This window comes from Petaurus breviceps, unplaced genomic scaffold (genome assembly GCF_028583685.1).
Source record: "Petaurus breviceps papuanus isolate PSGF00001 unplaced genomic scaffold, PetGlider_PUasm1.0 91133, whole genome shotgun sequence".
Lineage (NCBI taxonomy): Eukaryota > Metazoa > Chordata > Mammalia > Diprotodontia > Petauridae > Petaurus > Petaurus breviceps.
Window position 1 is genome coordinate 36,345,977 of NW_027187419.1, and position 72,089 is coordinate 36,418,065.

The 72,089-nt window shown below is 37.8% G+C and overlaps 4 protein-coding genes across 4 annotated transcripts in view; 3 read left to right on the plus strand and 1 right to left on the minus strand.

Moving 5' to 3' along the window:
• LOC138154862 (olfactory receptor 8G1-like) overlaps window positions 1-110 on the plus strand; it is a 1,306-nt gene extending 1,196 nt beyond the window's left edge. Inside the window, exon 2 of the mRNA XM_069079876.1 lies at window positions 1-110. This exon is cut by the window's left edge and continues 827 nt beyond it. Coding sequence (XP_068935977.1) covers window positions 1-110 — 110 coding nt within the window.
• Window positions 111-26,785: 26,675 nt separating this feature from the next.
• Window positions 26,786-27,721, plus strand: LOC138155396 (olfactory receptor 8G1-like). The gene has a single exon (XM_069080627.1). The coding sequence runs from the start codon at window positions 26,786-26,788 to the stop codon at window positions 27,719-27,721; it is 936 nt and encodes a 311-aa protein (XP_068936728.1).
• Window positions 27,722-38,495: 10,774 nt separating this feature from the next.
• LOC138154777 (putative olfactory receptor 8G2) lies at window positions 38,496-39,663 on the plus strand. Its single transcript, XM_069079773.1, has one exon. The coding sequence runs from the start codon at window positions 38,734-38,736 to the stop codon at window positions 39,661-39,663; it is 930 nt and encodes a 309-aa protein (XP_068935874.1). The 5' UTR covers window positions 38,496-38,733.
• A 19,951-nt stretch (window positions 39,664-59,614) lies between these two features.
• Window positions 59,615-60,544, minus strand: LOC138155201 (putative olfactory receptor 8G3). Its single transcript, XM_069080278.1, has one exon. The coding sequence runs from the start codon at window positions 60,542-60,544 to the stop codon at window positions 59,615-59,617; it is 930 nt and encodes a 309-aa protein (XP_068936379.1).
• Window positions 60,545-72,089: the final 11,545 nt, after the last annotated feature.

Consider the following 72,089-nt stretch of genomic DNA (forward strand, 5'->3'; position numbering starts at 1 on the left):
TGTTTTACACCATAGTGATACCCATGCTGAACCCTTTGATCTATAGTCTGAGGAACAAGGATGTCAAAGTTGCCCTGAGGAAAATCCTAAAGAGAAGTAAATTCTGGTGAAGAAGACATATGTTAATGTCATCCTAGTAGAAGATTTTTTAGTGCTACTTTATGAGAAATAAAACATTGTTTCATCCTAGATGGTGGTATCAATGAACTCCATTCCTCCCATAATGATTTTCTTGTTATCTCCCTCCAAGAATTAGCTCCTCTTTCATCTATATTTTCAATACCACTAGGAGAAGGAATCACTTAAAATTATTTCTAATAATACAGAATAGCAACATATCTAATCTTAGCTGACATAACCTACTGACAATTTAAGAAACAAATGACAGTGTAGCTACAAAGGTACTCTACACATTAAAATAGTATTGTTTTGTGATCCTATACAGACCCTTTTACATGAAGGTACAGTTTATTTTTATCATTGTAGGAAGCTACTTTTCTACATTTACAAGTTCTGCCTTGTCTATAATGTTATCATTCATATGCTTAGTAATCCTGCTTATCTGGAATTAATTTTTGTAATTCCTTGAGCCTAACTTCAAGATTCATGGACTATTAATTGTTGTTCCCATTTCCTTCTTGCCCACTCTACTGTCTTGGTGGTTTAGTTTACTTGTGCACCCAAAAAAGGAGGAATCTCTGTTTCATATATTTATGGACTATGGACTTCTCCAATTCTGCCAACCTGTAATTGTGCCCCAGAGTTCAATACTAAGTCCATCATCACCAAATCAGGCTACTAATGTCTTCTTGCCTACACAAAAACCTTCAGTGCTCTCATTAACCCTGTGTATACTGGAGTTCATCTTGGGATCAAGAAACAAATCTACAAATTTGCTGTAATGTTATGGAATATATCTAACTGTAAGTATCTAGAGCTAAATATACAATCAGTTTGCTTGTACTAAGGGGATTAGAACAGTAAGTTCTAATCTAATGGTAAGTGAACCACCCTGATTCCATCCATTTTGGAAGTAGCTGAGTTTCCTTTATATTCAATTATGTGTCTAGTCTACATTCTGTCTTCTGAGAAAAACATGATTCAATCATGGAAATTGTAGAACTTAGCTCTGCATGCCTAGAAAGTTGGACTACCACTACTTACATCACAGAGACCCTTAATTAAGGACCTAGATTATGCTCAACAGAAACCCAGTCAGATCAGAAAATTAATACAAGGAGTTTTCTGACAATTATATATCTCAAGACACTCACATATCTTTTCTGAAAATTGGGCCCATATTGGCCAATCAGTTATTTATTTATTTATTTGTTTCTTTGAATATAGACACGTGGGGAGTGGCATCGCTTTTACTGATTTCAGGGAATTGCACCTGTTTGCTTTCCTCCTCCCAAATTAGAAAGTCCCTAATCTTTCTTCCAATTAGAAATCTGATTACACAATTTTGTGTCCTGGTTAATTTTCTAAAATTAATTTTTCTTATTTGATTAACTGTTTTAATGCATAAAAGCTGTTTCTCCCTGTATTTGGAGTTCAGCCTTAAGGTGAGAAGGTCCAGTACCAATTAGTTAGGCAATTACCATGCATTGATAAATAAATTGACACACTCTGGATCTCAAGCCTTTCTTTCCTCAGTTATTTCATCTTTCACCCACCACAGCATAGACGTCAGATATGCTACTCACATCTACAATATATACACAGAAGACTTCCACCTAAGGTGAATTTATGAAGTATGTGCACATACCATATGACAGTTTACGTACTTGGTTTCCCATTTTGGGAGATGGTTGTGAGAAATTTGTTCTCAAGGACAGATAATGCACTTGTAATTTATTTGGATCCTGAAACACCTAGATCTGACTTTCTTCATGTAGAAAATTAGTACAGAAAGTAAATTTTCCTTCTTATCACACAGAAAGGATGTAACTGTTGAGATAAATAGCTACTTCTCTGAGATAGCCAGGGAACAGCTGACCATTAAGTCCATTATTGGGAAAAACTTGTAGGTAGGTAAAATGTTTCTCATCTTTCCACACACAGGACTATGGAGGTAGACTTTTTGACTTAAAAGGGAAAGTCTAACCCTAGCTTTACATCACTGTTTTCTCTGACCATTGATCCTCAAGATTATTTGCTTTCTGAGACCTTATCTTATAAAACAAACAACTCCATTATCCTCTTGTCCTAACCTTTGCTTATTGTCATATAGTATATATGATTTAATTAAAAATAAATTTCTGTTAATTTTAGAGAACATAACAAGAGCATTTGTTACTGATTTTTAATAGCATTTCCCTACTGATGGAATGCAGTAAAACCAAGAATGGGATTACTATAAAAAAGTTATGCATGTTGTTATCATTCCAGCTTCCTAATCATTGCTACTTTGCTAACCCATCTTTGCTCATATCTCTATTACCAGCAACACATGAATCCTCCCATTGATAGAATGTTCAACATACCTTAGGTTAAGCCACCACTGATCTATGGGGTTGGGCTAACAAAGCCAGAGCCAAACATATTTAGATAACATAATGTTGAGTCAAGGAATTTAAGAAATTAGAAATTCTATCCCCATAACACCCAGATGATAATATAAGGAATGCATGTTCCATATGTACAGAATTGATATTTTGATGGTGTAGGGATTCTTCAAGGTAAAAGTTGAAGTGAAAATGGAGGTAGGTCTCAGGGAGTTGGAAAAGATTTAGAGCTTCATAGGTACATCTTTTTTTAAATTAATTTGTTTGTTTCCTTTTAGTTTACAGGAGTCAATTCCACAATTCCTTGAATTTCACATTTTGTCCCCCTCCCTGGCCTCCCCCCCCCCCCATGGAGGCTTATAGTCAAGTATAAGACCTGTAAATACTTTCACATTATACATTAGTCAGGTTATAAGGATGGATTGTACCAGCTGGAATGAAAAATGGTAAAGAGGACATAAAACCAAATAAGAGAACAAAAAAGATCAGGTATTTTGCTTCCACCTGGATATACATTTAGTTCTTTCTAGTTCTTTCTCTGGATGCACGTTTTTCTCTCCATCATGCGTCTTTTGGGATTGACTTATATCCCTGCATTGTTGAGAAGAGTCCAGTCTATCAAAGTTGGTCATCACACATATGTTGTGTCTGTAATTGTGTACAAATTTCTCCTGGTTCTACTCTTCTCACTCAGCATCAGTTCTTTTAAGCTTCTCCAGGTAAATATGAAGACCACCTGCTCCTTGTTTCTTATAGCACAATAGTATTCCATAACATGCATATACCACAACTTGTTCAGCCATTCTCTAATTGATGGGCACCCCCTTAATTTCCAATTCTTTGCAACCACAAAAAGAGCTGCTATAAACATTTTTGTACATATGGGTCTTTCTCCCATTTCTATGATCTCTTTGGGATATAACCCTAGGAGTGGTATTGCTGGATCAAAGAGTATGAAAGTATTTATAGCCCTTTGGGCATAATTCCAGATTGCTCTCCAGAAAGGCTGGATCAGTTCACAATTCCACCAACAATGCTTCAGTGTTCCAATTTGCCCACATCCTCTCCAGCATTTGTCATTTTCCTGTTTTGTCATCTTAGCCAATCTGACTGGTGAGATGTGGTACCTCAGAGTTGTTTTGATTTGCATTTCTCTAATCAATAGTGAATTAGAGCATTTCTTCATGTGCTTATAGATAGCTTTAATTTCTTTCTCCGAAAACTGCCTGTTTATATCCTTTGACCATTTATCAATTGGGGAATGACTTTCTTAGGTACATCTTGGGAAAGTTATCCATTCCTCAGTGACTTAGAACAATATAGATTCCTTGGGTATATAACAGAGGCAAGGAAGGGCAGAAATACTCTTATAAGAACAACAAATAGCCATCGTACCTACAGAATATAAGCTTCTTGTGTTCAGAGACCATATTTTTTTTTTATCCTTGTGACTTAGCAGTGTCTTGAAAATAGTAGATGCATAATATCATATGGCCATATCCCTAGAAAGCCTAACAAAAAATGTTTATAGCAGCTCTTTTTTGTGGTGGCAAAGAACTGGAAATTAAGGGGGTGCCCATCAATTGGAGAATGGCTGAACAAGTTGTGGTATATGCATGTTATGGAATACAATTGTGCTATAAGAAACAAGAAGCAGGCAGTCTTCATATTTACCTGGAGAGGCTTAAAAGAACTGATGTGGAGTGAGAAGAGTGGAACCAGGAGAAATGTGTACACAATTACAGACACAACATATGTGTGATGACCAACTTTGATAGACTGGATTCTTCTCAGCAATGCAGTGATATAAGTCAATCCCAAAAGACTCATGATGGAGAGAAATATGTGCATCCAGAGAAAGAACTAGAAAGAACTAAGTTTATATCCAGGTGGAAGCAAAATACCTGATCTTTTTCGTTCTCTTATTTGGTTTTATGTCCTCTTTACCATTTTTCATTCCAGCTGGTACAATCCATCCTTATAACCTGACTAATGTATAATGTGAAAGTATTTACAGATCCTATACTTGACTATAAGCCTCCATGGGGGGGTGGGCAGGGGGGAGGGCTAGGGAGGGACAAAATGTGAAATTCAAGGAATTGTGGAATTGAATCCTGTAAACTAAAAGGAAACAAACTAATTAATTAAAAAAAATGAAGAAGTTAAAGAAAAAGAAAAAAAGTAGAATCAGTAGATTTACTAGGAGTAGAAGACATGTATCTAGTGTTGTCTCTCTACCAAGACGGTAAACAAAGGAGAGATCCAATCAGCATAGGTATTGTGGGAGAAAGAGAGAGAGAGAGAGAGAGAGAGAGAGAGAGAGAGAGAGAGAGAGAATATCCGAATATAAATAACTACTCAATATGTGGTTGCTCAAAACTAGGTATTTATTCTTGAATTGAATTAATTGTTTCTTTACGGGGAATAGGTAAATTCTTTTAATTGCAGGCCAATGAGGATTATATTGATTCCTGGCAGAAATCTAGAACCTACCATTAAAAGAATAAAAAAAGAGCACTTAGAAGGAAAAACAATGATCCCAGGATAGGTTATTTAAGGAGTAGTCACTCAATATAAACATAATTTTAGATGAGTTTACTAGACTAGGAAAATTAAATCCCATGGACTATATTTTGCTCATTTTTAGCTTAATTCTATGACTTATTTGAAGTAGAGAAGTCCTGGTGAGTAAACTCACTCCAAAAATTCAGACTGGTAACTGTTTTTAGTCACTTAAGGCCTTAAATATCTGGGGTAGTGAAAACCACACATGTGATATACATAAATTTTTAAAATTTGGTAAAAGTTCTCATGTTTCTGTTTTGTATAGAAGATAGAATGTTGGACTTGAAATCAGGAATACCTGAATTTAAATCCTGCTCTCTGATATTCCCTAGGTGATTTTGAACAGTTTAAATACTCTATGAACCTCAATTCCCTCATCTATAAAATCAGAATAAGAACATCTCCGGTACTTAATTCACAAGTTTGTTGTGGGGTATAAATAAACCATCATATTGTGGAAGGAGAAATACCCTAATACCTTATACCCATACAAATTAGGCTGAACTTTTATTGATTTTTTTATTTTATTGATTTATTTTATTTTATTTTATTTAACCTCCTTGTTTCTTGTTTACTTCAGGGGAGTAAAGGTTCAGAGTATTGGCTGTTGTTGTTAGTCATGTCAGACTGTGTGAACCCACCAGGGTTTTCTTGGCAAAGATATTGAAGTGGTTTACATTTTCCTTTTCCAGTTTGCTTTACAGAGGAGTGAAAAGGAATACCATTTAAATCAGATAGCATTGATTATTTTGATTGATTTTTAGTTTAATTGTATGAGCAGGTGGGTACTATCAAATACCAAAGATGCAGGGCTGGTATTATATATAATATACAATATTATATATAATATATTAATATATATATTACATATAAACTATCAGCATACTTTACCATATCAATAACAAAACCAACAGAAATCATATAATTACCTTGATAGATGTAGAAAAAGCCTTTGAAAAATATAGCAACTATTTCTATGAAAAACTCTAGAGAGCATAGAAATAAATGGATTATTACCTCTATTATTTAATATGCTACTAGAAATGTTAGCTATAGCAGTACAAGAAGAAAAAGAAATTGAAGCAATGAGATTAGGCAATGAGGAAACAAAAGTATCACTCTCTGCAGATGATACGATGGTATACTTGGAAAATCCTGGAGAACCAACTAAAAAGTATTTGAAATTATTAACAACTTTAGCAAAGTTGTAGGATACAAAATTAATGCACAGAAATCATCAGCATTTCTATATATCACCAACAAAGTCCAGCAGCAAGAGTTAGAAAGAGAAATTCCATTTACAAAACTATAGACAATATGAAATACTTGGGATGGCAAAGAATTGAAAATCAAGGGAATGCCCAACAATTGGGGAATGGTTAAACAAGTTGTGGTATATAAATGCAATGGAATACTATTGTGCTGTAAGAAATGAGGAGCAAGGGGCGGCTAGGTGGCACAGTGAGTAAAGTGCCGGCCCCGGAGTCAGGAGGACCTGAGTTCGGTTATGGCCTCAGACACTTAACACACACACACACACACACACACACACACACACACACACACAAACTAGCTATGTAACTTTGGGCAAGTTACTTAACCCCAATTGCCCTCCAAAAAAAAAAGGCAAAATAAAAAAAGAAATGAGGAGCAGACGGACTTCATAATAACCTGGAAAGACATAAACTGATGCTGAGTGAGAGGAGCAGAACCAGGAGAACATTGTACATAATTACAAACACATCATTTCTGTGATCACTGACTTTGATAGACTGAGCTCATGCAAGGTTATGAGACAACTCCAAAGAAATCATGATGGAAAAGGTTATCCACCTCCAGAAAAAGATTTATGGACTATGAATATGGATTGAAGCAAACTACTTGCTCTCTCTCCTTCTTGTTTTGTTTTGTTCCTTCTTTCTCATCATTCATCCCTTTGGTTATAATCCTTCTTTACAACTTGACTAATATTTAATATGAAGGTATTTGTAGAACCTATATCAGGTTGTATGCTGCCTTAGAGGGGCAGGCGGGAGATGAGGGAATGAGAGAAAATTTGGAACTCAAAAGCTTGTGGAACTGAATGTGGTAAACTAAAAGTAAATACATAATTTTTAAAAAAAAAAGCAATTGGGGTTAAGTAACTTGCTCAAGGTTACACGGCCAGTTAATTCTGGGTTTTGTGCTGAGTATCTGAGCCCAGATTTGATCCCCAGGTCATCCCAACACTGGAGCCAGTGCTCTTACTCACTGAGCCACCTGGCTGCCCCTAATAATTTTTTTTAATATGAAATACTTGGGAGTCTACCTGCCCAGACAAATCCAGGAATAATATGAACACAACTATAAAATACTTTTCACACAACTGAGGTCATAACTAAACAATTGGAAAAATATTAATTGCTCATGTGTAGGCTTAGCCAATATAATAAAAATAACAATTCTACCTCAATTAACCTATTTATTAAGTGTCATGGAAATCAAACTTTCAAAAATCTATTTTATAGAGCTAGAAAAAAATAATAAAATTCATCTGGAATGCAAAATGTCACGAATATCAAGGAAATTAATGAAAAAAATGTGAAAGAAGTTGTTCTAGCTGTGCCAAATCTGGAACTGTATTATAAAGAGGTAATTATCAAAGCAATCTGGTATTGGCTAAGAAATAGTGTGGTGGATCAGTGGAAAAGTTTAGGTACAAATTACATTATAATAAATGGCCATAGTAATCTAGTATATGGTAAACCCAAAGATCCAAGCTTTTGGAACAAAAGCTCATTATTTGAGAAAAGCTGCTGGGAAAACTGGAAAACATACTGGCAGAAACTAGGTATGGGCCAACATCTCACAGTGTATACCAAGATAAGGTCAAAATATGCACATGATTTACATACGAAGGATGATACCAAATTAAGAGAGCATGAAAGTTTATCTGTCAGATTTATGAATAATGGAAGAATTTAGGACCAAAGAAGATATAGAGAGATTTATAAAATGTAAAATATATCATTTTATTACAAACAAGACCAATGCAACCAAAATTATAAGGAATGCAGAAAACTGGAGGGTGGGAAATTTTTACAAGTATCTCTGATAAGGGTCTCATTTCTCAGATATATAGAAAAGTGAGTCAAATTTCTAAAAATACAAGTCATTCCTCAACTGTTTAGTGGTCAAAGTATATAACTAAGCAGTTTTCAGACAAAGAAATCAAAAATATCTCTAGTCATATGGAAAAATGCTCTAGGTCACCATTTATTAGAGAAATGTACATTAAAACAACTCTGAGCTACCACATTATGCCTATCAGATTGACTAACATGACAGAAAATGAAAATGTTAAATGTTGGAAGGTATGTGGGGAAAATTAGGACACTAACACACTATTGGTGGATTTGTAAACTGATTCAACCATTCTGGAGAGCAATTTGGAACTATACCCAAAGGCCTACAAATCTGTGCATACCCTTTGATTTAGCAATACCACTACTAGATCTATATCCCAAAGATATCCAAAAAAGAAAATAAAGGAACTATTTGTACAAAAATATTTACAGTAACTCTTTTTGTAGTGGCTGAGAATTTGAAATCAAAAGAATGCGCATCAATTAGGGAATGGATAAATAAGCTGTGGTGTATGATCCATCCTAGGCCTATCCGAAGGTAGGCATCTGTGCCCCTGATCACTTACCTTGGGGGAAAGTTCATTTTCACCTCTTGCCAGATGTAGTCTATTTAAGGCAGCCCCCATCCTATCAGGAACCCACTCTCTGATGCCTGTTCCCTTCTGACAAGATGAACCAGAGTCATGAAATCATTTCAAATGCATAGAAGTTGCAGGAAACGGCATTCCTAACAGGGATAAAAAAAATCAGTCCCATAGATTAACAACTTCCGTAATCTTGGACTACAGATTGTTCAAGATAGGGGAGAGAACAGTGTAGGAATCTAGTCTCTTTTTCACCCCCTCATCTTTGGAACTCTCCCTTATGGACTGGAGAACAACTATGAGATTAACCAAAGGGCATTCAGTTGTAGCAAAGCTGAAATTCCCCATCATTTCCAGATTATGTACTTTAACAGTTACATTACTATTCAAGACAGTGATGATGCTACTGCCCACAGGGCAGGGTAACACAGCTAGTATGTATAGCAGGAGAGGGCATCTGAGTGATAAGAGATGAAGACTGGTAAGGAGGGAACTCAAAGGCAATTACCTCAACTTTTTAAAAATAAAATATGAGGTAAAGTTCTCTGCTAAGAGTGTGAGGGAAGGGGAATCATGGAAGGAGTAATGAAGGTGAAAAAGGTTTGAAAGAACAGATGAGAAGAGTGGAATAGTGAGTTAAAAATAATAGAAGGATTACCAGCAGCAATGAGAATTTAGTAAAGATTGTGTGGCATAAATCTGAAGTAGACCGAGGAAGAATAGGTGCACAATTTTCTACACCTTTGTTCAGCAGCACTTCTCTAGGAGCAAAAGATGGAAGTGATTTAAGACTGAAACTTGGCAGGAGAAGATAGGTGAGATAATAAGGGGGAAAGTAACTCAAAAGATAAAAGTGTAGAGTTGATAAAAGATAAAAGAGTTGAATTGGCTCTCCAAGAGGTAAATATGAGGAGATAAAGAGAGGGTTGCTAATGCAGGGTAAATGGTCTAGGAGAGGAAGACAGAGTCAAGGGATTGGAAGTCATAGTATGAATGGAGAGTAGGATTTTGTAAGGGAAGGAAGAGGGACAGATTTAAAAAATCCCTAATGGTCAAAGTAGGGGATTTCAGAATTTTTAAATATTTAGGTCTTACATTTGTGGGTGATGCAAAATCAAGGATATAGCCATCTTTGTGTATGTCTGATGTGGGAGGCGTAGGTCATGGGAATTGAGTATACTGAGGAAATACATGTTTAGGGCATTTCAGCAAGAGTCAATATGTATGCTGAAGTCCCCTGGAAGGAGGATAGGAGTTGGGGATGAGATTAAGATTATGAAGCTTGTACTAATCCCATTGAGGAAGGAAGGGGGAATGACTTGGGGGTCTGAAGACAATAGCTACTAGTATTTTAATTGAGTGGTAGGTTTAAATAGCATGAAACCCAAAGGAGGAGAAGTTATTGAGTGATGGAGGTAGAAGAAACTGGAAACAGCAATGGATAGCAAGGAGTATTCCAACTCCCCCACCTCAACCAGAGAGCTGAAGGAAACGTATGAATTTTAGTTTTCCCTAGAGCAAAAAGGGATAAATTGATATCCCTTTCTATTACAGTTCAACTGCCCATTTTTCCTTGAAATTTATTAAACTTTTCCTTTATATGTTTAGATGCTATGTCACTTGATACCTATATGCTGATTGTTGATATTAAGTCATTGTCAATGGTACATTTAAGCAAAATGCAGAAACTGACTTGAACCCAGATGTTTCTAACTCTCAGGCTAGCACTCTATAACACAACACTGCTTTTTATTATGGACACATTTCTTAATTTTTGAAACTATATCAATTAACAAGCATTTATTTTCCTCCTTTCATAATCTTCCCCCCTCACATATGCACCAAAAACATGAGTTCACAATATATTTTCATATTCACATATGAAGACACAGAAAAATCTCTCTGGTTAGGTCAGAACCTTCTAGATTCTAGGGATCAGTCATGTAAAATTATTTTAGAAACATAATGTAGCCAAGAAGGCAGAGTAAAGGCAGGCAGTCCCCTAAATTGTCCCCTATATACCTTTATAAATGACCCTAAACAAATTCTAGAGCAACAGAACAAAAAGATGGAGTGAAACAAATTTCAGGCCCAGTACAACTTGGAAGGCTGGCCAGAAAGGTCTGTTGCAAGAAAGTGAGAGAGAAGTGTAGTCTAGTGCAGTCCATGAAAGCATAGACTGGACCCCAGCAAACCTGGAGCAGGTTTTGTGGTGACTGAATCAGTGGCAGCAGTGGCAATTTCCAGACCTCTCAGCCCACAAATGCCAAAGACACCTTAGAAGGTAAAGAGGATAAGTGTGTTACATCAGGGTGAGAAAGGGTGCGGGCTGAGCCAGCACAGTGCTGGCCCTAGCAAAGCAGGAACAGGCATTGGGAGCCACTAAAGCAGCAGTGGTAGTGGCTGCTTCCAGAGCTCTCGGCCTACAGACTTCAGTGGTCAAACAACTAGTCAGAAGGAGATTAATGGGGGTCTTTTTTGCTAGCACTGAGGCAGGACTCGGTTGCAAAGAATGAAAAAATAGAAAACAATGTGAAATATCTCACTGAAAAACAACTGACATATAAAATACACTAAGGAGAGATAATTTTAAAATTATTGGACTACCTGAGAGTTGTAATCAAGTACAGAACCTAAACATCATCTTTCAAGAAATTATCAAGGAAAACTGCCCTGATATTCTAGAACCAGAAGGTAAAATAGAAATTGAAAGAAGTCATGGATCACCTCCTGAAAAAGATACTTAAATGAAAACTGCCTGGAATATTGTAGATAAATTTCAGAGTTCTCAGGACAAGGAGAAGGTATTGTAAGCATCCAAAAAGAAACAACTCAAGTATCATGGAGCCACAGTCAGGATGACACAAGATTTAGCAGCTTCTAAATTAAAGCATCAGAGGACTTGGAATATGATATTCCTGAGGGAAAAGGAGCTAGGATTATAAATGAGAACCACTTATCCAGCAAAACTGAGCATAATCTTTCAGGGGATTGAATGGACATTCAATGAGATAGATGACTTTCAAGCATTCTTTTTAATTTTTTTTAAACTTTAGACAAAAACTAAAACTTAAATGCAAAATAAGAAAAGAAAAAGAAGCATTATAAATTTAAACATAAAATAAGAAAAGAAAAAAATGGCATGTGCACAGCACAACACAGGAGAGAATTTGGAAAATATAGCAATAACTTAGCATTTCAAGAAAGCCTATATATTAAATACCAAGTATTATGTTTAAAGCTATCCATGTTTTCTTTGCTTCCTTCTAGGTTTTCTTTTGTACTCTATTGTACACTTTTTACTTTGTTCTTTCCCCCCTTCCTCCACCCTACCCACCACCCTTGAGCATGAATGTATTTCTATGTAGTTATTGATACATACATATATACACCTACATGCATATATATATACATACATACCTATATAAATATATATTTTCCCTAAGAGATTCTACTCCTCTTTTTGTTTTGTGTTTGTGCATATCTATTTTTCCTATCTCTCCTAAGTTCTCTACTTCACTTCTACCTGCTACCTTGCCCTCTATTACTTAAACTATCCCTTTGGACACCACTTTGACCTACTCTATAACCCTCTTCTTTAAAACTCCCTCCCTTTTCCTCCCATTCCCCTAACTCTAAACACTCTTCTATATACCCCTTTTAACCTATTCCCTCACCTTTTCCTCTAAAGATCCCTGCTTTATCATCTGCTCCCTCCCTATACCCTTAGAATTTTATTTATTTTTAAATTTAGAAGATTTTTATACTCTTCTAAATATGTATATGTATTTTCCCTCTAATTCCTCTGTATTGGTTCTTCCTCTTACACCTAATTTGCATAAGATAATTACTCTTTATTTGCTTTTGAATGGATTCACTTTTTAAAGTGAAATCATACTCAGATCTTCTCCATTTTTCTTATACGCTACCTAATTGCTAGTAACAATCTTAGACATAGGTTTCATATTTTCCATACATAAAAGGTAAATATTGTGTCCTTATTTAGTCCATTGAAATAGGACATTGGTATGTACCTTGTCTTTCTTTTGGTTCTTGTATTTGACAATCTTCTATAAAGTGCAGGGTTTTTTCTTTTAAACAGAGTCCTGAAAGTCTGACAGTTGATTATCCCAAGAGGACCCCAATTCTGCCCTTGCTCTTATTTGTTTCTTAGGGATCTGTGTTCACCCAGAGGTGCTATTTTATCTCTTTTGTGGAGAAAAAGCTTGAGAATTTGAAATTTTCTGACCTAATCTGCCATCTTCCCAGTATCTTCCCTCAAGTATTCATGAAGAAAAGAGCAGAGCTGAATAGAAACAGATTTTCAAATATAAGACTCAAGAGAAGCATAAAAAGGTAATCAGGAAAGGGAAATCATATGGAACTTAATAAGGTTAAACTGTCTTTATTCCTCCATGGGAAGATGATAACTGATAACTCATGAACTAGGGCATTTAGGAGTATATATAGACAGAGGGCACAGGTGTGTGCTGAACATGAAAGAATGATATATAAAAAATAAAATTAAGGGGGACATATTGGGAGAAAGAGAAAGGGAGAGGTAGAATGGGGTAAATTAAAAGAGATAAGAAAGAGCTTTTATAGTGGTAGGGAAGAGGGGGAGGATAGGGAGTGAGTGAACCTTACTTTCATCAGGATTGGCTCAAAGAGGGAATAAGATACACACAACTGCGTACAGAAATCTCTTACACTATAGGTAAGTAGGAGAGGAAGGGGATAACAGAAGGCAAAGGGTGATAGAAAGGAGGGAATATTGGGAGAAGGAGTAGTCAGAAGTACAACACTTTTGAGGAGGAAAAGGGTGAAAGGACAGAGAGAATAGAATAAATGAGGGGGAGAGGATAGAGGAAAATATAGTTAGCAATAGTAATTGTGAAGATAATTTGAAAAAAAAATTCTCTGATAAATGTCTCATTTCACAAACTTTTAGAGAACTGAGTCAAATTTATAAAAATAAGAGCTATTCCCCAGGTGAAAAATGATCAAAAGATAGGAGCAGCTTCTAGATGAAGTAAAGCTCTCTATAGCAATGTTAAAAAATACCCTAACTCACTATTGATTGGAGAAATGCAAATTAAAACAATTATGAGTTAATGACTCATACCTATTAGCTTGACAAATAGGACAGAAAAGGAAAGTGACAAATGTTGGAGAGGATATGGGGAATTTGGGACTTTAATGCACTGTTGGTTGAGTTGTAAATGGATTCTCTCATTCTGTAGAGCAAATTAGAACTATGTCCAAAGTGCTATAAAACCACATATACCCTTTGACTTAGCAATACCTCTTCTAGGTCTGTATCCCAAAAGAGATTTTAAAAAAAGGAAAAGGACCTATATGGACCAAAATATTTAGAGCAGCTCTTTTCTGGTGGCAAATAATTAGAAAATGAGGGGAGGCCCGTCAGTTGGGGAATGGCTGAAAAATTGTGGCAAAAAGGGTAGAAAAACCTGGAAAGACTTACATGAGCTGATGCAAAGTGACATTGTGCTATGTAGAAAGTAACACCTACATTGTAAGATAATCAGGGGCAAATGATTTAGCTACTCTCAGCAATACAATGATCCAAGACAACTCTAAAGGACTTATGACAGAAAATGCTATCAGAGAAAGAACTTATGGTGTCTAAATACAGATTGAAGCATACTTTTTCTTTTACTTTCTGTTTTTCTTGAGTTTTTTTTGTCTGTTTTCTTTCAAAATATGACTATTATGGAAATGTTTTGCATGGCTTCACATATATAACGTATATTGAATTGCCTTTCCAATGAGAGAGCTAAAGAGGAAGGGAGAGAATTTGGAACTCAAAATTTTAAAAACAAATGTCAAGACTTGCTTTTACATGTAATGGGGAAAACTAAAATACTAAATAAAAAAGAAACAATGATGAAGCATATAATAATTTGAATTAGATTAAAATGTAAAACACATGAAAGTGAGGACTAATTTCTTTTTTATTCTTTATATTCCCAGTGCCTGACATATAGTAGATATTTAAGAATTATACTGTGAGTAATGGACTGATATTTCATTCACTTCAATCGCTACTCAAAGTGTTCTTTGGTGAAATTAGCCAATGAAGTCATAAAACCATGAAAAATCAGATCAGGCAAAGATAAATTGAGGCCAAAACGAAAGGAATAAGAAATTTGGGGATAGAACACAAATATACCTTCTAAATATAACTTCTAGCACAGTTACTATCAATTTAATATTATGCAAATTAAATGAATGATCATTTCTTATCCTATCAAATTAATATTGCTCTCCATGACTTTTGATGATCCCCATGCCCTTAACTAACATAAACTGCACACACTTTATCACATGTGATATATGTGATCAGTAGTCTCATTAGGCCAGTCTCCTTAAATGTATCACAAACACTATGTACTCATTCCCATTCCCACGTCCCTTCTTAAGGTCATCATCTTCTCATCAGGAGTGCCTTTTTGAATACTTTCTGACTATCCATACGTTGTCCATTTTTAAAAAACTAGATAAATTTCCACCCTTTGCCATAGAATTGTCCTTTGTTACTCCCAGCTACATCAAAAATATTATGCTTTTTAGTCCTCAAAGTAAAGTATAGCTGTGTAGTGTTTTGCTTGCCCAATTATTTTGTGGCAGTTTGTTAGTATTATCTGCCCAACTCAATAATAAACTGCTTCTGAATCAGGTTATATAATTCTACCCTGTCTTACCTCATTGATGAATACAGCCTACTATGAGTAAACACTCCCTGATTCACTACTTGATGATGAAAAACTGGTGGGTAGGGCAGATAGGAAGAAATACAACCACACTGAAGTCATTTTAAATTTATATTGTGAAATAAAAGTTTATCTATCTTGTCATTTTTTTTAAATTAGCTTTTTTTGGTTTTCAACATTCATTTCCACAAGATTTTGAGTTACAAATTTTCTGCCCATTTCTCCCCAACCCCCACCCCAAGATAATGAGCCTACTGAATACCCCTTGCCCAAATCTGTTCTCTCTTATATCTTTCCCCTTCCCCTATAACTTTCTAGCAGAGCAAGATGGATTCCTATACCCCATTGCCTGTATACCTTATTTTCCAGTTGCATGTAAAAAAATTTTTTTTAACATTCATTTTTAAAACTTTGATTTCCAGATTCTTTCTCTTCTTCCCTCCTCACCCACCCCCACTGGGAAGACAAGTAATTCAATATAGGTTGTACATGTGCAACCGTGCAAAACACATTTCCATAGTAGTAATGTTGTGAAAGACTAACTATATTTCCCTCCATCCTATTCTGCCCCCCACTTATTGCATTTTCTCCTTTAACCCTGTCCCTTTTGAAAAGTTTTTGCTTCTAACTACCCTCTCCCCCAATCTGCCCTCCCTTCTATCATGCCACCTCGCATCCCCTTCCCTGCTACTTTCCTGTAGGGAAAGATATCCAATTGAATGTGTATGTTATTCCCTTCTTAAGCCAAATTCAATGAAAATAAGGTTCATTCACTCCCTTTCACCTTCCTGATCTGTAATGGGAATGTAAATTTTTAAGATCTTCCCTGCCCCTAGGCTAAAGTGAACCTGGAGCCTGGTGTGGGAGGCTTGTTTTTCAGTTGATACTTTTTGATTGGCCAGTGGGTCCAGAAGGTTGTTACATTCTCTGAGCCAGGAGAAGGCTATGTAAACCCTGATTTGAGGCTTTGTTATGGGGGTCACTTTGAGAAGTGTTCTGTGATTTGATCAGATGAGACTCTGGGAAGCTGTTGTTGAGAGCCCCCTGGCTTTGAAAAACTCAAATGTTGATTTGGTATGGATGTAATGGTTGGACAGTTTGGAAACCTGTCTACTTGATCTGTTTCTCTGTCTTGATAATTCTGTCTGTATACTCTGAAGTTCGGGGTGCTGACCTTTTTCCCCTGAACTAGGTAAACAATATATGTTTGACTGATTAAAGTAAGCTTGTTAACCCATTTTGAGTTGCTTTCCTTTATCAAAGCAGATCTAAGAACCTGTGTTGGCAGCCACCCTGGGGACACTGGGGTGCTTGCTGCTACATGATCTTCCCCTCCAGTGTAACAGTTTTCACTTGCCTCCTTTATATGAGATAATTACTCTTTTCTATCTCTCCCTTTCTCCCAATATACATTCCTCTCTCATCTCTTAATTTTATTTTTTAGATAATGTCCCTTCATATTCAACTCATCCCATGTGTGCTCTCTTTCTATGTATACATGTACACACATATACACACACTCACATATATACTTATGTATGCACACAGCCTCTTATACATACATACATATGTATATATACATATATATACATACATATGTATATATACATATATATATACATACATACATACACATATATTCCCTTCAACTATCTTCATACTGAGAAAAGTCTTGTGAGATACGATTACCATTTTTCCATGTAGGAATTTAAATAGTTCAACTTTAATAAGTTCTTTATGATTTTTTCCCTGTTTACCTTCTCATGCTTCTCTTGCTTCTTGTATCTGAATGGCAAATTTTATATTCAACTCTGCTTTTTTCATCAAGAATGCTTGAAAGTCCTCTATTTCATTAAATAAACATATTTTCCTGTGAAGCATTATACTTAGTTTTGCTGGGTAGGTGATTCTTGGTTTTAATTACAGCTCCTTTCCTATGGAATATCATATTCCAAGCCCTTCAATCCCTCACTGTAGAAGCTGCCAGATGCTGTGTTATCCTGATTGTGTTTCCACAATATTCAAATTAGCTCTTCCTAGCTGGCTGTAATATTTTCTCCTTGATCTTGGAACTCAAGAAACTGTCCATAATATTCCCAGGAGCTTTCTTTTTGGGATATTTTTCAAGAGGCGATTGGTCAATTCTTTCAACCTCTATTTTGCCCTCTGGTTCTAAAACATCTGGGCAATCTTCCTTGAGAGTTTCTTGAACGATGATTTCTAGGTTCTTTTTTTGATCATGGTTTTCAGGTAGTCCAATAATTTTTAAATTGTCTTACCTGGATCTATTTTCCAGGTCAGTTGTTTTTTTCAATGAGATATTTCACATTGCCTTCTATTTGTTCATTTGTCTGGATCTATTTAATAGTATCTTGATTTCTCATAAAGTCACTGGCTTCCATTTGCTTCAATCTAATTCTGAAGGATTTACTCTCTTCAATGAGCTTTTGAGATTCTTTTTCCATCTGGGAAATTCGGCTTTTTAAGGCATTCTTCCCCTCATTGGCTTTTTGATACTCTTTTACCATTTGAGTTAATCTATTTTTAAGGTGTTATTTCCCTCAGTCAGGTTGTTGACTCTCTTTTCATGATTTTCTTGCTTTGTTCTAATTTCTCTTCCCGGTTTTTCCTCCAATTCTCTTATTTGGTTTTCAAAATCCTTCTTAAGATGCTCTCTGGCCTTTAAGTAGTTCATATTTTTCTTGGAAGCTTTTGGTGCAGGAGTTCTGACTTTGCTGTCTTCCTCCTGTGCCATGCTTTGATCCTTTTTGTCTTCAAAGTGGGAGTCTAATGTCGGATTTCTCTGCTTGCTTTGCTTCCTTTACTTGCTCATGTTGCCACTCAATTACTTGACTTTTGAACTTTTTGTCACAGTAGAACTCTGCTTCCAGAGAGGGGAGATTTGTCCCAAATCTCTGAAGCTTACATACACTCTGGCACACTGATCACTCACCCCAGGACCTCCACCCTATACCACAATCCAGATCCAAGCAGGTTAAAGCAAGAATGATTACCCCTCAGACTGGTTGGTTGGTCCCCCTAAAATCTGCAGGCCAGGATCTCTGAAACAGACATGTGGTGACAGCTGCACACCATGGTGTCTCAGCTACTATTCCCTCCAGGGACAGAGGCTGGACAGAACTCCCTGACCTTCTGTTCCCAAAGTCCACTGACCTCTCACTATGTCTTTGGCATTTATAGGTTGATAATTCTGGCCACCATCATAGCTGCTGGTGATCTCAAAGTCCCTCCAGCCAGCAGCTGATTGTGACTTCCCTGAGAGCTAAAACCTCCAGCTCACACAGGGCTAGGCTCTGCTCCCAGAGCACTACACTTTCATCTTCCTGCCAGCCTGCTGAGCTGTCTTCAGAGGGAGGTTAGTTTCTCTCTGTCACTTTGTGGGTTCTGTAGCTTTAAAGTTTGTTTAGAGTCATTTTTTACATGTATTGGAGGAGATGGAACCAGGAGCCATGCAGAAGTCCTGTTTCGACTATCTTGGTTACGCCCCCTAGTAGGTGCTCTTTTCTTCAGTATTTTTGTGGGTCTCCCTTAAGCAGTCTGTTGACTTGCTTTTCATGATTTTCTTGCATCATTCTCATTTCTTTTCCCAATTTTTTCTTTACTTCTCTAACTTGATTTTCAAAATCATTCTTGAGCTTCTCCATGTCCTGTAACCAATTCATATTTTTCTTATAGGCTTTTGATGCAGGAGTTTTGACTTTGTTGTCTTCTTCTGGTTCCATACTTTGATTCTCTTCCCCCCCCCAAAAAAAAAGATTTTATGGTGTGATTGTGCTTCCTCTGTTTGCTTATCTTGCCAGGCAATTACTTGACTTTTGAGCTCTTTGCCACAGTAGAACTCTTTTTTCCAGAGTGGAGAGAGCTGTGTCCTAAATCACTGAGGTTTTCACAGCTTTTGTCAGAGCTGTTGTCAGAGTTATGAGAAGGGCACCCTCTCTGCAGCCACCACAAGCTCTGGCATGCTAGTGTTCCCCACCCCAGGACTACCACCCAAGACAGTGACCCAGATCTAAGCAAATCAAAGCAAGAGTGATTACCCTCTGAATGGCTGCTTGGTCCTCCCACTATCTGTATACTAGGAGCTTCAGAGGCAGCCAAGCAGGAGAGTCATTGCCACCACCTCTGTTGCCCTGGGAGCAGGGGCCAGACTGTGCTCTTCTCTTACCTAGTTCCAACAGAGTTCCCTACTGAACATCTATTTTGTTTGGTATTTATTGGTTGAGAAGTCTGGAAACCACCACAGCTGCAGGTGATTCACTCTTCTGAAGTCTGCTCCAGCCAGTCTGGGCTGTGAGTCTGAGCTGGTGTGGCTCACTCGGAACTGTGCTTAGCTCCCAGCCTGCCAGGATGCCCTCATTGGGAGATTTGTTTCTCTCTGTCACTTTGTGGATTCTATAGCTTTAAAATTTCTTTAGAGTCACTTTTTACAGGTATTGGAGTTGTTCTGAGTGGGAGCTCAAGCAAGTTCCTGCATTTACTCTGCCATCTTGGCCTGCCCTCTCTATCTTGTCATTTAAGTTTTCGAAGCCCTACTTCATTTCTTCCCTCTGGATTCCTTCACATCTTCAGATCAGATATTGCCTGTCTGCACACTTAGAAAGAAAGGGGACAAGTTGATGTCTTCTTGGAATATCACCTTTAAATGGTGTCACTTTTCCCCATCAACTTTTTTTCTGAATAAATTCGACCTTGTTTAATACACACATACACAGTAACTTTCTTTACTTAATATAATTTTAATGGAGTCTGTTTTCTAGTGCTTGATGGCTTCTCCCAAATGTATAATAATTCTGATACAAGAATCACAGGATTACAGAAACATTTTATCATATTTCTAGAGATGAACAAGGTATTAAAGTCTATCCAGAATAATTTCTCATTCTATAGATGAGAAAACTCAAGTTCAAGGGGTTAAGCAAATTGTCCACAGTGAGTAATAAGGTAATTATCAGATGTGGGACTGAATCCAGGTGTTCTTCCTACAGAGATGCTCAATTTGGCTTCACTCCTTGGATTAAAGACCAAGGTTCTTTTTTTTTTAAAGCAATTGGGGTTAAGTAAGGTTACACGGCCAGTTGTTTCTGGTTGTGGTGCTGAGTATCTGAGCCCGGGATTCGATCCAGGTCATCCCAACACTGGAGCCGGTGCTCTTACTTGCTGTGCTACCTGGCCACCCCTAGACCAAGGTTCTAAGAGTTACAGAAAATTGGTATTCAGGAAGCAAGTACAAGCATGAGTTTTATTACTATAGCATGCAGTAAGTAGGAAACAATAAAAGTGCACACACCAACACAAACACATTATACAGCCACACTGACAGAAAGAAATTCTGCCATATAGGAGCAGAGTCATGTTAGCAGGACATAGTGGCAAAATCTTTGAGGGATTCCATGCTTAGAATTGGGTCTGAAGAGGAAAACTATTTCTTCAAGAAAAGGTTGGTGTAGAACAGGTAATCAGTGCCAAATATGGAAAAGGGTATTCTTAATCAGACTCAGATATGGTGGAGAGATTCCTCAGGTCAATTATCAACAGCAGATTCTGGTGGGAGAACTTCCTAATTAGGACCAGAAAATAGATGAGGGTCCAAATCCATAAACATGGTTCTCAAAAATGTGTGTTGGCATGTAGTTGCTGCTGTTGACTGGGAGTCTCATCCAATCATTTACGTGATTGACATAGAGTCAGAATGAGTCAGGGCAATGGAAAAGTACAGGCTGTCATCGTTTATATGTTTATTGTCAATAGGACCAGTTAGCCTAAATGATTCTCTATTGTAGGCCTATACATATACTACAACATCAGACAAAATATTTCAAAAATCAAAATTATCACAGGAGATATCAGATTCCTTAAAGTGAACAGATTATAGTTCTAATTCTGTTTTTTTCAAAAACAATAAAATGCAAATTAAATGGTTCTGATTATTTAGTTTTTTGTGTTAATTCACAAATATTAGGTGATTCAGTTATTTTTTAGTCAATAATGCTAAACTTGACAATACTGTATAAGGTTTATTGAATTGTCCTCAAAGGCAGGAATAATTGTAGTCAATTCCTACTTCACAGACTTATTTATTGGTCTTAAGACTTTTCACTAGTCACTAAAAATCTCTCACTATATCCATTAACTCTCCAAGTCTAGAAGTTGCCATCAGGTGCTAATCTTATTGGCAGAGATTTTTTTTTTCTACATTGGGAATTCCTTATGCCAATGAAATCTTGGGTCTAGTGGTTTTTCTTTTATCTTAATATAAGTATTTCATGAGCACTCAAGAATTTTTTTTTCTATTATTCCAAAATTTCCTTATGTGTTGCACTCCTAAGAAATAACTTTCCAGAAATTCATATGTATGCATCTTAACCTCTTCTATGGATTTATTTCATTAAGAATATAGATTTATCTTGGGAAAAAAGTAATTTGAGTTCTCTACTATATTCTACTCTCAACCCATCTTAATCAGTGAATTTGAATTGCACTTATAGGATAGTCCTTTCTCCATGCTGAATATTCAAACCTTACCTCTTCTTCTAGGCCCAGGTCACTTTTCACCTTCTGAATGACATCTTCCTAACTATTTCAGCCTCTATAAAAGTTGCTTATGTAATTTAATCCTCAAAGTACCACTTAATTTTATAATATTGAACAGCATTCACATTATTCCATGGGTATAAGTCTTGTCTCTATCAACTTAATTTATCTATTTTAGAAGGGGAAACTTCATATCTATGCCCCTCAGCTCAAGGCCACATGTGTAATCAATTCCAAATAAATATATTGATTTGTTAATTGATGATCCTCCTCTGTTGGGTAGTTAAGGAGGTTTAAAATGATGAATCACCTTATTTCACCTTGAAACCTCAACACAAGCAAAAGTTTCTGTATCCATGATATAATAATTCTAAGGATGGACTCCATTTTTCTCCCTGTGGCGCCATTATTAAAATTAAGTCAGAGACTCCTAATATGTTGAAAGAAGAAAATAAGTTTCTTCTAACATTTCTTCTTGGGACATCACACAAAAGACCAAAAAAGGAAGATATTTTCACTGTTTTTCTCCTCTATCTTATTTTATGAAAAGGATGCCTTTCTGAATTCACTTTGATATTACAGAAGACACAGGATAATCAATTTATTTATCCTTCTATGCTGTTAGTGGAACCCTGTTATTTGTCTGCTTCTTCAAAACAGAGAAGAAATGGAGGAAGGAAAGTAAGAAGGAAAGAGGAAGGGATGGATAGAGGAAGAGACAGAGGACAGAAAGAATGAAGGGGGGGGAAGAAGAAAGGACCCTAAGAAAGAAGGAAGGATGGGAGGGAGGAAGGAAAAAAAGAAAGGAGGAAGGAAGGAAGGAAGGAAGGAAGGAAGGAAGGAAGGAAGGAAGGAAGGAAGGAAGGAAGGAAGGAAGGAAGGAAGGAAAGGATGGAGGAAGTCAGGGAGGAAAGAAGGGAGGAACACAGGGAGGAAAGAAAGAAGGAAGGAGGGAAGGGAGTGAGGGAGGAAAGAAGGAAGGAAAGAAGTTAGAAAAGGAGGGAGGAAGGAAAGAAGGGAGTAAAGGAGGAAGGAAAGAAGAAAGGAAGGAAGGAAATACATTTTGGGATCTTTTTTCTTCCCGTCACTCTAAATTTTACAGAAACATTTTGTCTCTAGGAAGGTGTTGATCAGGAACTGAAGCTTTGGTGCTTTGTGTCTGAATCAATGTTATCACCTCCACCGGCAACAATCCACAAAGTAGTTTACAGCAGGGAATTTCCCCACCAGAGGAAACTTATAAAGCAATAGGGAATACAAGGAGCATGCCAGCTAAAAAGAGAAGAGACAAATACACTTGGTTTCTTCCCAGCACAGCTGGGTCCCCGGTGAGGTGAGACCTGGGGGAATGCACTCTTTCTAAATCTCTAATAAAGTCCAAGGAATCTACAAATGGAAGATCAAACTCTCATGTCTAATAGTTAATATTGGAAAGATTTTGGTAAGACAGGTGCATTTATACACTGCTGGTCAAGCTATAAATAAGTAACATGAATAAAAGTTACTTTATTAATTTAGAATTTTACAAATAAAACAAATTGGCCACATCAACCAATTATTCTGATAAAACAAAGAAGCTAAGCTTTTTTTCCTGAACTATCAGGGGATAACCTGAGATGATGATTCCAAAAACTGTGTCCTCAAGATTAAGATTATCAGCACAGACTGAAAACTGAGATCCATGTTCTCACAAAAGAAGCAGAAGGATCAGTGTCAATGATTGTCACCAATTACACCATTAAAGCCATTAGCCATTTGTACATTGTTGTTGAAGAGGGTAGAAGGACCAACACTGAAAGGTGAGTCTCTAACTTAACTTTTGTCGCTCATTTATCTGTACCCGAAGCTATGGAAGCTCAAAGCTCTTTGAAACAACACTTGCCCAGCTCCCTTATCCCTTTGCTAACCATGACTAGTGAGGCAACCAGATGAATCTAATGAGCGAGCATTCATTAAGTACTGGCACAAGAGACTACGTTAGGTGCAAAGACAAGCAAAAGTTACATATTTCCTGCTGTCAAGAAGTTTGAAATTTAGTTGGAGACAATATGTACTTACATCAAATATAGAGAAAAAAATTTTACAGATAAGGCATTAGGAAATGAGGGTGGGATGGGGTGGTAGAGAAAAGTCATGCAGAAATTTAGCGATTCTAAAAGGCAGGTGAGGAGTGAGTATATTATGGTATAGGAGACAACCAGTGCAAAGGAATAGAAAGTGGAGATAAACTGTTAAGTATGAGGAACATTAGGAAATTCAAGATTATGAAAGCCAGGAAAATTAGGAAAGCAATGTGTGATAAGGCTGGAAAGATAGGTTGGTATCAAGTTATAAAGGGCTTAAAATTATAAATGGAAATATATACTTATGTATATATGTATAGGTACACACATATACTATATATTTAGTGTGTATATATACATATATGTGTGTATACTCCATTACCTCTAGGAATATATATATATGTGCACACACATATATATACACACATACATATATGCTTTTATATATATATATATACAATACATATATACATACATATAATCCTAGAGATAATGGACTTTATTAAAAAGGAGATTGGCTCAAGTCACACCTGATCTTTAGGAAAATCACTTGGACAGCTAACTGTGTGGGGGGTGGATTGGATTGTGGAGACAGGAAATAGGGGTGCTGTTGTAGTAGTTGAGAAAGCAGAGTATTTAAGTGGTTTAGGCAAAAGTTTATAAAAATCAGAACTAGACTAGTATGTCAGTGGACAAATGAGAAAGATGTTACATAGGCAAAAGTGACAAGATTTGGCAACGAAATCTTAAGAATGACAATGAGGCTGCAAACCTGGTTCACTGAGAGGATAGTGATACTTTCAGCAAAAATGGGGAAGTTCAGAAGAGGGGTGAATTTGGGGGAAAAATATTAAGTTGTTCTGGACATCTTGAGTTTGAGATACCTAAGTGATATTTTCTTTACAAAGTCCAGTAGACAATTGGTGATAACAGCTCAGGATAGAAATTGTGCTGCATATATGCATCTAAAAGTCATTGACATAGAGATAATAATTAAGTGTCTGTGAATCAATGAAGTCAATCAACAAGGAAAGTTAGAGGGAGAAGAGAACTCAGGATGTAACTTAAGGAGAAAGCCCAGTGGGTATGATGTGGATGATAATTTAGCAAAGAAGACGAGAAAAATCAGTCAGACAGGAAGAACCAAGAGAGAGCAATGTCACAAACTCAAATAAGGTTGAATAGAAGCATGTAGAGAGAGAAAGAGAAATATAATGGCTCCTTCAATCCCCCAGAACCTAATCTATTCTGGTAGAATCCTTATCCAACTGATTTTCTTTTTACTGAGTGACTAAGATTAGTCACTGAGCCTCTATGACCCTTTTCTTATTTCTGACATGGAGACATTATCCCACCCCAGGAAAGTCCATCCCCGATTTGTGGCTTCCCCAGTAGAATTCATAAACATGATGCAGAAGCTGGAGGTGGAAGGATGAATGTGAGTATCTGAGAGGAACACCTTAAAGTCAAGCCCATCCCTGATAGTTGCATGTGTGGTCTATCCTTCATTCTCAAAGAGGGTCATGACATCAGGGATTTAATGACATGACTTGCAATTTACTTTGATTTGAGTGAGGGAGAATTATGCAGTCACCAACCTCACTTTCTCCTTCAGAGTCATCTGGGACCAGTGGCCAGATATAGATCAAGATAACTGGAGATGACTCAGGATGCAGTGGGAGATCCTGCACCTTTTAAACTATGCTCTTTTCAAGAGTGAGGCAACATCCATTCAGCGAACAGACCTCTTCAAGAAGTGAGTCAAGGGATGGTCCCCTTTAATTAAAAAAAATCAAACTGGGAGGGAAAAACCTTCAGGATTGTTGTCCAAAAGAGAAACAGTTACTATGTACATGCACTCGGAGCCAGGAGGGCCCCCAAAAAATAACCATTAAGGGGTGCTTGGGCAGGGACCTATTGTGGTCCCATCCCTGACATCTAGAGTAAATAGGGTTTTAGGCTTGGTCTTTGAGAAAGAAATCTAGCCAGTAAATCCCAAGTTAACTAGGTAGGTTTTGGCCATCAAAAATTACATTCCTAGACAAACCACAATCTGGGAGTAGTTCAAACTGAATGATGACCCAGCTGTCCAGTTCCAGTTGGACAATTCAACCTCCCTTCCTCTCTCCTCCCGTGCCCTCCCCTCCTCTTCTTTCCTCTCCTCTTTTCTCCTCATACTGTTTAGAGCTGGGTTGGGGGGTGGTTATACTATAAAAGCCATCTAGTCTGATATCTGCATTTTATAGATGAGGAACTAAGATCCACAGCAGTGAATTGACTTATTCAAGATAACACAACTAGTAAGTGGCTGGAGTGAGATTTGAACCAAGGTTTTCCTAACTCCAAGTTAAAACATTCCATCAATTATATCATATTACCTCTCAATGGAGCTGTATTCCATTTCCCAGCAGCTATATCTTAGCTATTTTAGCACTAAGTTAGATAGTTTGCTTGCCGAGTATTGCTATGAGGTCAGAAGAACTACTTGGTGTCCATGAGAAGTAGATACAAAGGGATTGAGAGAGAATAAGGACATGAGTCTTCCAGTCTGTATAAGCCTTTATGGGTAATGGTAACATTCAGGAGTCTGTTTAATTGTACTTCTTTTCTATCCCTACAGATCCTCCTCCCACCCCCACCCCACCCCCACCGAAGATGTCCATGAGAAATGATTCTTCAGTGACTGAATTTATCCTCACAGGACTAACCAACCGACCAGAACTCCAACTGCCCTTCTTCTTTCTTTTCTTTGGCATTTATATAGTTACTGTGGTGGGGAACCTGGGCATGATCATACTGATTGGCCTCAGTTCCCATCTTCATACCCCCATGTACTATTTACTCAGTAGTTTGTCCTTCATTGATCTTTGTCACTCCACTATAATCACACCCAAAATGCTGGTGAAATTTGTGTTAGAGAATAACATCATCTCCTACTCTGAGTGCATAACACAGCTCTACTTTTTCCTTATTTTTGCTATAGCAGAGTGCCACATGTTGGCAGTGATGGCATATGATCGCTATGTTGCCATCTGCAGCCCCCTGCTTTACAACATCACCATGTCCCATGAGGTCTGCTCATGGCTGGTGGGTGGGGTGTACATGCTGGGCTTGGTTGGTGCCACAGCTCACACCAGCTGCTTATTTAGAGTAGTCTTCTGCAAGGACAACCTAATCCATCATTACTTCTGTGAACTCCTTTCCCTCTTGAAACTCTCTTGTTCCAGCACTTATGTCAATGAAGTGGTGATTTTGTGCTTTAGTGCATTTAATATCCTCATCCCCAGCATTACTATTGTCAGCTCCTACATCTGTATCATCACCAGCATCCTCCGCATCCACTCCCCTGAAGGGAGGTCAAAGGCTTTTAGCACCTGCAGTTCCCACATGGCAGCAGTTGCCCTCTTCTATGGCTCTGCTGCATTCGTATACCTTCAGCCATCTTCTGGAAACTCCATGGAACAGGACAAAATGTCTTCAGTTTTTTATACTATCTTTGTGCCCATGCTGAACCCCCTGATCTACAGTCTGAGGAACAAGGATGTGAAAGTTGCCATGAGGAAAATTCTAGAGAGAAGAAAGCTCATTTAATCAATGTCAATACTAGTTCCATGAAATGACTGTATTTGTTTTCACATGCCTTTTTTTTTTGAGAGAGTGGGAAGACTCTATCATCTTCCCCTTTTCATTAGCAGGATTCCTCTATTGCTTCTACTTCCTCCACAGCCTCTCCCTACTTTTGCTTCCCTTCCCATGCATTTTACAGAGAAGAGCTAGATAAATTCTAAAATTAAAAGTCTACTAAGAGCAATGTTGGTGTTGCAGCTGAAATATGTCATGGTAGGACTATGACCAAACTAGTGAAATGTGGATGTGCTACATTAGAGGAATAGACTGAACAAAACAATGATCTCAGGATAGCAGGTTAAAAGCAATACAGCTTAATTGAAAACAGATCTGTTTGGATAAGAGGAAGGGGAGGAGAAGGAATGAGGATTTATATAGCACCTCCTACATATCTGGCACTGTGTAAAGTACTTTTTACAATTATCTCATTTGATTCTCATGACAATCCTGCAAAAGTAGCTATTGCTACTATCCCCATTATGCAGCTAAAGAAATTGTCACAGAGGTTAAGTGACTTGCCTCGGTTAATACAGCTAGTAAATTTCTAAGGGCAGATTTAACCTTAGGCCTTCCTGACTCCAGGTCTGGCACTCTATCCACTGTACAAGTTAGCTATCTCAGTAACACAAAAGGGATCTCTCTGATTCCAGATGGAGAGAACTGTCCTGTATAATCCCAAAGAGAACAAAATGGACCATGATAATGTCTGAAAGGGAAGAAGAGGAGAAATATGCAAAGGAAAAATATTCACCTAATTACAATTTAAGCAAGCATGAAAGAGGCACAAATAATCACAAATATCTGATTTAAGGAGGACCTATTTCTTTCACACAGGTCAAAGAAAAAAAATTGAACTGCAAGTCTAGATTGTGAACACTTTGGGGTTACAAATTCTGAGATGTGAGTTGATAGGGGCAATTCAACTTTTTTTTATATACTTGTGCCTGAACTTCTTCAGACTGAAACTGTGTATGAATAATTTAAAGAAAGTGATAGGAATGTAACTGGACCTCACCTATAAGCAAGCAACATTTTGCAGATAACTTATGGAAAACTGGTACCTTGATATCAGTTTCCCTTTTTTATCTCTTTAGAGTTGGTATCAACCCAAAGTAAAACACAGTGTGTGAGTGTGTGTGTGTGTGTGTGTGTGTATCTGTATCTATCTATCCCCATTTATATCTTCTTGGTAAGAATAGAGTATTTGGATTATACGTTAGAATTTAATTCCCAATTCATGTTACCTCAGTATATCAATATATTTATTTCCAGCTACAATTTTCCCCAAAGTATTCAATATATATTTTGGTTGTATGTATGTTCAATAAGTAAATAGATACATCAGCTTTCCAATGAGATATCTTTGAATTTGTGATTTGTCAAGGTATATTTTATGAGAATACAATCACTATCTAGATTTATTAGCTCATTTAATTTTCTGATATTTAAAACAATGATCAATCCAGTCTTTAAGTAACTAAACAATCCATGAGAAAGTAAAAAAAAGCTAGAGAAATGGTCTACTACATCTGGTCTAATGGACTACTCAGAGCCTGAGGTATCAGATAAGTCATTTCTTTAATTAAAAGAAAATTTCAACAACTCCTAGCAAAAGAGATCTACAGGAAGGTAATACCAGATAAAAACTGCTGTCAAGGACATAAAAACATTTATCAAGCAGTGTCCTAGAGTTTCAGAAGGTCACTATCAAAGTGTTAAACTGGTCCTTAAATATTCATTTCTAAAGATTCCACAGAGCAGTCCAAAAGCAGTCCACTGTTATTATTATGAGGGAAGAAGGAAGAGAGAGAGAGACAGAGAGAGAGAGACAGAGAGAGAGAGAGAGAGAGAGAGACAGAGAGAGAGAGAGAGACAGAGAGAGACAGAGAGACAGAGAGAGAGACAGAGAGACAGAGACAGAGACAGAGAGACAGAGACAGAGACAGAGAGAGATACAGAGACACAGAGAGACAGACAGAGAGAGAGACAGAGAGAGAGACAGAGACAGAGAGACAGAGACAGAGAGAGAGAGATAAAGAGAGAGACATAGAGATAGAGACAGAGAACACCACAGTTGCTATTTTGCATAGAATAGAGAGCTTCTGGGATGACATTAAAATTATTTCCTTTTTACAGTGTCTCTCAATTCCTTTTCTCCATGAAAAAATAACTAGGGTTTCCAACCATAAGCTAGATGACAATTGAAATTAAAAGTCAAGGAAAGCCAGAAGAGAACAAAACAGTGGAGTTCTTTGAAAAGGGTGGAATAAAAGAAATAGTGATCAAAGGGGTTCTAAAAGAGGTCCCAGGTAAGGCTTGATCTCAGCCTGGGCTTCTGTACCTTCTGGAACAGTCTTAATGAGAAGTTTTTAATCATTGGATGCGGAAGATGACTGGGATGCCTGTAGAGAGCACCACACTGGTTGGTTTAGAAGCTAGACTGAGAAAACAGTCAGTTTCATTGCTGTTGATTGAGAATATTGATTGAAGATTACTGTAGCCTTCTAGAATACAGGAACAATGTAACAAAGAATTTTACTGAAGAGGTTCCCTCAGGAAAAATTTTGAAGACACACTACCTGTGCACTGTCCCAGAAATAAAAGGTGATATGGGTTAGTGGAAAGTACTAAGTTCTAGTAATATTATTATTTATTACCTGGACAATCTTGTGTAGGTCACTTTTTCTTTCTAGGTGTCAGTTTCTTTATCAGTTTGGTGGAGAATTTGTACCATGTGGTCTCTAGGGTTCATCCAAACTATAAATGCCATTGCATCTATAGCATAATCCCATGGAAATGTCCTTGGCATGAATCCAATGGTGTTGAAGGAGTTGCTTGAATAATACCTAGTGAGCTACACTATTGTGCTATAGTAAAGACTAAGTATTTAGTGTATGTTATATGATAAGTTCAGGGTGATGCCATGTGATAATTCTTATTCAACACTTTGTATTAATTTCCTTTCCCAAATGACAAAAATATTAAAATAATTCCTCCTTATGAAAAGAGCAAAAGCTAAAAAACAAACAAGCAAACAAAACCGTGCTAAATTAATGTCATTTCCTTTTTGAACATGATTACAGCCATCATAGATCAGGGTAATGCTAGAGATATGATTTACTTAAATAACTATAAAACATTCAGCAATATCCCTCATTCTATCAATGTGGAAAAGATGAATAGATTCTAGAGGGGGGTGGAAATATGTTAGGTGGTTTTGCAAATGGCAGAATCATCTAAGTCAAATAGTGATTAATCACCAAATCTGACTTGAAACAAGATCTCTTTTAAAGCACTCAAGGGATCTAACCTTTGTCTTATGCTGTTTAATATTTAATATTAGATTATATTAAAGTATAGATGTCATGTTTTCCAAATCCATTGCAGACATTACGAGGCAGGGAGTGATAAATAATATATTGAATGATGAGAGTCAAGATAAAAAAAATATCTCAATAGTCTGGATCATTGGGTCAAATAGAATGCAATTTAATTAAGCATAAATATAAAATTTTGCACAGGCCTTCAAAAATAAAATATTGAGAAGACATAGTCAGATAGCAGTTGATCAGGAAAAATCTGAGTATTTTAGCAAATTGACATCTAAATATGTCAACTATGCAATAGGGCAACTAAAAAAATGAGGTAATGGATCATTAGGCTACATTATGATGATATGTTGTCCATAACACTATATTCTGGATATCAAAATCTTAACTGCAAATTCTTTCATCTGAGGAAAATCATTTAAGTTGGGATAAAGAGGGCAAATGATAAATCTAATACACCCCAAGGTTAGAACATGCTGTCATTGTAGCTGATCCCAGACATTTCAAAAGGTAATCTCCAACCAGAACAAAGGAGTTGGAGAAGAATAGAAAGAAGATGGATCCTTCCCTAGAGCACCAATATCCAGAATCTATGCTTCCCCTTGTGGTGACTGTAGCAGCAAGCACCCCAAACGTTCCCAGGGTGTCTGCCAATACAGGTCCTTGGATCTGCTTTGTTGAAGGAAAGCAACTCAAAATGGGTTAACAAGGTTACTTTAATCAGTCAGATATGTATCGTTTACCTAGTTCAGGGGAAAAAGGTCAGCACCCTGAACTTCAGAATATACAGACAGAATTATCAAGACAGAGAAACAGATCAAGTAGACAGATTTCCAAACTGTCCAACCATTACATCCATACCAAATCAACATCTGGGTTTTTCAAAGCCGAGGCGGGGGCTCTGTAGCAGCAATGGCTTCCCAGAGTCTCATCTGATCAATCACAGAACACTTCTCAAAGTGAGCCCCAAAACAAAGCTACACATCAGGGCTTATATAGCCTTCTCCTGGCTAAGAGAATGTAAAAACCTTATTGACTCACTGGCCAATCAAGAAGTATCTACTGAAAAGCAAGCCTCCCACCCCAGGCTCCAGATGCACTTTAGCCTAGGGGCAGGGAAGATCTTAAAAATTTACATTCCCATTACAGTGACCCATCATCTTTCTGTGATCTTATAGTGTCCTAATGGTAACCCCCTGGTATGACTAAAGGCAAACACAAGCATAAGCCCTCAGATATTGGTGGCTTGAGGTAAAGTGTCCCCACTAATATGGGCATCTTCAGTTAAAGTCTTACTTGCCCTTATGTTAGTTATGATTCTGCAGTTATATATGTTGTATTAGGTTCAATTTTGGGGTGGTGTGTGTGTCTGCATGCTGTTTTAGACAGGGAATTAATAAGCTGAAGTAGTCTAGAAAAAAGTGACCAAGATGATTAAAATTCTTGTGTCTTTGGCATGTGAAAATCAACTGAAATAACTGAAGGCAGAGGTCATGAACAACAGAAAATATAGTTTCACAATAGGCTGTTTTACATAGTTATTTCATGGAAAATATATCTATATGCATATATACACACACATATATATACACATATACAATGATAAATATAAATATAGTGTTTATAGGTATTATATTTGTTATTATCATTATTCCATCATTTTTAGTCATGTCTGACTCTTTGTGACCCTTTTTCGGGGTTTCCTTGATAAACATACTAATAGAGTGATTTGTCATCTCCTTTAGTTCACTTTACAAATGAAGAACCTAAGGCAAACAGGGTTATTTGTTATAAACTCATATAGTATATATTATATATAAATACTAACATAATATATAGAGAGAGTCACAAAGCAAGTAAGTATCTGAGGATAGATTTCAACTCAGGAAGATGAGTATTTATGACATATATGTATGTCTTATAATAGTACATGTGTCACATGTTATTTTATTAGTATATATGTATATAATGTTTGTATATTACATGCATGATTAGATAGTATAATAGTCTAATATATACTTATATATAATGCATTGTATTATCTATCAGTCTAATATAAAAGTATATAATATACTAATATATTATATAGGTATATAATATGTTATATTTAGCACATTTTAGTATGTATTAATATATAAGATATTACTATAAGACATTATATTTTACAATATTAATATAATAGATGAATATATGCACATATATTAGATTTTATATAGAATATACCAATACAATATAAACATATAAAGATATATATTACAACATACTATCATGTATAATAAATTGATTATCATATTATTAATTTATAATACACATTTATATATATATTATGTTAATGTGTGTATATACATATATACATGCATGTGTATAGAAATATGTATGTATATACCTATTTGTAAAATATCTGGGGAAGCTAAGTGGCTCAGAGGATACAGTTCTGGGCCTGGAGTCAAGAAGACCTTAGTTCAAATGTGGTTTCAGTCACTTAACCCTGTTTGCCTCAGTTTCCTCATCTATAAAATGAGCTGGAGAAGGAAATGGAAAATATCTCTAGTATCTTTGCCAAGAAAACTCCCCAAAGGTGTCACACAGTCAGACACAATTGAAAAAGACTGAACAACAAAATTATATATATTCTTCTTGGGTCCAGAGAGCGGAACTAGGATCAATGGGTAAATGAGGGTTTTTGTTTTTTGATTTGGCTACTATATAATAGTACCAACTCATAGAACCTTGTGATTTGGAAAAAATATCTCTTCTTTTTGGCATGATCTGCTTCCTCTTGAACTTGTCTTGATCATTGGTTGAACCAAAAAATAAGACTCTATTAAGCAATATCTTTCATTTTCTGTTTGGTTTGTTACTCAAATCAGTTTTGTTTCTTTTGAGATCTCAGTTCTTTTACCTAACTTATAAGCTAGTTCTCCCATGTATATGTTGTACATCCTTTCCCTGATGTCATGGTCTCTTCAGAAATGAAGGACAAACACAGCAATAACCTGTACATATACATCTTTGAGATGTGTATATACACATATATGTATACACATACACATATATTATATTTAACATATAATATATGTGTGTCTACATATTGATTATGTTTCTTTGTGTGACCTCTATGTTAGATTACTGAATGCAATTGCGTTATATAAGGCTATGTTTTACATATTTCTTATGGTTTCTATTTAGTGACCGTATAAAATACTGACAGGTACTGTATGTATTATATATGACATGCAACCTATGTAACATGTAGTTGAAGTTCTTGACATGTGACATTATGTTATGCCTTATACATTAGCAATAAAGTGCATAATTTTGTCATATATGTGAAATATCAATTTGAATTTTCTTGTTATACTTCAGCACATTCTGAGCCATAATTTCTTTACTGGAGGGTAAGTATAGGGAATACATTAAGTTGACTACTAAAGGGGTAGTAGGACAGAGGTCAATAGCCCTTTTTGGCCTCTTCCATGTAACTACTGTTATTTGCATAGACTATCTCCTTCTCTGGGAAGAGAAAGCTGTCAAAATTAATTTTCTCAAGTCAAGAGTTTAGACTGAGAAAATCGTATCTCTCTACCTTTACCCCATCCCCACTTCTTCCACGTCTACCTCCACACCCTGAAAGTCAACCAGAGAAATAGAGTTACAAGGACAATAAGGGCTTTCTAGCTAGGTAGATGGGTATGACTGTTTATAAACTGAATTTTGAAAACTAAAATTGTTTGAGGTATAGAGATTTTCCAATCTAAGTCATTAGCAGCTGCAGCAAATTGCTCAGCAAAGAAGCTATATTTCAACTAAAGATGGCAGCAGAAAACAGAAGCAGCCAGAAGAGAAAAAACTAGCTGAGAGTGAACTGATGACATCACCAGAGAACATGAAAAGTCTATGGTATCATTTGTGTATATTCTGTAGGCCACAAGTAGTCCCTGTATGAGTTCCCTCCCCTACAGCTGGTATGGTAACCTATAGGGGAATGTACTCATGTGTGATGGGGAGGCATCTTCCTGGTCATTTATTTTGCCATGCTGTTTATTATTATTATTAATTACTATAATTTTGCTTTAAGCTAATATGTCATTAGGTTGACTTAGGAAAAGAAAACACATCAATAAGGTATTTTGAGCTATGGATGCTGAACCACAAAGTATGTGAAATTTGGAATGACTTCTTAGGGATCCATGTTTGTGGAGGAGGGGGTCATTGATGTTACACAAAAATGAAAATTTCATGAGTAATCCATACTTAACATTATATAGTTTGTAAGTCTAAACTCAGAAAATAATTATAGATGTACTAAAGGAACAAAATAAAATTCACAATGCAGATATTTCCTTTTTTCCAAATACATTCACTTCTCTCAATAAAAAAGAAGACTTTGTAGTTATTTATTTGTTTCTTTCAATGGTTTCAAAATTCCCAGAAAATGTCCATTTCTAAGAAAGTACTTAGCAGGAAATCTGCTTGGAGCTCTACTGCTATGTTTCTGGTATTATCATAAGATTGAAGAGTAAGGTATGTTACTAAGGAAAGTTAAACAGATAGGAAGCTAGTAGGGATATGAGGGCAAGAAGAGGAAAAGAAAATCCCCCTGGCTCACTTTCAGAAATGGAATCTCCCTGATGAGGAGATATCCTGAGGGAACCTCTACTTCTGTTTCAAATAAAGTCCCATGACTCTAATACCAGAAGAAAACCTCCACATCATAATGATCAGCCCTTCTGGAACTAGTTGGGACTATTTCCTCCCCTGAAACCAGAAAAGACCCTGACAACAAAGTCACAATTAGAAGTTGTGACATGTAGCTCAGCCCACCTCCCCACCCCCACCCCCATGGCAGGTCAGAGACTGAAGTCCATGCTTCAATTCCTTTAGTATGACAAGTAGGCCAAGTCTGTCCCCAGAATTGTTTAGCACCCAGGACACAGGAATATTTGCTTACAGAATGCTGATAGAGAAGAACCTGAGATCCAAAGTCTAGAGGGTGAGTGACTAACTTGTATGTCTTGATTTTTCCTTCCAAACTTAGACATGAATATCTTTCTACCTAGTGATGTTCCTCCTACCTAGTGACATCTGTCCATCACTGAACAGTCTATCATAGAACTGCTTAAATATCTAGATAGCAGTGGATTAAGAATCATGCACAGGTATTACCATTCAAAGTGGTTTTGACTCCTCCCCAGTAAGGGGCTCAAAATTCTGCTGGCTCAGTCACACTCTAACTGTGTGACTTTGGAAATCAGGAGGAAGTTTCTTTTGTCACTAGATTGAAGGGCAATAGTGCCCTTCCAGACATGAATAGATCCCATATTTTTCACCTCAGGTTTGCATAAATGCTGAGATTGTCAACCTTGTTCCAGTAATGTTTTGTGCTACCCTGCATGTTTAAACTAAACTGCATGTCACAGAGTGTATCCTTATTCAGGTTGGGCTATAATGTCTTGGAAGAACAGTAGAATTCTGAGATTCCATAAGATTCATTTTAATAAGTTTTAATTTATATTTACTGATTATTACATCACAGATATATGTATCCTATGTATTACTCCTTCCTCCCTTTCCAGAGAGACATACAAAATTAATTAATTTGGACAATTTTACCGTTCTTAAATTTAACCATTCTTAAATTAAATGTCAGTCTCATCAATTAACATAAAACCAGAGACAGAATCCTTGCTACAAACTCTGTGCCCAGGATATTGCTAGCCAGTCTGCTTCAGACGACTGCTTCCTCCAAGCACTTTCTTGACAGATACCATCACTGCTCTCTCGTTCTTATGATGATTCCCTGTTTAATGTAGCTGAGGTGAAGCCAAAAAAGCTGAAGTGAGGATAAATAGGTGTTGAAAATTTCTGTAGTCTGTTACTGTAGAGCCACAGGAACATTTCTTTGAAATTTAGGAAGTTGGAATTCTACCCTACCTCTAGGTAGTAATGGAGAAATGGGTGTTGGCCACATGTGTGGAAGGACATTTTTAAATGACCTAAGGAACTAAAGACTTGCTGAGCAGGAAATGCCAAGGCACAGTTTGAAGTTTGAATACCTTCAAACTTCTGCTGAATTACCTCTTTGTGAGAATATTAGAGATTGTATAGCTGAAAGAGATCAATACAAGACTTTAAGATGTTGTAAGAGAAACAAAACTATATATTTTGTGACCTGCATATCTGGAGCCCACATGGATACTTGCCAGCTCTGTCCTTTAAAAGGAATTAGAAGAAAATAGTCAGTCATTGAGCCTCTCCTAGCAACAAGAGAAAAAGATCTAGTAATATCCCTCTCCAAGGCAAGAAAAATATGTTTTAAACTTTCCATCAATAAGAACCTCCCATACTTGAACCTTGTTGGTTCTAGCCTTTAGCAGATTTTTTAAAAGTATACAGACTATCTTTAGAATCCATGTTATGAATGGATAAACTCCTCATAATCTAGTTTCAAGGATACTTTGACTGGAGGCTAAAAAGATGTCCAGATGAGGAAATACCTGTCCCAGAGAGAAACAATACAGAGCAGCAGAAAGAATACTGGAATTACAATTAGGGAGATATGAATTCAGATTCTACCTCTGACAGATACAGATTGGTTCTGTCACCACTGGAATGTCACTCACCTCTATCTGCTTCTTTTGCCAACTGGAAAAACAAAACAACATAAAATAAATCATAATACTTGCACTGCCTTCCTTTCGTGGTTGATGTGAGGTTAAAATGAGACAAAGTTGTTTTTTGTTTTTAATTTTGTTGTCACCTCACCTGGTGACAATTAAATCATCATTGTAAAGAAATCCTGATAATGAAACTAGCTTCCTTTAGCAACACACATCTGCAACTGTTTTTGCAAGTTACAGATGTAGAGAATTGTCCTAGGGACTGTGTGGTTAATTCAACTTCCCAACAGTACACAGCAGCTAATGTCCATCAAAGACAAAACTTAAAGCCATGTCTTCCAGAGTCCACTACTAGGTCTCCATTCACTAAGATATTCTGTTTCCCATGGTAATGTACATAAAGAGTTATGTAAATGCAAGTTATTATTATTAAGGCCATCATTTTTTTTTTGCTTTTTAGAGAAAGAAAGGGCAACTGGAGTTAAGTGACTTGTCCAAGGTCACACAGATAGTAAGTGTTAAGTGTCTGAGGCCACATTTGAACTCAGGTTCTCCTGATTCTAGGACCAGTGCTCTATTCACTGTGCCACCTAGCTGCCCCAAGGCCATCAAATTTTACTGTCACAATATGTATATGATATTTTAGAAGGAACTACCTAAAGTAAGCATCCCTCCAGGTTTAAATATCTGAGAACTGGTATGTAGAGTTAATATTACAAAGGGTCTAGCCTACACCGTAGAAAAGGGAATCTCTGAGAGACCAAGATAGCAAGATCTGATGTAGTGTGCTGGTTGGTGGTCACACGAGCAAAACTAAGGCATCACAGCTATATTATGCTTAGTCTACTGATTATAACTAGGGTATACATGTATTTCATATGTATGCTTGTATTTCAATAAAACCATACTCTGAGGAGCCATCTCTCTACTATCTGTAGGAACCGAGTCTGAGTGTTATATCTATGATTTCAGGTATGTTCCTAATATCTTATTTTTATTTACAGAGAGATCTCATTGCAAGAAGATAATGGATGCAAATAATCACTCCACAGAGTCCCAATTCTTCCTCAAGGGCCTCACAGATGATACAACGTTCCAACTCCCCTTGTTTATTCTCTTCTTACTCATCTATTCAGTCAGTGTAGTGGGAAACATGGACATGATCCTATTAATTGTGCTGAATTCTCTTCACACCCCCATGTACTATTTCATTAGGAACTTGTCCTTCATTGACCTCTGTCACTCCACTGTCATCACCCCAAAAATGTTGGTGAACTTTGTGTCAGAGAAAAATGCCATCTCCTACCATGAGTGCATGGATCAGCTCTATTTCTTCCTCATTTTTGCTATTGCTGAGTGTCACATGTTGGCAGTCAAGGCATATGATCGCTATGTTGCCATTTGCAGCCCCCTGCTCTATAATGTTCTAATGAACTCTCAGGTTTGCTCCTGGCTCATGGCAGGGGTATGTTTTCTGGCTGTTGCTGGCTCCACGGTTCACATGGGTTTTATGCACACAGTGCTGTTTTGCAAAGCCAATGTCATCAACCATTACTTCTGTGATCTCCTTCCCCTCCTCAGCCTCTCCTGCTCCAGCACCTATGTGAATGAACTTTTGGTCTTGTGCTTAAGTACATTTAACATCCTCACCCCAACTCTGATTATCCTTACCTCCTACATCTTCATCATCACCAGCATCCTTCGCATCCAGTCCCCTGAGGGTAGGTTCAAGGCCTTCACCACCTGTAGCTCCCATATTGCTGCTGTTGCCCTCACTTTTGGCTCTGCCATGATTGTGTACCTACAGCCATCATCAGTTCACTCCTTAGCTCAGGGCAAAGTATCCTCTATATTTTATACTACAGTATTGCCTATGCTGAACCCCCTGATCTATAGCCTGAGAAATAAAGATGTCAAAATTGCCCTGAGGAAAACTCTTAGGAAAAGAGGGTTCTGATGAAAAAAATGATAGGATCAGAGATAATACTGTGACTTTGGGCATTTCGTTCCTCCTCCCTCTCTTAGGTCATGAATCTATGAGGTAGGAATAATAATAACTATTTACTTTTCTCTAAGAGTTTATTGGGAGAATAAAATAAAATAATTGTTTATAAAAATACTATGATAAATATAATTTCTTACAGAAATTTGAGGTAGATATCTCCCCTTCTTTTTAGAATATGCTTACTTGTATGCCTTCACTTGATCAGAGAAAATAAAAAGTTGGGAGAATGTCTAAAGTGACAAATATTTTGTATTTGTGGGTATTTTGTACCATTGAAATAAGGCAGAAAAGAAATTTCATAACAGAATCAAAAATTCAATTTAAAAATGATCTTTATAGCTAACTGAAAAGATACATTCATTTAAAATTTTTGTTATAAAATTAACCTGGTTTCAAATCCCTCAGTGGATACTTTCTACCTGTGTGGTCTTGGTTAAGTGACTTAACTTCTCTGGACCCCAGTTCCTGCTTCTGTAAAATGAAGATATTGGACTAGATGGTCTCTAAGGTTCCTTCTAATTCTAAATTTACAATGCTATTAAGAAAATAAATTAAAACAACCATGCCATTAAAGAGACAAACATCTATTGCGTATATTATGTGCAAAACACTGTGTTAGGCATTAGAAGTGAAATTCATTGCCCTTCTGGAACTTACCTTCACCTGACGGTAATGAGGTGATGAGTTTTGGGCAAAAATAAAGTATATGAAAAGTAATTTCTTTTTTTTTAAGCAATTGGGATGAAGTAACTTGCTCAAGGTTACACAGCCAGGTGTTTCTGGGTGAGTGCTAAGTGTCTGATCCCGGGATTCGATCTCCAGGTCTTTCTGACACTGGAACCGGTGCTCTTACTCGCTGTGCTACCTGGCCGCCCCTGAAAAGTAATTTCAAGAAAGAGAGAATCCTAATAACTGGGGTATCAAGAAAGGTCTCATGTATTCTGTTGCTACTAAGTGGTACTTTAAAGAGAAGAGATGAAGAGCAGGTATTCTCCAGATGTGGGGGACCACCTGTGCAGTCATGAATATGTGATAGTGAAAGCAGTGCAAAGTAGAATAGCTAGCAGAGCAGTTTGATTGTAACAAAAAGCATGAGAGGAAGATACGGAAAAAATCTGAAAGGAAGATAGAGACCAGTGTCAAGATTTTAAATGGCATTCCTTTAAATAAGGAGCTTGGCAGCTACGTGGCACAGTGGATAGAATGCTGGATCTGGAGTCAAGAAGACCTACATTCAAATATAAAGTCAGACATATACTAGCTATGTGACCCTGGACAAGTCACTTAACCTTTATTAATTTAGGTATCCTCATGTGTAAATAGAGATAATAATAGCACCTGCTTCCTAGGGTGGTTGTGAGGATAAAATTAGTTCATATTTATAAAGAACTTAGCGCAATGCTTGGCACATAGTAGACATTTAATAAATACTATTGCTATCCTTAATACTATTTATCTTAGAGTATTAGGGAGATATCAAAGGTAATTTTTTTAATTTAGGGAGTGGGATCAGTTCTGTTTTAAGAACATAGGTTTGGGTGGAGTCAAGATGGTGGAGTAGAAACAGGACTTCCTTGTAGCTGCCACTTCCACCTCCTAGAATTCATGTAAAAAATGACTCTAAACAAACTTTGGAGCTACAGAACCCACAAAATGACAGAGAAAAGCTAACTTCCCACTGAAGACGGGCCGGCAGGTTGGCAGGAATGGGCAATGCATGAGCCCAGGCCTGCATGAGCCTCAGGGTGGCCACAGCCAGCCTCCACAGGGAGGGACTACAGAACACCAGCAGCTGTGGCCAGTTTCCAGAATTATAAACCCATAGATGCTAAGGACAAAGTGAGAGGTCTGTGCAGTGTAGACTTTGGAAAGCAGGAGTTCAGGAGTGGGGGTCCAGCCTTTACCCCCTAGAGGAGAAGCATCTGAGGCACTGCGGCCCTGCAGCCACCACCACATGTCTGCTTCAGAGCTCCTGGCCTGCAGATTGTAGGAGGACAAAGCAACCATTCTGAAGGGTAATTACTCTTGCTTTAACTTGCTTGGATCTGGATTGCTGTCTAGGGTGGACGTGCTGGGGAGGTGATCAGGTGCCAGAGCCAGTAGAGGCTTGAGAGGGCATCCAACTAATAGCTCCAGTAGCTGAGAAAACCACAGCAATTGGGGCAAAGCTCTCCTCTCTGTAAGCAGAGTTCTATTGTGTCAAAAAGCTCCAAAGACAAGAAATTGAGTGGCAACATGAGCAAGCAAAGGAAGCAAAGCAAGCAGAGCAATCCTACATTAGATTCCTATTTTGGGGAAAAAAAGGACTGAAGGACTTGGAATATGATAATCCAGAGGTCAAAGGAGCTAAGATTAAAACCAAGAATCACTTAACCCGCAAAACTGAATGTTATGTTTCAGGGGAAAATATGGTCATTCAATGGAATAGAGGATTTTCAAGCCTTCTTGTTTTGAAAAAACAGAATTGAATAGAAAATTTGACATTCAGATACAAGAAGCAAGAGAAGCGTGAGAAGGTAAACAGGGAAAAGAAATCATAAGGAATTTATCAAAGTTGAACTATTTACATTCCTACATGGAAAAATGATAATTGTATCTTATGAAACTTTTTTCAGTATGAAAATATTTGAATGGAATAGAAATGTGTGTGTATATATATACATATATACACACATACATATGTATGTATATATTTGTATACATATATATGTCTTTATAGGAGGGTATATGGTCATATGAATGCATATGTGAGTGTGCGTATATATGGGTTCAGGTATACACACAGAGGGCACAGGACCAATTGAATAGGAAGGGATGATACTTAAAAGGTGAAAATAAGAGGTGAGAGAGAAATACAATGAGAGGAGATGGGGAGAGATAGAATGGGGTAAATTATCTCATATAGAAGACGCAAGGGAAAATCACTACAATGGAGGGGAAGAACAGGAAGGCAAAAGGGAATGAGTCAACATTATTCTCATTGAATTTAGCTTAGGGAGGGAATGACATACACACTAAATTGGGTATCTCACCCTACAGGAGAGTAGCAGGGAAGAGGATGAGAGGGGGGATGGTGGAAGAGACAGCATGCATATATTTATATATTATTTTTATTATTATTTTACATGCAACTGGGAAATAATATATACAGACACTGGGGCATAGAGATCCACTGTGCCCTGCTGGAAAGTCAAAGGGGAAATGGGGGGAGATCTGGGAGAGAGTAGATTGGGGGAGAGGGTATTCAGTAGGATCACTGTTTTGCAGTGGTGGGTAGTGGGAAAACGGGGAGAAAATTTGTAGCTCAAAATCTTGTGGAAATGAATGATGTAAACTAAAATATAAAAAAGAGAGGAAAAAAACTAAAAAAAAAGGAAAAAAAGAACATGCATTTGGAATATAGATAATAGAAAAAAACAAAATTTCTCCCCTGCTCATTTGTGTACAGAGAGAGATACAAGTTGCATATCTTTGCAATATGCCCCTAAGTAACACTACCACAGGGCATGTGCTGGCAAATACCCTGTTGTCTCCTCTCGTTTCCATAACTACTAGACTTCACTGCTCCTGTCAACTCCAAGGAAGAAAAAGCAGCAACTCCCAGTGGTTTTCTCTCTTCCTCTGAAATGGAAACCGAAAAGGTCAAGTGAATCAGGAAAGTGTTAGAGACAGGTAGGAGGCTGTCAGAGATAAAAGCACATGCTTTTACTATCACCACTTTTTTTGTTTTTTTAGTCACTACTGAAGGATAAGCCTACAATCATTTACAAAATAAATTAACCTGGTTATTATTAGACAAAAACAAGTTATTCTACCAATCAAAAGCTGAAGGAGAGTTTCATCCTGAGGGACTTATCTAACCTAATTGCAAATTTTAATAGCGGGAAGAATTTTAGTTATGTGAATTACCAATAATATTGAGATGGACTGTCCCTTTGGAAATTTTATTGTTTTGTTTCATATCAATTTCTTATAACAATTTCATAATTTTTAAGACTGCATCTCTATGACCTACAGTCATTTTCACAATCCCTCCAGAGTCATTATAGCTCAATTATTATCTGTAATTCACAAACATAATTACTTGGAGAAATCTAATGATGTGTATGATAATTTAAGGCAATGTGAAATGCCTTAAAAGAAAAGGAAGGGGGCGGCTAGGTGACGCAGTGAATAGAGCACCAGCCCTAGAGTCAGGAAGACCTGAGTTCAAATCTGACCTCAGACATAACACAAAACTAGCCATATGGCCTTGAGCAAGTCACTTAACACTTGCTACCTGTGTGACTTTGGGAAAGTCATTTAACCCCAATTGCCATGCCTTTCCCCCTCCAACGTGCAAAAAAAAAAAGAAAGGAATTTTAAATTTCTTTTCACTGTCATAAAAACTATGAGGTTGCTTGGGAGAGCAGAGAGATCACTAGTATTGAGGCTGGATAATCAGGTTTTAAATCCTATCTCTCTGTTACTTATTATCTGTGCCAGCTTTGGCAAGTCACTTAAATTCTGCAGGCCTCATTTTCCTCATCTTAAAAGTGCATTTGCTGAATTAGGTTGTTTCTAAAGTAATTTTTAACTCTGTAAGTATGAATCTAAATTATCTCAGAAGAATTGGATTCCCTTTCCCAGTTTTTTCTTATCTATTCCTTATAGGGATCAAAATGTTCATCTGTAACAGTGCCAATATTTTACAATACTTTAGCCATTGTTGTAAATTTTTCCCTTTATGAAGAAATCCTTTTCTGTTTTTTTCACCATTATATCTTATTATTTTATGTCATGTTGTATTGTATCATGAAATACTTTATATTTTATATTATGTTATATCATATGCACTATCTTATCATGTCATCTCATTTCTCATATCATGTATCATATCATACATATCACAGCTATTATTTTAATTATATTATGTTATGTTTATGTTATATTCTACAGTTCATTGTACAATATAACATAATTATATTATATTGTATTATATTATTTACTACAGTTCATTTTTATCCCAACCTGCTCAGATGTTATCTGAAAGCTCATCTTCTTTTATATAATTCTTAGCAATTTAAAAAATTAAAACAACGTTCTTTTTCATTTCTTTTAGTTATCAAAATGTTTATCTGCAACAGTTCTACTATTTTATGATCCTTTAACTATTATAGATATTTTACTTTACATGAAAAGACTTTTCTACTATTTTCATCACTATCTGCATCATGTGGAGAGAGCTTTAAATAAATATAAAGGGCCTGTGTAAATGGGAATGTTTACACACACACACACACACACACACACACATAAAGTAATATCATCAAAAAGATGGAAACACAACCCCAGAGAATATGTTTTCTACTCTACAAATGTTCATGACAACAATGTTCTCTCTTTACCTTCACATCTTGGAATCCCTAACTTTGTTCAAGGCTCAGCTCAAACACTTCAAAATGGTCACTTTCCTTGTCCTCCTCAAGAAATGATTTTGTACCTCCTTATCTGGTACATGTTCCTCCCCCCCATTTTTTACTTCTGCCTTCATAACTCTGTTGCCTAACAAAATACTTGGTGCATAGCAGATACTCAATACATGTTTGTTGAATTAGATTGAATGAAATACATTTGGGGCACTTAGGTCAAGACAAAGCTTTAGAACTGGGACAAAATACCTTCTATTGGTCCAAGATAGAAGTAGATGTCTGTAAAAAGTTAAAGAATTATGCTTGAACTATGTTCAAAATAAGTATAAATATTATGAAACTTTCAGAACTTGTGACTCCGCAAGGATATAGAATATAAATAGCATCCTAGGGGTGATATATGAACACCTGATATATGCAAGCATATTCATCTAGGAACCAGAAAGCATTTATATTTGTTAAGGTATTGTGCAAGTGTGATCTGGTAAAAACTGGTATGATCCTAGCATTTACCACTCCCAATTTATTACTTACAACTAACAAATATGAAAAACAAAGAAATACACAATAAAAATGAGCTGGAAAAAAATTTCTACTCATCAAGTCAATACAAAATAAAAAACAGGAGCTGACAAAAATTCAAAATCTAAAAAAATTAAATAAAGAAACCACATTATGTTGATTGTTAAAAAAAAAAAAACCAAAATACATCAATGAAAACTTATCTTTAAAAAAATGTTTGAAATAAGGAGGAAGAGCCAGAGTCAAGATGGCAGAGTGAGTGTCAGCATTTTTACCCAGGTCACTTAACATACCTTCTCCACAACAATCTAGAAAATGTGTCATTCCAAATTCTGATTGAGAAAGTCAAGAAAAAGTCCCAGTGAGTCATTTGTTCTAGCCCAGGATAGCTTAGGAAGATAAAGAGTGTCTACAGACTTGTGGGAAAAGGACTGGCCAGGAGTACAGCACAGTATAGCAGTGGAAGCAATTTTGCTGTGGTGTGGAGAATTCCAGCCCCCAGGGATTATAAGAGCACTAAGAATGAACAACAGGGCTAAAAGCTCAAGGTCAGAAGGAAATCCCAAGCAATCCCAAGATTGTTCAGGGAATAAGAATTTGGAACATCTGGCAGGTATACCATCCATCATCCAGTTCTGGTTCACAGTTCTAGAGTGGAGAGGAGCAGTCATGGTTGCAAACAGAAGAGGTCCTAGCTAAGTACAGAAAAAGAGCAACTTTCAAATACTTAGCTATGTGTCTCTGAGCCCAAAGCAGAAGGGAACTCAGTTCTAACCTTTAACCCCACACATAAACCTGCAGTGGAACAACCAAGACAGGAAACCAACATCAAAGGGGTATCAAGAAATTCAGTCACTCTGAACTGGCAGAATGACCCAGTGGGGTAACAGGAAGTCAGTTCAGCAACACTTTTTGAAATGCAACCCCAATGATCCAATAGATGCAGACCTCAGTCAGAAACTTGTAGAATTTATTCTAGGAGGGAAGGGAACAAACCATTCCCCAAATCATACTACTTTGGAAGCATCAAAAATTTGTAGGCCCCTAAATTATTTTGAAAACAGTAGAACAATATAAAAATATAGAAACACAGGCCTGATATCCTTCTGGAAGTGAGTAGAAATCAATTCTAACATAAAATCCAAAGTTAAGAAGTTAGCTGGAAGAAAGAGGAAAAAAGAAAACATAATCCAGTCATAAAGAGCTACTCTGGTATCAGAGAAGCTCAATATATAAACATGAAAGAAGACAAGGATTTAAAAACATCTACAAGCAAAGTCTTAAAGAAAATTGAAAATTGGATACAAATCCAACAAGAATTGTTAAGAGTTAAATAAAGAAATGAAAAAGAACAATAAATAAATTTTAAAATAAATAACAGTAGAAAAATTGGGAAAAGACATAACTCTGCAAGAAACTCATGAAGAGGGATTTAATGGCTTTATTAAAAAAGGAACAAAGCATTACTGAAGAAAATAACTTCTTAAAAACTAGAACTGGCCATATGGAAGTTAATAACTTCATGACACGTCAGGAAGTAAATAAATAAAGTAAAAAGTCTGAAAAAATAAAAGTGTGAAATACTTCATAGAAAAAAAAAACTGACCTGGAAAATAGAGCAAAGAGAAAAGATTTAAGAATCATTGCATTGACAGGGTGGAACCAAGATGGAGGAGTAGAGAAAGCACTCAACTGAGTGCTCCCAATTTTCTCCTCTGAAAAAACCTTAAAATAATGCCTCAAATCAAATTATAAAGCAGCAGAGCCAACAAAAGGTCAGAATGAAATATTCTTTCAGCCCCAAACAACTCAGTTCAGAAAGAGAGATCTGTGACATGGGAAGTAGAGGCTTGCCTAAAGCTCATGTGGAGAAAAAACATCAGTGGTAGGACTAGGTGGTGGCAATAGAAGCAGCAGCAGTTTTGGGAGCTCCCACACCAGGGATAGTAAAGGGATCTGGAAACTGGTCAGAAAGAAAATACAAGGTACCTTCCTGCTAGCTCTGTATGCAAGATCAGATACTGTTTGGCAACTCATTGCCTATATCCCCTTCTGTATCATAATTCAAGGCCAAAGAGGAGCACTTTTGGTCAAAAGGGAGTGGAAGCTCTGGGAACAACATAATTTATTTCCCAAGGGAACAGAGGCCCTAAAATTATCTAAATTATCGATTATTATCTACTAAAATTATCTAAAATATCTATTGCAATCCTAAGAGATTGGGGGCCTTTCTTGTCATAAGGTTATTGTTGTTGTTCAGTGATGTCCTGATTCTTCATGACTCCATTCAACTGTTGTTCAGTCAATCGTCTGATTCTTCATGACCCCATTTGGGGGTCCATGCAAAGACCAGAATGCAAATCAGAAAAGCAATGAACAAATCTGTCCTCGGAGCACACCACCCTGGAAGCAATGAAATCTTCCAAATCCCCAGAAATAGCTCTGAAAACAGAAGTATGAAGAAGTCTAAAGCTTGAGACAGTACCTTTTCACCCCCATGTCCCCACCATACTGGGAACAGAAAGAACCATTAACATAAAGTTTCAAATAAAGAAGTAGACTGGGAAAGGAGCAAATAAGGAAAAAGGAATCTGACAATAAAAATCCACTATGGTGACAGGGAAGATCAAGACACAAACTCAAAAGACAATGAAGTCAAAACATCTATAAGCAAAGCCTCTAAAGAAAAAAAAATGTGACTTACACACAAGTTCAACAAGAAGAAAAGTTAGACAAATAAATGAAAGCAAAGGAAGAAAATTATGAATAGACAACAGCAGGGTAAAAGAGGCAAAAAAGGGGTAGTTAGGTTGTGCAGTGAATAGAGCACCGGCTCTCGAGTCAGGAGGATGTGAGTTCAAATCCAGCCTCAGATAGTTAACACTTACTAGCTGTGTGACCTTGGGCAAGTCACTTAACACCAATTACTGCATCCAGCACAGTTGGTGGGCTAGCGAGCTGTGAGGATAATAAGCCAGGGGTGTAATCAGTAGTCTATTTATTACAGGACCATTTCATACAAAGCCAAAGATGCAAGGAGCTCAGAATTTTTATGCCCCCCAAGAGAATGTAGACACCCCAAAAGAATGTAGACAATATAGAAAGATCCTACATCAAAGGAATGCAGATAATGTAGAAGGAGCTTCCCTTAATTCTGTTCACTATTTACCCTTGCTTAAGGTTAGTTACTTATTAGGATATTGTTCTAGGACCATATTCGGAGGCATAAACAAAAAAGATTACACGCGCTCTTGCTTATCTGCCCAGTAACCTTTGCAGGTAACTGTATAGGACAGGGGAATATACATTAGCGAGGTCAAGGGACCCCAAAGCATCCCCTACATAATACATCCTCCTGCTTGTCTGCCCTGTAACTTTTCAGATAATAATATAGGGAAGGAGAACATTTCATTAGCGAAGCCAAGAAACTTCTGAAAGTTCTCTACACCCAATTGCCCTGTCTTCCCCCCTCCCAAAAGACCAAAAAAAACAAAAAGAGGTACAAAAAATTAAAAAAGAAATAGTACCTTAAAAAACAGAATTATCCAAATGGAAAAAGAGCTCACTGAAGAAAATCATTCCTTAAAAAATAGAATTGGGCAAGTGGAAGATAATGATTCCATGAAACCAAGAAAGAATAAAACAAAGTAAAAAAATGAAAAATAGAAGAAAATGTTCACTGTCTCAGGAAAAAGGTACTAAATTAAATAAATAATATGAGAAATTACATTTTTTTTCTAAAATATTCTAATTTCTCCATAAAATAAAAAAATAAATATTTGTTTTTAAGTACAATGGTTTCAAAATGTCTAGAAAATGTCAATCTCTAGGAACAGACTTGTCAAATAATTAGTCTGGATCTCTGCTATTCATCAGAACATAAGCTGCGATGAAGCAACTACTGCCACTAAGGAAAATTAAATGAGTAGGAAGCCAATGGGAGTAACAGTTAAGAAAAAGAAAACTCCAATAACTCCTTTCCAAAAAAAATCTGGATCTCTGGTGAGGTGAAGCCCTATGGAAACTCTACTTATGTTTTTAATATGACTCTCCCATACAAAACAAATGAAAAAAAGCCATTTATATAATGTTGATGTCCATATCTGATGCCACTAGCAAGCATTTCTTCTCCTATTTCTGGAGAAGACCCTGAGAACAGAGGCATAATTAGAAACCATGCGTTATAACTTTGAACATCTCCCATGGAATGTCAGAGATTAAAATTTGTGTTCCAATTCCTTCCATATTGAAGAAAGACAAATTCTGTCCTTAGCATTTTAAGAACCCAACACATCAAGATCATTTGTCCTTGCAGCAGCTCTGTAGCTCAGTGAATAGAGCACTGACCCTGAAGTCAGGAGGACGTGGGTTCAAGTCCGACCTCAGACACTTAACACAAACATTAGCCATGTGACCTTGAGCAAGTCACTTAACTGCCTTCCAAAAAAAAAGGCAAAATAAAAAAAGATCATTTGTCCTACAGAGTACTGACAGTGAAGAACCTATACAACCCAAGACTGGATAGTGAATGTCTACTACTTCCTTCTAAAGGTTGATATGACTAACCTATGAGATTTCCACTATCCATTTACCTCTTTCCATCATCAACCTGATTTTGAGCTGTTTAAACGCATGGGTAGGAGGAGTTTGAGAAGCATGTAGAGACATTACCTATCAAGGTGACTTCAATTTCAATTCTCTATCCAGTAAGGGACTGAAATTCTACTTGTACGATAACTTTGTGAATTCAGAAGTCTCTCCTTTGTGTTCCTTCCTTGCCTCTGAAATGGAGACATGTCAATATTTTCCAAACAGAAAAGTCAAGCTTTTACTAGTGGCCAGCATGAGGAGCTCCTGAAATGTATGTAGAGTGTCAGAAATATGATTAAGAACTAGAAAAATAAGGGTAGGCTGAAAGACTAAAGAGAAGAGCTAGAAAAAGTCGTCCCTGTTCTAACTCTTCCCTTTCTAATCCTACCACTTCAGTGCTGTCAGTACCCAGGCCCTCTCCCCCAGTATACACATTCCTCTATGAGGGAAAGGCCATTGCGGCTCTTTCCAAGGGCTAGGTCTTAATGTTTCATAATACTTGTGGACCCAGGGCAACTGTTGCAAACTCTCTTCACAGTCTTGCTATCCAAGCTGCTTTGTAGTGCTGTTTCCACCCAAACTGCCACTATCCCAAGCATATTGCCACCACCCTGCTCTCTAGTGTTTTTAAGGATGTCCTGATTAACGTGCCTTAGCTCAAGTTATAGGCAGTGATTAGGCCAATATTTATCAGAGTACCTGGCACAGAGTAAAGGCTTAATAGAAATGCTTATTGATTAATTGATTGGATGGTCAAAGAAATACAAGGTTTGTACAGCAGAATCATGGGTTCCGTTGCAATTCTATAAGAGTGTGGGAACCTGGGAACTCTACCTCACCCCTTACACTGTAGTGGAAAACTGTTAGTTGGTCACATGTTTGGAGCTACAGGTTATTTGTGGAAAGAGGAACTGACCATGTAGTAAATGGAAAGAGATTCAGAATTACAAAGGCACAGCTTTAAAGTTTGGATGTTTTCAAGTAGAAGCTAAATTGCCTTTTTTCAGGGATATTATAGAGGGAACTTAGCCCAATCCAGAGGCTTTATGTCACCAAGGGAAACAAGGAAATATATTTTCTAACCCAAGGCACTGAAACCTACATAAAGCCTTGTCTTCAGTCCTGTTCGTAGAGAGGAAACTGAAGACACAGTATCACAGACCATCTAGTGATATCTTTCTCTAAGGCATGAGGAAACATATCTTTATGTTCTCTACCAAAGATGAATCTTCAGTTTTGAAACTTGGTGATACTATCCATTGGCAATATTTTAAAATTGACAATCTATCTTAAATATAAATAAGGACTATGAATTCTCCTGTGTTCTAATATCATGGGTGTGTTGGTAAAAGATTAATAGGACTTTCAGGCTAAGAAAAGATCCATCTTTCTAGGAAAATAAAAGCATGTAGTCATGGAGAATGGGCTTCAGTCAGAAATTTTGGGGTTTAAATTTTGCCCCTCACATATAATGCGTCTGTGACCAAGGACGAGTGAATCAATTTGAGTCTATTGCCTCATACTTAAAAGGGGAATAATACTTAACTAAAAAGGCAATTTTGTTTGTTGGTTGCTTATTTCACGTGTAATTTTATCAATCAAGAGAACTCCCAGTGAGAAAATTCCTCCTACTAATGTAGACTTGCAACTGTCAACTAGTCATCCTCTAAGACAGTTGTTGGGAACACTAAGAAATTAAGTTAACTAGGGTCACATAGCCAGCATGTGTTTTAGGTGACACTTTAACCTAGGTCTTTTTGACTGAGGTTGACTTTCTACCTACTGTGGCATGCTACTTCTAACTACAATATATGTAAAGTGTCACACAAATGTCAGCTTTTACATTCCTTGATTTTTACTTACAACATGAAGGTGACATTTACTGAATCTATATAGGCAAAGGTTTTTACTTTGCTCATTTCTGTTGTTGGCTCCACGATTCACGTGGGTTTCATGTACACAGTGTTGCTTTGCAAAGCCAATGTCATCAACCATTACTTCTATGATCTCCTTCCCCTCCTGAGCCTGTCCTATTCCAGCACCTATGTAAATGAACTTTTGGTCTTATAATTAAGTGCATTTAACATCCTCACCCCAACTCTGACTATCCTTAGCTGCTACATCTTCATCATCACCAGTATCCTTCACATCCAGTCCCCTGAGGGTAGGTTCAAGGCCTTTACCACCTGTAGCTCCCATATTGCCACCATTGCTCTTGCTTTTGGCTCTGCCATGGTTGTGTACCTGCAGGCATCATCGGTTTACTCCATGACCCAGGGTAAAGTGTCCTCTGTGTTTTATATTATAATCTTACCCATGTTAAACCCTCTGATCTATGGCCAAAGGAATAAAGATGTCAAATTTTCCCTCAAGAAAACATATGAGAGAATAAGGTTCTCATAAATAAGAGAGTCATAGACTAACGCTGTGAACTAGTATGTGTAATTTTGCATTTCTCTTTCTCAGGTCCTTGGTCTAAAAGATAGGGATAACTGCCTAATCTACTCCAAGAGGTTCATGTGAGAACCAAATAACATAATTGTATATAAAATCACTATGGTAAATACAATGTCTTATGGAAATAAGAGGCAGATATATTGGAATGGTTGCAATCTAGAATGCATACAAGTAAATAAATATGAACAACATGCAAGTCATTTAAATAATATGCAATCATTAATTTTAAAGAGGGAAAGAATGTGAATAAATGTGGGATGAGAAAAGGTTCATATCTGAAGTGGCACCTGAACTGAACAATGAAATAAGGATTTTTTGATACGGAAGTAGAGACAGAGTACACACTAAACATGGAAGACCAGTTAGGCAAAGGCACAGAATTGAGGGATAGAATGTTACAATGGGGAACAGCTAGACTGTCAGTTTGACTGGAAGAGAGGTGGCAATAAGGTGGGGGGAATTTAAATAATGTTGGACTGGAAGATTAGGATCAGATTACTGAAGCTTTAAATGCCAGGCTGAGGTATTTGTATTTTATTCTAGATACAATAAAGAATCTGAAGTTTTTGAGTAGGTGCAAGACATGGTCAGATAAGTTTTTATACATGTGCAAGAATGTAGAAGAATTGTGCCAGCACACTTGGCCTACATTTTAGTCAAGCCCAAGTCTCTCTCTTTTAAAAATATTTATTTATTTTAGTTTTCAACATTCATTTTTATGAGATTTTAAGTTCCAAGTTTTCTTCCCTCTCCCCAAGACAGCAAACAATTTGATATAGGCTATCTATGAACAATCATGAAAACATATTTCCACATGAATCATGTTGTGAAAGAAGAATTAGAACAAAAAGAAAAAAACACAAGAAAGAAAAAACAAAAACAAAAGTATGAAAATGGTATGATTTGATGTCCATTCAGACTCCACAATTTTTTCTCTGGAGGTGGATAACATTTTTCATCATGAGTTTTTTGGAATTGTCTTAGATCCCTATATGAAGGAGAAGCGTTAAGTCTGTCAAAGTTGGTTGTTACACAATGTTGCTATTACTGTGTAAAATGTTCTCTTGGTTCACTTCATTCAGTACCACTTCATGTAAGTCTTTGCAGGCTTTTCTAAAATTCACCTGCTCATCATTTCTTAAAGCACAATAGTATTCCGTTATATTCATATACCACAACTTGGTCAATCACTCCCCAATTGATGGACATCCTCTCAATCTCTAATTCTTTGCCACCACAATAAGAAAAGCCTGAGTTTCTTTAAGGGATGTAAGAGTGTGCCGCATTTGAAGGTTGAAAGAGGCAAATACAAAGAGTATAAAGTGAAAAGTGAGGCAAATAAACTATTTCATATCCAGAAAGGAGTGTGAGACTTATGCTGCTATTGCTGTTGTTGTTCAGTTCTTTCAGTCCTGTCTGACTCTTCCTGAGGTTTTGAATAATAGAATTGCTGTTTAAAAGGTCAGCAAGAAAATTAACTGGCCCCAGAACACAGACTGACTCTGGGAAATATAACTGGCAGGTTGTTATAAATTAAGGTAGGGTCCCTCATCTAGGGAACTCAGCTCTGAATCAAGAATTGTCAAGTCTGAGTTGAGTCTGAAACTCGATTTTCCTGATTCCTGCCTTGGATGTGACAAACCTCAGGGATAGGTCCCCAAGGAAGTCAAAGAGGACAGGCTTCTACAAACCCTAGGCTAACATTCTTCATCCTTAATGAAGGAGTATTATAACACTTGAGCTGAACAGTATACTATAGCACTTCAGTGGAAAGGACCAACCCAGCAGTGGAATTATCTTCTTAGCCTAGCCCAGGGACAGTTATGTCCAAAGACCAAGTGACTTGCCTGGCTAAGTCTGGCAGTGGCCATGACCAGCTGTTATGGGAATGTAAATTTTTAAGATCTTCGCTGCCCCTAGGTTAAGTGCACCTGGAGCCTGTGGTGGGAGGCTTGTTTTTCAGGAACGCCCACACCTTGGTGCTTTGTGATTGGGCTGTGGGTCAAGAGGATTGTTACATTCTCTGAGCCAGGAGAAGGCTATATAATCCTTGATGTGAGACTTTGTTTTGGGGCTCACTTTGAGAAGTGTTGTGTGATTTAACCAGATGAGACTCTGGGCATCCATTGAGAGCCCCCTGGCTTTGAAAACCCAGACATTCATCCTTCCCTCTCTGATAACTGTGATTTGGCATGGATGTAATGGTTGGACAGTTTGGAAGTCTGTCTGTTTGATCTGTTTCTCTGTCTTGTAACTTCAGTCTGTATACTCTGAAGTTTGGGGTGCTGAACTTTGTCCCCTGAACTAGGTAAACAATATATGTTTGATTGATTAAAGTAAGCTTGTTAACCCATTTTGAGTTGCTTTCCTTTAGAAAAACAGATCTAAGAACCTGTATTGGCAGCCACCCTCCCACTGGGGATGCTGGGGTGATTGCTACTACACCAGCCAGAGGATACCATAGCAACCAAGGAATGCTTGGCCCAACTAGTAGCAGATCAACCAACCCACAAGAGGTATTATGTCTTGGGAGAACCTGATTTAGCTGAGTCACAAATCCAAATGAGCTGCCATGACCTGAGAGAAGCCAACCAAGCTCAGAAATTAACCATCACCAATCCACAAACTTCAGTAAAGTCCATGAAGATTCTTTTGAGAGAAAAAGGACATCAAGGTCCCACAGTTCCAGAGCCATGGATTTGGCTTGCCTATATGTGCTCTCTACGTGTATGTCTTACTACCATTGCACCTTAAATTCATGCTCACTTATCCCAATGGGGACTGTGAGGTATTTGCAGGAGAGGGTGTTTAGGTGAATATTTTGTAATTATGCTTCCTGTTATGCTATCTGAGTAGATGCCTTTGCTAAGAATTGATTCTACTGGCTTTTTAACTGCTGTAAGCTTTTGAGCTACAGTTTTAAGCACACATTTAAGCTTTAATCTCCCGTGATGTCTTTTTTTTAAACTTTTTTTTTTTTAAGCAATCGGGGTTAAGTAACTTGCTCAAGATTACATGGCCAGTTATTTCTGGGTGTGGTGCTGAGTATCTGAGCCCGGATTTGATCCAGGTCATCCCAACACTGGAGCCGGTGCTCTTACTCGCTGAGCCACCTGGCCACCCCTAAGCGATTGGGGTTAAGTAACTTGCTCAAGGTTACACAGCCAGGTGTTTCTGGGTGGGTGCTAAATATCTGAGCCCGGGATTCAATCTCCAGGTCTTCTCAACACTGGAGCTGGTGCTCTTACTTGCTGTGCTACCTGGCCACCCCTTTTTTTACATTTTATACAATACTTTCTTAAGTCTAGATATCAAAAAAAGCAGTGAATTGGTTTGCTGAATTTTGAGGTGTAAATACTCACCCTAAGAATTTAACAATGGACTTAGAGTTGTAATAAGTTGACTTCTGCATGTTGCTAATTAGCTGGGACCTTTTAGTGCAAATATGTCAATCACTTCAGAGCCCTAGGACCCCCAACCTGTTCTGACTAGCAATTTCTAAATACCTCCTACCCCCAAGGTAAACTCCTGGGAATATTTGCTGAGACCAGCAGTCTCTAACTACCCCTGTCCCTGGACAAAGATAGCTCCAAAGATACTTTTGCAACTCCTTTCTTCCTGCAGTGCAGCTATTCTGTTGACCCTACAGGTGACTTGGCTTAGGGTCAGGCCAGAGGTCTGCCTCTGTTGCTTAGAAGCAGCCTAAACCGATCCTGTTTTTTTTCCCCCAGGTAGGTGTTATCACCCTGCAATAAATAACTCTTGACCCACCTGCCATTCTATCTATCTACCTGGTCGCCCCTTTTGAGTACATATAAGCTCTCTTTGTAACTTCCCTCACTGAACTTCTCTGCGTAAGACAGTCCATTGTTCAAGATTACAATTCTTTGACCCTTGTTAATCTGAGTTTTTATATAAGCTTGACAAACACAAGCTGAGAAAGCGAGACCAGAGGCAGTACTACAGAAATACAAACTGGGCAACTAGGTCTATAATAAACCCTAAGATTTCTCACCTACATAGTTGGTGGAGGACAAGAGACAGATTAAACATTCCAGAAACACAGCCCTCCAAAAACATAATGGCTCACAATATAGTGAATCTGTTGGGACTCTCCTCTCATTCCCACAACTACTAAATATCACTGTGTCTTCCTTACCCAGCATCTCAAAGGAAGGAAAAAAACCCCAGCAACCCTCAATATCTTTGGCCCCTCATCAGGACTGGAAATTGAAAGGGGCAAGTGAAACAGAGAAGAAAAATGCAAGAGGGGAATGTCAGAGATAGAACATTAATTGATATCACTTTAGATTTTTTTTTATATCACCCCCAGACTTATCTGACAATCATTTATTGTTGCTTAGTCATTTTTCAGTTGTGTCTGACTCTTCACGACCCCATTTGGGGTTTTCTTGGCAAAGATATTGGAGTGACTGACCATTTCCTTCTCCAGCTCCTTTTACAGATGAGGACACTGAGCTCAAAAGGGTTAAGTGATTTGCCCAGGGTCACACAGCTAGTAAGTGACTAAGGCTAGATTGAGCTGAGGAAGATGTCTTCCTGACCCCAGGCCTGATACTCTATACTGTGCCAATCATTAAAGATCAATTAACTCTAGTATTAAAGATAAAAACAAAAATTGCCCATGATGTCTATGATGAAAATTTTTATCTTGTTGTATAAACCTAACGTAATTAACTAAAACTTTTTAAAATTAGGAGAACCTTAATTTATGTCACTTAACATTATGGTGATATAGAGCATGATTGTATCATTGGAGCTCTTGTGCCTTATCCATTTCTTATTACAGTTTCACAATTTTTGAGATTTCATTTTCTTCTTCATTGCTCATGGCCGTTTCTCACAATCCCCTTTCCCGTGAGAAAGACGGTGATAGTATAATCATATCCCTTATATCTCTTTTACAGATATGAAAACTAAGGCTCAGAGATATTAACTTGCCTAAAGTAATATAACAGTTAAATGACAGAAGTGGGACTCAATGCCAGGTTTCATGGCTCTTAAATCCAGTACATTCTCCACCCCTTCATTCTGAATCAGTAAGGCTTGTTATTCTTCAGGGAAATGTTTGCCTGGTTACATAATTACACATTACATAATTTTACATAATAATTACCTAATTACGTTACATAATTTTACAATGGAAAAAATATATTAAAATTATTTCCTCTAGGAACATTACATTTTTTTATTGAGGAATGATAATGTTGATTGAAAATTTTGTCTCCATATACTTATGTACTTAAGTGTAGAAAAAGATATTTTCAGACAACATGACAATTGGGTAACCCCTATGATCCCTAATTACATGATCTTGGTTTTAGAAAAATCATACTCTGTACTTTTGAAAGAAGGATGAGAAAGTAAAATGTGGGGACATATTATTCTCATTATCCATACCCAGAAGATTCAATTGTCTTTAGAAACCTGATGATGTATATGATAATTTAAGGTGATAGGGAATGAGACAGCAAAAAGAGATATGTAAAGAACATTCTCTGTCACAAAATGTCTATTATCATCCCTATCATACCATCTTCTACTACATACTTGTATTCTACAAACTCAGATAGTATTATGTAAAGTAATATAAGACTGAATCAGACAGGAAACAAATTCTTTTTTTTTTAAAGCAATTGGGGTTAAGTAACTTGCTCAAGGTTACATGGCCAGTTATTTCTGGGTGTGGTGCTAAGTATCAGAGCCCAGATTCGATCCCAGGTCATCCTGACTCTGGGGCTGATGCTCTTACTTACTGTGCTACCTGGCCACCCCAATAAATTCTGATAAACAAAAAAAGACAGCACTATATCTTTCCCACAGTCATCTTAAACTGAGGATGTTCAAACATGAACTCATTATATTTCTCCCCAAGCTTTCCCCACTTCCAAATTTTCCTGTTACTATCCACAATGCCACCATCCTCCCAGTTCCCCAAATTAACAGGCAGTGTTACCCATGATTCTTAATTTTCTCCCACCCTCATACCTAATCTGTTTCCACTGTGGGTCAATTTTACCTTGGTAACATGTGCTCCCTTCTCTCTTCTGATACTGCCACCCTCACTGGTATAGGCCCTCATCATCTCACACCTGTACTATTGAAATAACTTGCTGGTTGTTCTCCCTTACATAAGTCTTTCCCCATTTTAGTTATCCTTCTTTTAGTTATCAAAGTGATTTTCCTAAACTACAGGTCTTATCATCTCAACCTGCCCCCGCTTAAGAAAGTTCAATGGCTCCCTATCACCTATAGGTTAAAATTCAAAATCTTCTTTTTGATGTTGAAAGCCTTTTATAACCTATCCTCTTCCCCCTTCTAGCCTTCTTATACTTTACACCTCCCGCATAGTCTTCAGTTCAATGAGCCTGGTCTCTTCACTGTCTTTTTGGACAAGACATTCCAACTCTTGGCTCTAGGCATTTTCACTGACTGTCCCCCATGCCTGGAATCCTCTTCTTCCTCCTCTCCAGGAATCTCAAGGAATATTGGATTCCTTCAAATCTCAGCTGAAATCTAATCTTATATGAAAAGCCTTTCCCAATCACTCTTAATTCTAGTGTTTATTTACAGTTTATAAGCTATGTATACCTTATTTGTATATAGTTGTTAGCATATTGTTTCCATCATTAGACTGGGAGCTCTTTGAACCAAGGATTCTCTTTTACCTTTTTTTAGTATTCCCAATGCTTATCAAGGTTCTTGGCACTTAGTAGATGGTTAATAGATGTTTATTAATTAGCTAACTGAAGATGGGTTCACCATCACAGTAGCTATATCAATAACTTTAAAGTGACCAAAGATGTCAGGCCTGAAAGTATTACGGAAAACAAAATTTTTCTTCCACTAAGCTTTTTATGAAGAGTTCAGGCAATTTGCCCAATACCACAGCACAAGTCTTCTCATGAAAATCCTTTTTTCTCAAGGGTTTTTATCAGTGCAATTTTAACATCTTTATTCCTTAGACTGTAAATGAGGGGGTTCAGGAGGGGCAATATATTAGTATAAAATACAGAGGACACTTTTCGTTGGTCCATGGAGTTGACTGAAGATGGCTGCAAGTATATGAACATGGCAGAGCCATAACTAAGAATAACAGCAACAATATGGGAGGAGCAAGTGGTAACGGCTTTGTACCTACCCTCAGTGGGATGGATATGGAGGATGCTGTTGATGATAAAGATGTAAAAGCTAAGGATGCTCAGGGTTGGGACAAGTATATTAAATGCACTGAAACATAAAATCAGTGTTTCATTGATACTGGAGCAAGAGAAGCTCAGGAGTGGAAAGAGATCACAGAAGTAATGATTGACCACATTGGCCTTGCAGAACAACAGTCTCTGCATGGAGCCTGTGTGCATAGTAGTACTAATAATGACCAGAAAGTACACCCCCATTACAAGAAAAGAGAAAACTTGATAGGACATTATGACATTGTATAGCAAGGGACTGCAAATGGCAACATACCTATCATATGTCATTGCTGCCAACATGTGGCATTCAGCAATACCAAACATGTGAAAGAAACAGAGCTGAATCATGCACTCTGGGTAAGAGATGGTGTTTGTCTCTGACAAGAAGCTAATCAGCATTCTGGGTGTGATGACAGAAGAATGACAAAGATCAATGAAGGACAAGTTGCTAATTAAATAGTACATCGGAGTGTGAAGATGTGAATTCAGAACAATTAATAGGATCAAGCCCAAATTCCTCACTGCACTGGCTACACAAATCACTAAGAAGAGAATGAAGAGAGGGAGCCAGACTTCCTGCTTGTGAGTTAACGTGGCAAGAATAAATCCGGCCACTGTGGAATGATTTTTTGCAGTCATGCTCTTCGGGAGTCAGAACTGTCTGTGGATAGAAATAGGGGGATAAATATATAATACATGCAGGATAAATCTCCTCACCCCCACAGAATTAATCATGAATAAGGGATGATTTTATTGAAGGGCTGGTGAGCTTTTGAGTTCTGATTTCTCCCAAACACAAGGAAGGAGCAGGAATTGACTGAGTATATTTTATCCAAGAAGGCTTAAGGATGTTTCTGTAATAACTCAGCAGTACGACACAGCTGCCCTGACTGTCCTGAGATGTTAGTAAAGTTTACTACGATGCTTGCTTTGCTGAAATCTGGTTATTTGGGATTGTTAGTTCTTCATCCTCTCAATGAAGTCAGCTGCTCTAGAGACCATCCCTCGCACAGGTCTATAAACTTCTCATTCATACTTTCACAAACCAAATACCATATACTTTCCACTGGAAATACCTTTCATGCTGTCTTTACTTTCACTCTGAAGGCTGTATCAGGTCTCCTATATATAGTCTTAAAGTGAGCAAAGGAGAAATTCTTCCTTTATTTTCAAGGCCAGATGAATTTGGGGGGACCTCCTGTGACCCTATAACATTACCCTGCCATCATAAGTAAAATTCCCCATATTTGAGTCAGATAATTTTTTTCTAGAAGGCCCTCATAACTGTTTTTATTATTATTTATTTGTTATTATGCTTCAAAGCATATCATATAAACATATTAGTATGGATGGGTTTATGGAGTTGGCTAATTTTCACCTAATGAAAAGTAGAATCCTAAGGGATGAAGATACAGGACAAAAAAATAATTTAATACTCAAGAAGGGTCAGGAAAAGTTTGGCACATGCTACACTGCCCAGAAAGAAGTGTTCAAGGTAGATACTCATGAGTGGGGAGCAGTGTGACAGGCTCAGAAAGCCAAGGTGGGATAAAATCCTTTGGCTCCTAAAACAGCGGATAAGGTGCTACTGAAACTCAGGAGGACAGATACTGAAGACTAATTACATCTACTTCACAATTTTGCCATCTTATGGCCATGTCTAAACTCAAATTTGGAGTGCTCTTGGAGTGTGGGGAGAAGAGTCTTAGAGCAAGAGTTCTTAACCCTTTTTTGGTCAGTCTAGTGAATTTTATGGACCCCTTCTCAGAATAATATTTTTAAACACTAAAAGAAAACACAGCAGTATAAAGGGAACATATTACATTGAAATACAGTTATCAAAATAGCTTTTTTAAAAATTATGTACACGGACCTCAGGTCCTGAAATCCTGGTTTTAACTGGTGAATGCACAGAGTCTGATTTGAGGTACCAGTGATTGCTATGAATAAACATTATTCAGTGTAACAGAGCTTCAGATTTCTTGAATGATTGAATAAGTTATGTTAAATCTCTGACAGCCCCTTAGGAGTACTTTTTTGATTCTGTCCTCTGCCCTAATTATGAATGTGTTACTAACCTCAGCCTGTTAAACTTTAGCTCTTTACCTTGAATCTATTTTTATATATTTTGTATTTGTTTATGAAGGCATGTTGTTTTCATTGATAGAATATAAAGTCTTTGAGGGAAGGAATTGTCTTGCTTTAGCATTTGTTGTTGGAAAATTTTTTGAAGGGAACTTCTGGCTTCAGAGAATTTTGAGGTTAATGACATAATTCTTTAGTATATCTAGCTATATGTCCTTCTGAAGAGGTTACCCATCAAGACGGTTAGGGTTGCTCTGGAGACTCCAAAATACCAACACAAAGGGTCCTGCTGAATGAATTAGACCCAAGTTTTCTCTCAGACAAAGAAAAGTAAAGTTTATTAAAAGTTCACTTGTATTAGACACAGAGTTAAGTCTGTGTGTTAGGTCATTCTATAGCGCTCTCACAGACTTGGAGACAAGAAGGGGTCTTATACATAGAAGGTTGTGGGAGGAATCGAAGATGGTCTAGAGGAGGAGTTTGGGGAGGGTCTTCAGGAGGAGTTAATGAGGTCAATGAGTGATTAAGGGTGGGAAGTTGCTGAAGGCTACCTAGAGACTACAGACAAGGGTGGGCTAGGCCAGTTTAAGGGTGGATTGATATTTTTATAGGCTCAAGGGTGGGAAGTCTAGTAATGGAGGTCTGGGCCCAGTCACAATGTAAGATTTATGGCCTCATGCAAATGCCTCATCAAATGGGATGATTTAATCAGAGTTCAAGGGGGCTCCCAGAGCCCATACCTCATCACTTCTTCTCCCCTCTTACTTTATTATAAGCTTCTTGAGGACAGGTACTGTGTCTTACTCCTCTTTGCCTCTTTAGCTACTTCAGGCAGTTGATAGTTCTTTCCTTTCTCCCTCCCTTCTTCCCTCCCTCCCTCCCTCATTTCCTTCCTTCCTTCCTTACTTCCTTCCTTCCTTCCTTCCTTCCTTCCTTCCTTCCTTCCTTCCTTCCTTCCTCCCTCCCTCCCTCCCTTTTTTCTTTTCCTTATCTTCCATTTGTAGTGGACATCTGAGAAACAGGACAGCAAAGCCAATTATAATTTGATAGGAGTGTTTATTAACCAGCTGGTGACTGCCTCCCCAATAGGAAAGACAGCATCGAGTCTTCTGTAAGATGCATTTTTATAGACCTAGATGTTGCTAACAAACAGAGTGTGGTTCCAAGGGGGGGAGTACCATTTCTAGTAAAGTATTGGGTACCTAACAAGACCAGACTTGTGTCTGGGCTAACAAGAACAGACTTGTATCTGGGGTATGTTTCTAGCAACAGGTGAAACGTTCCCTCACTACTATGGCCTATTAGGTGGTTTCCAGGGACCCTGGTGGGGTCCCCTTCTAGCAGTTTTAGGGGGCTTTGGTGTATAATTTCTGATGGGCACTTCACTCCCCCCTTTTCTTGTTCATAGCTGAAAATCATCTGAATCATTAATATCATTAACTGAGTCCGGGGGCACTAGGGTTGTGGTACCCACTACTGTCAATCCTGCCATACCAAGGCCAACTAGGATAGGGACTAAAATGGGGGCTGCCAGCAAAAAGGTGTTCTTGCATACAAGCAATCAGAAATTAAGCTCGGGTCTGAGGAACTTGGGGTTTATCAAAGTGCTTCCTGAGTCTGCAGGGGTGATGGTAATGAGTGAAACAGGGGGGACATCTAGGGTTCCATCGCCACCAGGAGGTGGGGTGAGGACTGGGTTGAGACCGGTGTGAATAAGGTCCCTTGGAACAGGAGTGCATTGAATAGTGAACAAGGCCCCAGGGTCCCTTCCTGTGACATAAAGCCTGATTCCACAAGGTGTCCCAGTTTTCCAATCCAGTTTGGTCCAATCCAAAACCCTGATGACAACTGAGTTACATGACTTAAGGGTATTACAATGAAATGAAATGTGGTGGTCACAGCCGCCACCAGAGACCCAGTCAGCAATGGCTACATAATCCCAATTGGCACAGTAATATTTCCCTGTCCCCCACAATCGGGAGACCCATCCTCAGGGCAGACATATGACTGGGTTGACCAAAGGCTGCTTTTTTGCCCACATCTCCACAAGTAGCACTATTGGTCCCTGCAGAATACATGCCTGTATAGGGAAAACATATGAATCTGGGGCACAGTGATCAAAGAAAAAGGGTGGGCTGGCCATGAGTCACATTTTTGCAATAAGAGTCCCATCAATTGTGTTAATAAGAGTCCAAGAGTACAAGGTGTTGGAACTGGCCAAAGGCAGGAATGCCAGGAACAGGAGCATCAGGACAGTCTCTTAATTTTCAGTTGTAAGTCACTAGCTGGCTCTGTTACCCACAGGTCTGGTGGGTCAGGAGGAGCCATCACCTCAATGTGTGAGGGGTGGATCCAGGCTTTTCTTCCAGCCACCTTAATAGCAGAGTGGTCTGGTACACCGCTTGGACTGCGTCCTCAATGTTTCAAAGAGCTTGGAGGGACTTGGGAAGTAAATCATTAATAGTTATACATAACAGTATTTGTCACCCAAAATACAATAGAAGGTGGGGTGCTGAACAGAATTTCAAAAGGGGGAATGAATTTTTACACATATGCATTCAGTTACAAATGTTAACACTTGCTTAGATGATGGAATAACTACAAATTCAAATTAAAACAGCAAGTTCTTTTCTGCTTTACAATTTGTTACATCAATTCAGCAAGAAACATGTCTTGCAAATGGAAGTTTTAGTGGGTCTCTTAGAATCACACTAGAGAGTTTAAAAATTTCTTCTAAAGGTATTTTCCTTCTTCAAAACAGTTTCAATGATCACTAAACCTTTTGTAAAGGAAGTTAATTGAAAACTTTTAAAATGATCTTAAGCAGTTTGCATAACTTTCTGTACGTGTTTTAATTCTAGATAAAAAATAATGTTAGATTTTCCAATAAGCTAACATAAAAGAGCTCATATCTTTTACTGATTAGTTGGTCTGAGCATAGAGACCTGTTATAGAAGGAAAAAGCAGGGACATGTGACATTCCAAATGTGCCAGGAGAAAACATCCTTAGCTCTGTGTAAATTCAGGTACAGTTACAGATATTCCATTTCATGCAGCATCTGTTCCATCTCACAGCTAGACTCAGGAATAGGTGGGAAACATTCATTTTCAAAGGAACCTCATGAGTAAACTGAGCCAGGAGGGATCCCATGCCAGACAGAGGCTAAGATTGTCCCTTCGGCCGTTACCAAAAGTAGACTTCCACCTATTGACAGTACAGGCTCACATTTCCTCTGAGTAGCTAGTGGCATTTTCTTCTCAGACATTGATTTAATGCAGACAACTATACCCAAATTCAGACTCAAAATAAAATTTAGTTATGGTCCCAAGTACTTATTACCTTAAACAACAAGCCTCACCAATTACAGCTTAGAGCCAGTTATAATTATTTCTATTCCCATGGGGCTGCCATAAGCAATAAAAATGTATCAGATCTTGTAATGTAAGGAATTCCTTTTACCATCCTTCTAAAATATAGAAGCCAATTTATATAAATCCTTTTTAATCTTTGCAACTTCTTAACAAGTTAGGTTCATTTAAAAACTACATAACTGAAACAAAGGTCCTTTCTCAGGCAGAATGACCTTGCCTGGAGATAGTTTCTAGGGGATTTGACAGTTTTACAACATAAGGAAAACTTATATGAATTATAAGCAGGAGAGACTGCTCTGAATGGGCAGAACTAGTCAGACAAGTTTTCATCCAATTAATTTCCTCTTTTCCACATACAACAATCAATTAAAAATTATAGGTTTTAACATTAAAACGTTAGCCCAAAATAGCTTAGTTAACAGATTTACAAGTTTTTCTAAATAGCAGATATACATATTACAAGTCAGGGTTAAAGTAACACTGCTGGTCTTACCCAACTTTTCTCCTCACACAGGTTTTACAGTATACAGTGTAGAAATACAACAACAGTATAAACTGTGAGATGACATTAATTGCATTTCCAAATTACATATAAGAATGATTGATCTTACCAAGTGAAGAGGCTAGTTGATTTCTGACCTCATTTTCTCATCTCCCCACTTTACAGATGAATTGAGACTCTGGGTTAAATGATTTATTCTAAATCTCACAATCAGTCAGTGCAGAGTTTGGAACACACTGCTTCTCACTGACAAGCTTTTTCTCACTTTTCTGATTTTCTCTCATCTTTCTCTTAGCTGTACCTCTCTTGTTTTTCTCTTTTTGCTCTATATTCTGGGGTGTTTTCTCCCTGCTCCATTGTTTTCCAGGAGTCCTTAGTCTTTCTTTAATTCCTTGGCACTGGAATGAGCAAAGTGATTACTTGCAGTGAGGGAGAAACCTCTTAGATGGTACTGAAGTTAGGGCTTCATGGTACAGGTTAAACTCTATATTTCAGGGGAAAACCCTCCATTCTTCCAAATTCATCACACTCAAAGCATATTATCAGTCTATGCTCTACCAAATAAACCTCTATAAATGCTTCCTAGTAGCAGACCCTGGCTATGGGGTGGTCAATTTGCCTGGAGCATTGAGGAGAGGGTTTGGGGAGCTTGAAGTAGAAACTTCAGGCTCTGCTTACTTAGAGAGGTATATTTCAGGGTACCTGGGGATCTAAAACTTGCTGATGGGAGCTAGATCAAGTACCCTTTTACTAAACTATTTAGGCTGTGGAAAGAATATAATTTTAGGCTAAATAGCTCAGATCTAACACACACTTAGTAGCTCAGATGTATCCCAGGCTTAGTATATGGGATAATGATTAACTTGTATTTGTACCTTTGTTTCACAAGCTTCTTTTCCCTTGCCTAACTGTTCCCATGTCATTCAGAAAAAATATTCTATTCCAGGAATTTAACCTTTCAGGTAGGCAGATGACAAGCCCATGTAGCTCTGATGTAGCTACTGTACCTTCCCCCCTTTTTATTTTTGGAGGAAGTTAACTCAAATTAACTTCACTGTAGGCCTAGCTCAGTTACAGCCAGGACAACAGGGAAAAAAAAAATCTTAATGGTTCAAACCTCTTACTGTCTCCTCAACTCTGTCAGAGCTGGATGACAGGGGAGGGCTCTGTAGCCCTAGCTAAGAAGAACTGGGACCACAGGGAAGAGAATCTTAGCAGTTGTAACTTGTCACTGTGGCACTAATCTGGTCAGAGTTGGATCACAGTGAGAAGGCACCGTAGTCCTTAGTCTTGTCAGAGGTAGGACTACAGGGAGGAGATTCTTAGTGGACTTTTCTTTTTGACTTTTGCTCAAGTAAACTTTTCTTAGGTGTTCGTTCCTTTAAAATTTCAGATCTACTTCAAGACTTTAAGAGAAACTGCTTCTCATATAACATAGATAATACAACTATTTACCAGTAACAATTATGGTCTTATGTTGAACTTTGAAATAAAAACAATTAAATAACCAATCTGGTGACCTTAAACTTAAGTTTTTGTAGATAAACTATAATTTTTCTTGGCGCCAAATACTAACCAATGATGTTGCACAGTTCTCTTTCTGTGACCCAGGAAAGGGTTAAGTGTTAGTCCCATTCCAAAGTGCAGCTTGGAAACCTATTTCTCTTTGATCATTGAACTGACCTCTTTTCCCTCAGATAGATTTTGGGGGAGAAATTTCCCATTCTCTCTCTGTCCATTTGTCTTTCTACTTCGAGAACTTTGGCTGGAGTTCAAGGAGTAGAAGGAGGAATGGTTTTCTGCCAACAGCCATTCCTTAAGAGATTATTAATCTCTCTAGCACAGGTACAGCATTCTTTTGGCTGCTCTTTTTGAATCTTACAGGATGGTAGATTTAGGAATTTCTTTACACATACAGACAGAATATACAGAAAAAGCAGCAGGGCAAAAGGAAGAAGGTTTCCTCCTTTCTACCTGCCGGTATCCCAGAGACAGGATATACCAAAATAAAAAACAAAAAAACCACAACAAACAGAATACACTCTGGTGGTGTTTTTGTCTCTCTGGTGGCCCCTTGCACTGAGATTTTTGGATTTCAAAAGTTCATTCCCTCCCTTTGGGGATCCCAGGTGGAGCAACCGAGCTCAGAGCAACTGTTGGCAGTTGTCCCAGGTAGGCTGGTGAGATCTCAGGGTTGAGGGGAAAGAGCCCTGACGGGGTGGTTGAAGCAGGGGACAGGAAGCTGGCAGAAGCTTTTGATCTTTGGCAATGGCTCCCTGGGTTGAGATTTGGGGGCCCAGCAATTTATCTTCCAGACTCGGCCAGCAGCGGAGACAAAAAGTTAAAGTTACAGCACAATAAAGATTACAGCAACGCCTAGTGACAGACACACAGGACACATAAAGAAAGGGTTAAAGCTACAGAAACAATTAAAATTACAGCAAGACTTAATTAAAAAAAAGCAGGTAAAGACAAAATTAAAGTTACAGTGACATCTAGTAACAATCACACAGAATACATAAACCTAAAGAAAAGCAAGTAACAACAAAATTAAGGTTACAGAGACAGTTATGATTACTGGATAGAAATGCAGAGAAACGGAAAACAGGGTACTCCAACCACGTCCTGTGGAGACCAGTAAGGGAACCTATGCCACGTCCAGCTCTGCCTCTTTACCATTACAGGAGCGCTTAACAGAAACAGGTCATAGAACACTCATTGGACCAAACTGAAAGAGTTTGGGAAGGACTCAGGTTTCTGGTTCACTCAGGAAAACAGTACGAGCCAGGGGCCTAGGAATTTCACTCGGTGGCCACCGCCCCTAGGTCGGATCGCCCTCCTGGCCCTCCAGGGAGCCTGGTCCAGTTATCAATACAGATCCAAATGCTATCTCAGTGGAACCTCCAAAATGTAGTGGACATCTGAGAAACAGAACAGCAAAGCCAAATATAATTTGATAGGAGTGTTTATTAACCAGCTGGTGACTGCCTCCCCAATAGGGAAGACAGCATCGAGTCTTCTGTAAGATGCATTTTTATAGACCTAGATGTTGCTAACAGAGTGTGGTTCCAAGGGGGGAGTACCATTTCTAGTAAAGTCTTGGGTACCTAACAAGACCAGACTTGTATGTGGGCTAACAAGAACAGACTTGTATCTGGGGTATGTTTCTAGCAACACAGGTGAAATGTTCCCTCACTATTATGGCCTATTAGGTGGTTTTCAGGGACCCTGATAGGGGTCCCCTTCTAGCAGGTTTAGGGGGCTTTGGTGTATAATTTCTGATGGGCACTTCACATTCTCTTTCCTTCCTTTGGTCCACATAAGGATATCATACCCTTGAGGGTGTTCTGCCCAAGGGAGTGTAAATTTTGATTGCTGAAACCTCAAAAGATATTTTGGGTTTTAGGGGCTAATTTTTTTTTTGTCTGAAGATCCATGCTTAAACCCAAATTACTTTGACTCCCATTGATTGCCTAACAATAGGTCCCAGGCCAAGCCCCACTTGGTCATTGTTTGGACCCTAACTGACTCAGAGTGAATGTAAATAGCAATTGTTTCTGAGTGTCTATCTCTCCAGGATTGATTTTTATTTTGATTACTTAGAAGAAGCATTTCTTTCCTAGACTTAATCACCGAATGGAAGTTGCCTTGGTCAAACTGAGAACTGTTAAAAATTTTAGCTTAAAAACCCATAGTCTCCCACTGCATCCAGGGCCATCTCCAGTTGTCCTGATTTATATCTTACCATGGGACCCAGATGGTTCTGGAGGAGAAAGTGAGGCTGGTGACTTTGCACAGTCCTCCTGATGAGGTACAGACTCTGGGAACCCCCTTGAGCTCTCCTTGAATGTTCACACATGAGGCATTTGCCTGAGGCAATAGGCCTTTCATTATACCTGGGACCAGATCTCTGTTACTAGTCTAGCCCTCCTTTGTCCAGCTACACCCTACCCCTGATCATCCCAAAATATCTATGCCCAAATCTGTTGCCCTAAAACTAGCCAAGCCCTCCATTGTCAAGTAGCCTCCAACTACTTCCCACCCTTAATCTTTCATTACTGGAGTCTGACTTCATTTGACTCCACCTGAAGACCCTCCCCAAACTCCTCCTCTAGACCACCCCTAAATCCTCCCAAAACCTTTTTCCTATGTAAGACCCATCTTGCCTCCTTGAAGGGGCCAAGAATTATCTAGAGCAAATTCACTCTGTGTCAGATTATTCTAGGCTGCTTTTCTAAAACAAGTGTCACAAATACTGAGGCTCCTTAAGAGTCTAACCAATGAGGTAGCCAGGTGGCGCAGTGAGTAACAGCTCTGGCTCCAGCATTGGGAGACCCGGATCCTTTCCATCCTCAAATACTTGGCACCCACACAAAATAACTGGCCGTGTAACCTTGAGCAAGTTATTTAACCCCAATTGCTTTAAAAAAAAAAAAAGTCTACCCATTATGGTGAGCCTTTAATAAACTTTACTTTACTTTGACTGAGATAAGACTTGAGTTGAATTAATTCAGCAGGACCCAGCATGTTAGTATTTGGGGGTCTTGAGCACCCCTAAACCTTAACCCTCAACACTCCTCACTTAAATTCAATTCACTTGCATGTCATAGCATCACCTCCCTAATGTCATGGTCCTCTTTGAAACCCACAGACAAACAGCAATCTTACAACTTTGTAAATTATCATGGACAGTTGGAAAATTTTTAAAACAAATTATTTTATTTAGGAACTTCCAATTTGGAAATATCCTCTACCAGTGGAGACTAACCCCTAGAATCAAGAAGTTGAGTGAGTTGTTCAGGGTCACACAGCCAGAGCATAGCAGAAGGACTTGAACCCTGGTTTTCCTGACTCAGAAGTAGCTCTCTGTTCACTATGACATTCAAACCACATACAATTAGGTTTGAGAGTTACATATATATATATATATATATATATGTAATATATATATAATATTATGTATATAATATATATATTTATTTTATGAAGAATGGAGGGTAGGACATTAGATTAGGTTGGGGGATGAGAAATAAAAGTCATTGGGTATTTTAACAATAAAAATCAATTATCTGAAACAACAATGAAATTGTATTTTGGATTTAAATTGGATTTTTCTACTTTCTCTCTAGACAACATTAATTCTATAAGCACTGGATGAATAGGGAAGAAAAACCGGAACCATAAATTCCTAGCTAACTGGAATTGACTTACTTGAGATAGGAACTAAATTACTAACACCCACTCCATTCGTCTAGGAGGGGATACAGATGTCTGAGCAGAGAATACCAGCATTCCTCATCCAAATATGCAGCATCAATATAGGACACAGAAACCCTATCATTGAAAAGAGCTGTTCCTGACATGCTCTGAGCTGTAAAAGTATGGTCTGTCCTACTAGGAGATGAGCACAGGTACTGGCCATACTGAGGAGGTAGAAGAGAAGGGAAGGGATGACTCTTCAACCATTCTCCTTACTCACTCATTTCTGTCCTTCTTTTTCCAGAATCTGCTCAAATATATGAAAACTAGATCACTGACCTATATTTCACCTATGCTGCTTGTTATTAGAGAATGGACTTTGCTAAGGAGGCAGCAGCAAATACTAACCCAATTCAGGAATTACAAATGACATACACAAAGAGACTCCTAAAGTCACAGATCCAGGAAGGAAATTTGGTCCTCTCCCTTGGGGAGAGACCTGAAAGGCTGAAGCCCACATTATTGCCAATATTGCCTTTGCCCCAAACCAGTATAATAACAGCATACAAAATCTGCAGGAGGTATTTCACAGAGCCTTTGTCTCCCCTGGCTATGTTTTTTTTTTTTGTTTGTTTATTTTTGTTTTTTGGAGGCGGGAAGGCAAGGCAATTGGTGTTAAGTGACTTGCCCAAGGTCACACAGCTAGTAAGTATGTCAAGTGTCTCAGGCCTGATTTGAACTCAGGTCCTCTGATTCCAAGGTCCGTGTTCTATTCACTGTGCCACCTACCTGCCCCTGGCTATGGTTTTGAAACAAAATTCTCTGATGAGCAAAATAGAAGCTCACCCCTAAATTGGGAATTTAAAAACTTCTTCCCCAACAACCTTAAGCAGAAAATGACTCTGGATTGTTGGTAATAGTAATGAGAACAGAACTAGATACTTGCTTTCATACATCAGGAATCAGAACATCAAAATCAATCTCTGAGCAACATTGGGAATGGGTTCTGAGTTAATGCTTACCATT

Coding starts and splice junctions, on each gene's coding strand:
- LOC138155396 (XM_069080627.1), top strand. CDS start 26,786: ATGTCCATGAGAAATGATTCTTCAGTGACTGAATTTATCCTCACAGGA.
- LOC138154777 (XM_069079773.1), top strand. CDS start 38,734: ATGGATGCAAATAATCACTCCACAGAGTCCCAATTCTTCCTCAAGGGC.
- LOC138155201 (XM_069080278.1), bottom strand. CDS start 60,544: ATGACTGCAAAAAATCATTCCACAGTGGCCGGATTTATTCTTGCCACG.